At 48.1% G+C, this 72,089-nt stretch overlaps 1 protein-coding gene and 1 long non-coding RNA gene across 2 annotated transcripts in view; both read left to right on the forward strand.

Moving 5' to 3' along the window:
* The window catches only part of LOC125942868 (uncharacterized), a 16,486-nt gene extending 11,419 nt beyond the window's left edge, over window positions 1–5,067 (forward strand). Inside the window, exon 3 of the long non-coding RNA XR_007465384.1 lies at window positions 5,029–5,067. This is a non-coding gene — a long non-coding RNA (uncharacterized LOC125942868). The remainder of the gene's footprint in view (window positions 1–5,028) is intronic.
* A 6,485-nt stretch (window positions 5,068–11,552) lies between these two features.
* Window positions 11,553–46,065, forward strand: LOC125943694 (kinesin-related protein 10-like). Its single transcript, XM_049663158.1, has 8 exons — window positions 11,553–11,563; window positions 17,022–17,200; window positions 18,689–18,848; window positions 23,492–23,592; window positions 24,541–24,662; window positions 33,319–33,383; window positions 44,565–44,721; window positions 46,012–46,065. Exons 1-8 carry the CDS (start codon window positions 11,553–11,555, stop codon window positions 46,063–46,065), a joined length of 849 nt encoding a protein of 282 aa, XP_049519115.1.
* Window positions 46,066–72,089: the final 26,024 nt, after the last annotated feature.

Consider the following 72,089-nt stretch of genomic DNA (forward strand, 5'->3'; position numbering starts at 1 on the left):
TTAGCGTTTAATTTTGGTTTGTCTTGTTTTTTGCCGCGTATATTTCTCGCGTACCCTTTACCTATGCAGGCCGCGCTATAGCTTAGTGGCTTTGGTACGTTTTACTGCTAAGCTCGAGGACGCGGGTTCGATTCCCGGCCACGGCGGCTTACATTTCGATGCAGGCGAAATGCATAAAGCACCCGTGTACATAGTATTAGGTGCACGTTAAAGAACCCCAGGTGGTCGAAATTAACGGAGCCCTCCATTGCGGCGTCTCTCATAGCCATATTGTGATTTTTGGATGTAAAACCCCGAAATTATCAGGACTATTATTACCCTTTGCCTGGGCTCTCAGTTCTTCATGATATATGTGTAAGTTCGACACGTTGAGATCGAGATTGACATTCAACAGGTTTTTATCATCACACCCACAGCATCAGAGGGATTTCTGGCCGTCGTCATATGACCACACGTCATATTGTTATTGTAATATCGTGACGTGAGCGTTATTAACTCGTGACGTGAGCGCAATTATGTCAAGTTACTAATGCCATGACCCATCAGTCATCTTAGTCACGCATTTGTGCCTTTTCACACTATACTTTGGTATATATACCAACTGAATGAGCAGCGAGAGTTACGCAGTTTGTACTTATTATTGCGATAGCAATTATATGGACACTCAAAGCTGATCTCTGCCGTCGGCGTCGACGTCGTCGTCGTCGCCGTCGCCGTGAGCTTCCGTATGACATCAACGGTGATGAAATCGTCGCCGCGCTCCGGACGCTGTATGTGCGAGTGAAAGGGCGCGAGGGACGCGTGCTTTCACGGGGAGCGAACGCACGTCGGAGAGCAAACGCGCGTTCGGCGCCGTGCTCCCTGAAGGGCTGCAAATTAAGCGTCTCTTTCCTCCTTTTCATATATAGAGAACAAACGCTACTTTTTCCGTCACGCGAAAAGCTGTGGGGGGACGGGAGGGAGGGAGGGGAGGCGACGTTTAGCTGCGGCACCAAATGCGTATTTATATAAAAACGCCGCGCGCGTTCGGTGCAAACGCGGGCAAAACGCCGACGGCGTCGACATCTGCGCGTTGCTGGTGCTTGTCATGTCCAAGTTTATACGGCTGATAAATCTAATATCGTTACTCCGTATAGCTCTCTACTAATTTGCTATCGCAATTGATGCTTCGCCTTTCGGGTGAAACTGCGACAATTTTTTTTGGTACCGCGGCATCGGCCAACGGACACATTCCACTTCCCAAGAGCCCAGTTAAGGATTTCCCCTTAATAAAGAAACAACAGAGTGCCGGATGCAGTCTTGTAAAGCAAATCGAATCCATGAAATAAAAGAAATGAAAGGATAGGGTGTAAAACGTTAGCATGAGCTAGCAATATGTGCTACATTTTCGTGGTTATAATCGCGGTCTCCAGCTTATTTTCTTCTGTAGCACGTACACGTTGCTCATTCCACGCATAACTAAATGAAGTAAGCGCGCGGAATGCGTTACTCAAACAGCCGCGTAAGCGCGGACCAAGCGAGCTAGAAGGAAATAGACGAAATACCCGTATCACAGCCGGCAAACGCGTTTTCTGTGCGGTGAGTCACTGCGGTATTACTTTGCGGTGACGCGTACTTAGTATATCCCAAATTATCGCGAGGTTGGCTAATAGCAACCAAATATCAGGCTCGTAGCAGACGCCCGCCGCCTTGGCTCGGCTTCCGCAGCAGAGAAAGCCCACGGGTTCGGTACAGCAGCGCCGCGGCGCGGGAGTTCACACAAAAAATGTCGCAGTTTCACCAGAAAGGCGAAGCATCAATTGCGATAGCAAATTAGTAGAGAGCTATACGGAGTAAGGATAGTAGTTTTATCAGCTCTATAAACTTGGACATGCAGCAGCACCAGCAACGCGTAGAACTGTTGTCGACGCCGTCGGCGTTTTGCCCGCGTTCGCACCGAACGCGCGCGGCGTTTTTATATAAATACGTTGGCGCTATCTTCTGCAGCCCTTGAGGGAGAATACGCATTTGGTGCCGCAGATAAACGTCGCCTCCCCTCCCTCCCTCCCTCCCGTCCCCCCACAGCCTTTCGCGCGACGGAAAAAGTCGCGTTTGCTCTCTATACATGGAAAGGAGGAAAGAGACGCTTAATTCTGCAGCCCTTCAGGGAGCACGGCGCAGAACGCGCGTTTGCTCTCCGACGTGCGTTCGCTCCCCGTGAAAGCGTGCGTCCCTCGTTCCCTTTCACTCGCACATACAGCGTCCAGAGCGAGGCGACTATTTCATCGCCGTTTGACGTCATACGGAACCTCACGGTGACGGCGACGACGATGGCGACGCCGACGGGAGAAATCCGCTTTGGAGTGTCCATATAATTGGTATCGCAATAAAAGGTCCTCGCTTCTCCCATGCATTCGCGCGGTGCTTTGGACACTCTCCCATATTTTAGGTCACTCTACCCACGGCCTTTCGCGCGACGGTGGCGTTTGCTTTCCGCCGTGCGTTCGCTCTTCGTGATAGTGCGCGGGGGAGTTCACCCTCCATGATAGCGCGCGTCCCCCGTGCACTTTTGCTCGCGCATACGGCGCGCGGCGATGATTTTATCGCCCTTGGAATCTATACGGAACCTCACGGCGATGGCGACGACTACGGTGACAGCGACGCCTACGGCAGAAATCCGGTTGAAGTGTCCATATAATTGATATCGCAATAAAATGGAGCGGGGCAGGCCATGTAATGCGTAGGATGAATAACCAGTGGACCATTAGTTACAGAAAGGATACCAAGAGAAGGGACGCGCAGTCGAGGACGGTAGAAAACTAGGTGGAGTGATGAAGTTAGAAAATCTGCAAGCGCAAGTTGGAATCAGTTAGCGCAAGACAAGGGGTACTTGGAGATCTCAGGGGGAGGCCTTCGTCCAGCAGTGGACATAAATATAGGCTGATGATGATGACGATGACTCGATCAGTTATCGTTAAATTCCGAAAAATGCTGGGGATGATTCGGTGGTGCTTAGCCTAGCCCAAAAGGCAGGACCACCTGGGTGCCCATCAGCTCCGCTGTCTCTTCAGCATTGCGCCTCCAGCGCAAGCTACGCTCACTTTTTTTCTGACATCTCTCTGCGCCGGCCTTTGCAGGCACGAGGCCTGTTATGCTGGGTCGCCCACGTGATCCAATATGGACACGCGCATTGCGTAGCACGCGTATTTTACCCTTCCTACTGTGTTAATAATGGAAGACAAAAAAGCGCGGGAGTGAGCAAGCAAGCTAAACAAAGAAGTATCGCAGTGGCCCAATTTTTATTTTGCTACAATAATAAGATTGTGGACAACTTTCTGTTGCAATGAAGCGAACGCTACGGGCGCGTGGCTGCTGCACATGTGTTACCGTGCCAAGGAGACCGGGAGCATTTGGCAGTGCTTTTGGTTGCTCGGAACCAGTGCAGCCATGTTGGTGTGCCATCACCCTTTGCGCCTCCAATCAGGGGTCTCGCAGTTCGCCGGAGCAGATGGGCGCGAACTTTGAACTTGCATTGTTACGAGCCGCCGGAAGTGTGCTGCTGACACGCGTCAAAACAAAGCCTACAGAACTTGTGCAGCAGTGTTAGTGAAGCACCGCGCTCCTGTGTTTTTCCGTGGCACGTTGAAGAAGACTACGAGGACCTGCGTCGTGATTGCTTGAGTCTATCTGTTGCTGGCTGACATTCGCACTCACCGACCCAAAACACAAATTTCATGCCTACACACCACACTCCGAAGTCAGCTTTTCTCGAGAACAAATGGTGCTGCGAGAAGGATATAGTCGCAAAAATCTTGTCTCACTTTTCAGAGGCTGATAGCAGCCGCGAAAGCTTCAGGAGCGCGGTTGCTATGGAAACGTTGACATTTGGGGTGCCCGTCCCGATGCTCCTTTGAGAAAAACAGCACGTGACTTCCGCCACACTTTCTCCAATACGTCCGCGCTGGTCGGGGCCTTTCCTGGGTTTTCTGCCTTCATGCTCAGAACAAACGCTGCATCGACGCAGATTCCACGTGCGACGGTTTCGCGTTTGCTCAGACGCGGAAGGGAAAAGCCGCGAAACAAGCAAGCTTTTACACTCAGTGGTTTGTTCTGTCTTATTTTATCACTCAGTGGTGTGTTCTGTCTTACTTGTGCACGCTTTGCCTCCGTACAGAAAGTTGTCCGCGAGTAAAGTGGGTACCGCACGCACGTTGAAAAAGCATGACCCACATTAGGTACGCTTGAGCTGCTTTCGCTACGCATAACTACGCATCTGCGACATACGTAGTTATGTCGTCCGGAACGCACACACCGATGGAAGAAATAACTGGTGTGGTTGATAATTGGCCTGAGCCGACATGTACAGGTCACTATTTTGGATCGGCGTTCAAGAATCATCACCGTAGGCTGCAAAACAGGGAACCAACGTAGAATTTATCGGCAGGCCACGGATAATACATGGATACTCGAAATAAGGTGCCTGCAAAGCTCAGCCTTGTGCAGTATAGCAACTTGCCCTTCGCGGGCCCAGCAGCGTTGCCATACCTGCCGCGCTGGCAAAGCGGCTATGGCGTTATGCTACTAAGCACGACGTTGCAGGTTCGATTCCCGGCAGCGGCTGCATTTAGTAGATGGGTCGAAATAAAAGAACGCTCATGTGCTTTGCATGGGCTGCATTTAGAATTGCTCTGGAGTCTCCAACCGTGGCGCGCCTCAAAATAATATTCCCACGGTTGAGCGAAGAAGACCACAACGATGTGGACATGGCTGAACGCTCGAGCTTGGCGGAAGCATACGTTATTTTGAGCTTTGTAGCTTGACAAGCACACTCGCTACTGCCGAATAAGTACTCCTCATAACAGTATTGATGTTTGGGCAAGTATAACCACAGAATTTATTTGTAGTTCAGTTGTAGCACTGACTTAACGTCAATTTAAACCATACGTGTGCACACTGTGCACATCACTGAAATTGTGTGGCGTGTCTGAGGCTCAACTCTCCACATTCGTTGTGACTGCTTCCCATCTCATTCCTCTATTTCAAATACAGCCAGCCGCGTTCCTGGGTGACCTGAAGGAATGCAAGAAGGACACCCCGAAACCGGGCACAAGGGTGAGTTGTCTCTTTGCTCTATACTTAGGTGCTTGTCACGGTGGCTCGCAAAACCGTTTTTAAGTAGTCCCCATGGAGGTGGCAACGTCATTACTAGTGCTTTTGCTGAGCTTTCGAAGCAGTTAATGTGTTGTAGATTGCGCGCTTTGTTCGCCTAAGTATGCACGCACAGAAGCAATACCTTTGTCAAAAGTACAAAAAGATGGGCAAGTTTGGAGGACTGATTAGTTGGCTAATGGTAACTACTGCTACTACTACTACTACTATTACTACTACTACAACTACTTCTACTAACACTACAACTACGACTACTACTACTACTACTAATAAAAAAGCCGGCAGATCCCACACCCTGTGGGATGCAAAGCAGTGTGCGGGGAGCTTACCAAGTTAACGAAACTACCATGAGAGCACCAAGACATAGGCGGCTCTTTCATGACCTACATGACAAGCATGTTATGACATTCATGTCATGAGTCCTTAGTAGTCCCTTTAGCTACACCTAAGAGATCTTAAGTTCAAAGCTTTAGTCATGCTCATGACTATGACTTCGACCATCAATCTTTAAACCTTTTACTTCACTCAGTACCACATTCGAACCCATTCAATTGGTTTTTGAGTGTAAATTTTTTTCGCCGAGTAATTCTCCTTTTTGATGAGTCATGGTCATGACTGACTTCTACTAGAATCCTGTAGCGTTTCTTTCACCTAGTACCCACGTCCGAACCTATTACAGTGGTTTTTGAGTGTTAATATTTTTCGCTGAGTCATTGTCATGACCTGTCATTTAGGTTTGTCTTACACTCCTGTCATACTATGCCAACTTTGGTACCTACCAAGTTAACGAAACGACCATGAGAGCACCATGACGTAGGCGGCTGTTTCATGACCTACATGACACGCATACCATGATATTCATGTCACGACATATCATTTATGTTCGTCATATGCTCTTGTCATAGTATGCCAATTTTGCTACATACCATGTACCAAAAAAAGGTTTGTCTTACACTCCTGTCATACTATGCCAATTTTGGTACCTACCAAGTTAACGAAACGACCATGAGAGCACCATGACGTAGGCAGCTGTTTCATGACCTACATGACACACATGTCATAACCAATAATGTATGTTCATCATCCACTCTTCTCACAGTATGCCAATTTTGGTAAATACCAAGTTAACGATACTACCATGAGAGTACCAAGACGTAGGCAGATAGATAGATACTGTCAAAGTGGCAAATGTTAGCCAAGAAATGCTTCGCATTTAAAATTGGAGAACGCTTAAGCTTCGCCTTTAAGAGTAGAACGCGAGTGCGTTATCGGGACCGTTCGCATCGCATCGTTCGCATACGGCAAGTAGGCATCATTCACTGCAACACTGAACGTGGGCAAGCCAGCTTACAAAGACAAAGCTGACATCGATCCCCTTAAAGGGGGCTTCACTTTTAAACAGATATGCATTGCTGGAAAGACCTTTTTCCAGGGGCAATATAAGTGGTCCTATATGAAAATGTGAAGACCCTAGCACCTTTTATTCATTATTTTATTGTTTGCTGCTGCCCCGACGCGCACGCGTGTCCAAAACGAATCAGCAGGCGAAGTCCCAATTTGATCTGCCTAGGATGCGAGCGCCATCTGGATATCATTTTCGCAAGTATAGTACCTGAACGCGGGGCTATTGGTCTGGTAGAAATGCTGGAAAATGGGCTTGCGTTTCAGTTTCCTCGTAGTAGAATTAGGTTTTCGCGTACACTCAAATTACAATACCATGCCGATTGGTAAACAATCTGACGGCGAATCCGACGCCGAATGGTAAAGTAGTACTTTACCATTTTTCTGACGGATTTCACTGTGAGAAATTAAATTTTTGTTCACCAAAACCTTGCACCACGTGGACGGCCGACACAGACGGGGTAGTTGGGGATGATTTTCTCCGCCACCGACGCCGACATCGCATGCCTACGCCGGTCGCCGACGCCGGATTTTCGGCGACACAGGGCCCTTAATCCTACGGCGTTAATAATAATAAGGATGATGATGATCGCGAGACAAAGTGGAATACACAAGATGAGCGTTGACTTTTTACTTAGCTTGTGATATCGCCGCAGAGTGGGCTTCTTCGGCCGAAGTTTTCGGGTGTGAAGTCGGTTTTCCTCCAGTTACGACACTTTCTAATGATTTGTAAGTTTCATTATATATATATATATATATATATATATATATATATATTACGAGACAGCTGTTCACCCTCGACGGTTTATTATGCAGACCACGCGCTGAAGAGAATGACGCTGGCCATGATGATGAGTATGTACAGATGAAGAAGATGAAGGGGTAACATAATGCTCACACAATTACCCCCGCGCATGGAAGCGGCCAACCTGGCCTCTGGCTACGGCGGCGAATGCCGTATGAAAGGCTTTAAACGTGAAACATGCACAATCTCTGGGGTACGGCAGCGGCCGTCCAAAGGCGTAACAACGGGCGTGACACGATAGTTAACTGGCGAAGTCTGTTCCTGAACAGTGTAGGGCCCGACAAAACGGGACTGAAATTTCTCGCATAAGCCAGGAACGCGAACTGGAGTCCACAGCAACACTTCGTCTCCAGGCTGGAAGGAAACGACACGGTGGGATGCATCATAGCGAGTTTTGCGGTCTTGTTGACTGGCGTCGGTGTTGAGGCGGGCATGTTGGCGACACTGGGCAATGCGCGAAACAAATTGCTCACACATTGATGTGGACGCGGTCACGGGGACGCCAAAGAAAGAGACGTCGAGGACAGTGATCGGTTGACGACCATACAAAAGGAAAAAGGGCGAGTACCCCGTTGTGCGTTGGACGGCCGTGTTCTAAGCGAAGATGACGAATGGGAGAATAACATCCCAATTGGTGTTGTCAGGGTTGATGTACATTGAAATCATGTCGGACAGCGTAAGATGAAAGCACTCTGTGAGGCCATTAGTTTGAGGATGGTAGCTGGAAGTAATTTTAGGATGGTATTGAAAGCACGGAGAACATTATCGAGAAGTTTAGACAGAAAGGTTCTGCCACGGTCACTCAAAAGGATACGTGGGGCTCCGTGTCGTAAAAAGATGGCTTCCAAGAAAAAGGATGCAACCTCCGCTGCGGAACTGGAAGGTAGTGCGGCTGTTTCAGCGTACCGTGTCAAGTGGTCTACAGCTGTGACAATCCATCGTTTACCGCCAGCCGATAAGGGTAGTGGTCCATACAAGTCGATACCAATGACTGCGAGAGGAGCTTCAGGAAACGGGACAGGTTGTAGCAGTCCAGACGGAGGTGAGGTCAGTCGTTTGCGGTGTTGGCAGATCGAACAGGAAGCCACGTATTTTGCTACGCTTGTTGCAAGTCCAGGCCAAGAGAAGCGGCTGCGAATTCGCTCATAGGTTTTATGGAAACCAAAGTTACCGGCAGCGGGATCGTCATGAAAGGTCTCCAGTATCTGGGTTCGAAGTGATCGGGGAACTACAGGAACCCAACGATGTCCTTCGGGATGAAACACGTACCGGTATAGCACCGAATTTTCGATATTGAACATCTTCAACTGCCGACGGAGTTGAGCGTTAGGTGGGCGAGAGGATCCCCGAATACATTCCATAACGGAGTGGCAGTAGGAGTCACTACGTTTGAAAGTTGCAAACATATGAGAATGGCTAGGTGGGAGCCGGTCGAGAGCTGCGAGTGAAGGAAATGCAGGAGACACGTCCGGCGTGTTGCTCATGGAAGGTGGTAAGCAGGCACTGTTTGAAGACGGTGGTAGTAGACAACGAGAGAGAACATCGGCATCCTGGTGTTTCTTTTCAGACTTGTAGGCGACGTGGAAGTCGTATTCTTGTAAACCAAGTATCCAATGGCCGAGACGTCCCGTTAAATTTTTTAGCGTCGCCAACCAGCACAAGGCGTGGTGATCAGGAACGACCGTAATGTGGCGGCCTTGCAGATAAGGCCGGAATTTTTGGACGGACCAAACAGCGGCAAGACTCTCTAGCTCGGTAATCATATAATTTTTCTCTGCAGGTGTTAGCGTGCGACTTGCGTATGCGACCACACGTTCTTCGGAAGTTTGCTGACGTTGCAGAAGAACAGCGCCGATACCATGGCCGCTGGCGTTAGTATGGAGAAGAGTGGGTGCGGTGTTGTCGAAATGACAAAGCACAGGTTCGGACGTGAGGGCACGCTTGAGGGCGTCAAAAGTAGTTTGGCATTCGTCCAACCATACGTAGGGAGCTCCAGAAGGAAGTAGCTGATGGAGCGGCGCCGCAATGGTGGCAAAGTTACGTATGAAGCGCCGGAAATACGAAGCTAGGCCAAAGAAGCTACGCAAGTCTTTGGCGCGATGGGGCCTGGGGAAGCTCAGGACAGCGGTAATCTTATCGGGGTCAGGTCGAATGCCCTCCTTGCTGACAAGGTGTCCGAGTACTTTAATGGTTTTGCTGGTGAAGTGGCACTTGTTTGTATTCAGCTGAAGGCCAGCAGCAGAGAGGCATGTCAAGACTTCGTCGAGGCGCTGCAAGTACTGATGGAAGGTCGACGAAAATATGACGATGTCGTCAAAGTAGCATAAGCAAGTCTTCCACTTTAGGCCCCGTAGTGCAGTGCCAATCATCCGCTCAAATGTGGCGGGAGCATTACACAGGCCGAAAGGCATTACGTTAAATTCGTAAAGTGCATCGGGTGTGGCAAACAATATATATATATATATATATATATATATATATATATATATATTGTTTGCCGCGCAACGAGCAGAGTGACACGTTTTATTTTCAACATTATTTATTTTCTACAAACACCTACAGCACCCAAATCGGGCAATGTTGTTGTATATATATATATATATATATATATATATATATTGGTGGGGGTTGGGGCACAGGCAGTAGGTGAACGCCTCAGGTCTAATATTTGAAGCTCCTCGCGGATGATGGTGCGGATGAGAGCACGGAGATCTGAAGAATGGGGAACCTGAGGATCGCTACTGTCATGTTGAAGACGAAGAGATTGCATCTCGTCTAGGCGCTGACACGTGGCAGTGATGTCTTGGACAGAAGCCGGATTTTGCACGATTAAGGCGTTGAACGCGACAGGCCCAATGCCTTTTAATATGTGTCGCACGCGTTCGGCTTCCGTCATGCTAGGGTTCGCACGGCGGCACAGAGCCAAGACATCCTCTATGTATGAGGTGTAAGACTCTTGCGGAAGTTGGAGGCGCGTGCCCAGCTTCTGCTTGGAGACTGCTGCACGGCTAGACGAGGAAGCGAAGACTTGCCGCAGCTTGGCGGCAAACGTGGACCAATCCGCGATGTCGGATTCATGATTTAATTACCACGTCTGTGCAACACCGGTCAAGTAGAATGCGACGTGCCTCAATTTCTGGGTATCGTTCCACTTATTGCAAGAACTCACGCGGTCGTAGTTGTCGATCCAATCGTCGACGTCATCACCGCGGCGTCCCGCAAAGACAGGGGGATCGCGTTGAGGGCACGTCACAGTCCAAGAGGGAACCGCAGGCGGAGTCGTTTGTGCGGTAGGGTTAGAGGCGCCGGAAGAGCCGGGGTTGGAAGTGCCCATCATAGTAGGGGTAACCAGGCACAGGCGGCGACCGGAACGTAGCTCCAGGGAGGACGGGAACGCGAGAGGACGTCGGGGTCTTGACGTACCTCCACCACTTTATAAGACCGAGACCGACCGAGCTGTCAAGCTCTTTTTATTCCAAAAAGCAAACGCCCCAGCTCATGCGCGAAGAAGTAGAAGAACAGGGAAGGTGATGATGGCTATGTACAAATGATGGCCACCTGTCGGTAGTGGGTCGAGGGCAAGAGTTGGTCGAACCCAAAATAGCGAAGAAGACCGCGCTGGTCATCTCGGCTCGAGAGCCAGCCCCGATGGACGCGTTTTCTGCTCTACGGTTTATTAAACCCACAAGCCTACTTCTGAAGGCTCCTGACAATACACACACACACACACACACACACACACACACACACACACACACACACACACACACACACACACACACACACACACACACACACACACACACACACACACACACACACACACACACACACACACACACACACACACACACACACACACACACACACACACACACACACACACACATGTGTGTGTGTGCGTGTGCGTGTGTATTGTCACGAGCTTTCAGAAGTAGGCTTGTGGGTTAATAAACAGTAGAGCAGAAAAGTCTGCGAGCGGTGCGTCCTGCTGTGACCGCTCTTCGCAATACAATACAATAATTAGGCAATAAAATACAGTTATGCAACCTACAACATTGTCCTATTTGGGTTGTGTAAGTGTTTGTAGAAAATAATGTTGAAAGAAAAAGCGTGTCACTCTGCTCGTTTCGCGGCCAATAGGTGCGTATCTGAGGCGCCTTCTATGTAATACGTAGCATTCGTTACATCGAATGGCATGACGTGCAGGTAATCTATATACCTGCATGTATATATATATATATATATATATATATATATATATATATATATTGTGAGCATTATATTAGCCCTTCATCTTCTTCATCTGTATATACTCATCATCATGGCCAGCGTCATTCGCTTCAGCGCGTGGCCGGCATAATAAACCGTCGAGATTGAACAGCTGTCTCGCAAGATATATATATATATATATATATATATATATATATATAGAAAAATCAGAAGCACAACTGCGTGGTTATCGTATGTGTATTTACCCAACTGTTTCGGTCGGTGGACCGACCTTTTTCAAGGCAGACCTTTCTTTATTGTAAAAATAATGCCACATTTACACGGTTGGTACTTTGATCTGAGCGCAAAATTCAAGAAAGAAGCGCTTGAGTTATTTTTTCCCCTAATAAATTATGTTCTTGTCGAAGAAGTGCAAATACTTCAGAAATAATCATGGGCCAGGTACGATAGTTTCATTCCCGCTATTTTTATGGTTATCTCTAGTATCCCTTTAGTCAGACTATGAGCTGTCGGTTCCCTACGTTCGCCCTGCAATTGCGTGTCTACAGACAACTGACAGTGTTAGAAATACACGTTAGCTGTTCATTTCTCAGCTGTAGTGCTCTACAAATGCAGCCCTTCAAGTTATAATATTCGCTTGCCCGCCGGTTTGACTACTCTTCCGTAGCGCGACACACCGCATTATTCAATGCAACGCATTGTGTGACGAGCGGGTTAAGCTATGCTCGGTTTCATGCATAGCAGGCAGCGTTATGCGTAGGCGAGAGGGACCTCTTTTATGGCACGCCGTCGTGGCCAAGCAATTGAGTCACCCATGGAAGATTACCTGCACGTCATGCCATTCGATGTAACGAATGCTACGTATTACATAGAAGGCGCCTCAGATACGCACCTATTTGCCGCGCAACGAGCAGAGTGACACGTTTTATTTTCAACATTATTTATTTTCTACAAACACCTACAGCACCCAAATCGGGCAATGTTGTAGGTTGCATAACTGTATTTTATTGCATAATTATTGCATTGTATTGCGAAGAGCGGTCACAGCAGACGCGACCAAAACTTGTTATGTCGCATACTAGAAACGCGAAAGCTTAAAGATCATTGGCTATTTCATACAATCTTACGTGCCTTTATTTTAGTGGTGCTAAATTAAGTAATTTTGTTGAAAACGCCGCAGTTGTTTTCACTGCGAGGCACTGTGGCCTGCTCACCATGAAACGGAGTTAAATCACTGTGGGTTAACGATTGGTTTCGGTGATATACGTATTGATCACTTCCGAAACGACAAAGCGTATCTGCAGAGGCAATGAACAAGCGAAATAATGCTGACGTTATCTCAGGATTATTAATGCGAGCGGATAGGCACAATTGCGGTCACTGCTTTACCGGGACACGTTTATACGCTTACGTTTCGGACTGTGGTGTTGAAAGCAACCAATCGTAAAAAAAAGCCAATTTCAGCAGCAATGAGAAAGAAAGAAAACAGGAAAAGACAAAATTCCATTTCTATTTTACACCATCTAATTTAGGCGAAATCGAAGTATCTTAAAATCATCTGTTCCACAGATGACATCAAGATATTCTGTTTCATCTTCAGTTTGCCGCTCCACCTTTTCAGGTTGGTTGCTGGAACTGACTGGCATTGGCTGTGCTGGTAAATGAGAATAATCAGGTGTCTAATTCAAGTAACTGACAGTAACTGTTCCTTTTTGGGCCCGTATAGCAAGCTAAGAAATGCAACTGGCAAAATATGAACTCGTATCCGCTGAACAGAAATTCCGAGAGCAGATATACTGTCGTTTTTTTTCTTCGGTTGGAACAAATTTACAAAAAAATCGCGTTAATGATATCGCTAAATTCTATCCACTCAATTCGGACTACCTAAAAGGCGTACGTTAGTAACGCGACAAAGCGTAATCTCCAGGTAGGTAAATATGCGTCGAGTACATCTTTATGCAATTTTGAGATGTTCCAATCGCGGAATTGAAGGCAAGGAGTGTAGTTAATGTATGATTGCTTAGCATAAATCTGAACACTTTTTTTAAAAGAACATTCTAGCAGGAACGCCAGTGTATTTTTCTGCACACTTTAAGACCGGATATCTCGAAAGTTGTCCCAGGATTACAATTACTGTAACGAAAACAGGATTCTTCTGCTTGCCTTACGTTCGGCAAATATAACTTGTGCGCCAAAGTAATTATTTAAAAAGGTAGTTAGTGAATATTTAATTAGTTAAATAACATTCGTATTTCTGATTCAGGCAATTTTCGTTTCTACCATAAATTCCTCTAGAAAGACAAAAACAGCGCTATCCCTCACAATTAAAAAACTGCCAAACAATTCAATAGCGGCTTTGGGCAAATAAAACATTTCCTGACGCACGCTTGACACCAATGCCTTCGCACGGGTGCTAGTCAGGCATGACTCCACTACTGCATCGCAATTTAAACAGGTGTGATCAAGCGAATAATAGACAGTTTTAGTTTAACGTTAGCGTAATAGCCGGGTTAAAGGAAATAGCGTTACCGTTGCGCAAACAAACTTTGCAGAAAGAGTTTTAGTATAGCGTGATAGCGTAGTTTACGCGCTGGACGCTATTCCATTACGCTTTAAATTTCGCATACATAGGGCACCTAAGTCTATGTGTGTGTGCGTCCGGAAAGTGCGAGAGGCAGCGCAATGAAAGCCAGGAGCGCGTTGTATTTTTACTTGCCATGTCCGCCGATCTGCAGCAAAACAGACAAGCAGTACAAGCTGTCGGGCATAGCCTCCGAAATGTTCCCATCTTAGAGGCCATATGCCGTCGTCGCGCCTATCTCCCAACTTTACCGACAGGTGGCGCTCGCATCTCGGAGAAAATTTCTCTCGTTAGGCTTAGGCGCGTTCGAAACCAGAAGCGATCTTGAAAATTCCTCAAGATTAGCCATAACACTCTCTCGTCGAAGCGGCATGAGACTAAGCAAAAGCCGTTTACGCAGTCATCTGCTACGACCGAAGTGAATTCCACAAAAACAACGCCAAATTCAGTTCGAAGCGGGCGACCGGAACCGCCGCCTTGTTTTACGTACACTACATAAACACGCTAGCACGGTAACGTTAACTCTGAGAAATAGCGTGCGCACGGTAAACGGTATGGGTCGTTTAGCGTTCTGCGCATGCGCTATTTCGATCCCGCTATTCCGGTAACCACGCTAAACTAAAACTGTCTAATGAATAAAGTTCGTTAGTGAATCTTTAGAATCAGCTATCTGTACATTGTGACTTGTTCAACCTGCGTCGGTTTCTCTTTGTAATCCACCAGAACAGTCAGAATTGCGCTCATTATGAATAAAGGAATAGCTGCTGGAATTAACAAGAAACACTATGTCTCGTGTTCCATGATTAACTGGGAAAGCTGAAGCCTGAAGTCTGCCTAGAGCATCATCGCAGAGCAAGCTGTAGTCTTTCACCCGCGCGCTAAGCGCATGCTCTAGCGAAAAGGCAGTGCGTTCGGCAGCAGCGTGCGGCTACTGCTCAATGAAAACCTACCGTGAACAAGATAGCCCGTCGATTGCAGGACCACGTGCTGGGCCTAACGTGGGGTAGGTATATAGGAGAGAAAAGAGTGAAAAGGTGGGCTTCACGAACTGGCTTCTGAGCAATTACAGTTTGACGTCAGGTTCACTTACAGTTTTATTCTGGCTCCAAATTATTACTCGATATGACGGCGGCTGCAACAACGCTGGTGGCGAGAGCTTGTGACCCTTTGCCTAACAAGGTTGTAGAAGCTTCAGAAGCGTTTGAGTTATCTGGCCATTGTCACTGAAGAACAATGATTGTAGGATAATATTTATGCCGTTGGCGACGCTCAAGTAGAATATACTACTAGTTAAACTAGTACTACTACTAGTAGTTAAACTCCATCTCCTCCGGTGAATCTCTATGCCAAAAGAGGGCGCGACCAACTCCATTGCCCATGCTTGTATCCAAAATCAAAAAAGATGGCTGACTAATGGAGTAGCACACGAGGAATAAGGATTATAAACAGGGATAAGGTGCCTCAGAAAGGCTGGCCAACGTTTCGATAGGAGGACCTATCTTCGTCAAAGGCGGCCTCGTCATCCTCGGCGGGTTAGTTTTAAAGGCTTAGTCGAGTGACGTCACGTCGATGTCCGCTGTGGCTGTCTGTAAAGGGAGAGTCTCTCCCTTTACAGACATTCGAGGCAGTAGATATACATCTTTGCGGGTAATTTTGTTAAAAGCACGGCAGTCTACGCAAATCGCACTGAGCCGTCTTTCTTACGTACAATAACGACAGGTGACGACCAAGGGATTGAGGAAGGGCGGATGATGCTTCGTTTCAGCATGTCGGCAACGTGGGTATCGATGATCTGGCTTTCGGCGGCAGAAACGCGATATGACCGCCGGCGCAAGATGGAAGTTCCATCTGTGTGTATGCGATGAGCCGTTGCAGAAGTCTGTCCCAGAAGAGGAGAGTGCACGTCGGACTCTTTATGCTTGGATAACAACGTCAGTAACTCTTCCGTCTGCTGTGGCGTTAGATAAGTGCTGATTGCACTAGCGAGAACAGAGGAAGGGACTGTCTCTATAGCTGTAGGTGCTTGTGACACAGCAGTAGTCGAGGTAAGCACAGAGGCAGGCTGAGTGTCCAAGACTCAAATTACAACAGCGCCTTTAGGAAGAAGTACTGGCTCAGTGGTTGTGTTGAGTACAGCCAAAGTGGCCGTGCCGTTGGTGAAGCGAACAAGGCTAGGTGCCAGAGCAATCCCTTTGGATCGGCACCGAGCTGATGGTACAACTAAAACGTCACCATCGGCGATGTCAAAGTTAACTACAAGAAGTTATTCGCGGCCAGGAGGCACCATACAATCGTCAGCAGTTCGTAAGCGAAGGCGCGGTTCGGGCACGTCGTCGGAATTGGCGGTCTCGGTCAAGTTAACGAGGCGTTGACGGCACGAAATGAAAGCAGACGCCTAAGAGAGAAAGTCAAACCCTAGTATAAGCACGTGAGCACAGGAAGTCAGCCCTGCGAACTGGATATGGTGGCGAATCCCGTCAATCGAAACTCCAACGGTGCATTGTGCCGATGTTCGAATCACAATAAGAGTCTCTCCCTTTACAGACAGCCACAGCGGACATCAACGTGACGTTACTCGACTAACCCTTTAAAACTGACCCGCCGAGGATGACGAGGCCGCCTTTGACGAAGATAGGTCCACCTATCGAAACGTTGGCCAGCCTTTCTGAGGCACCTTATCCCTGTTTATAATCCTTATTCCTCGCATGCTTGTATCCAGTTATTTTAGAGAGAAACTAAAGCTCTCCAACTTCTACATATGTTACACATTGCTCGCTTCCCAAATTATTTACGCATAAACTTTAACTGTTTGCTTAGCTTCTCATTGTCAAAATTTCGGAGGCATTTGTAAAGAAACTTCGACAAGAACCTCTACCACCACAACCACGACCGCAACAACAACCACGACCACAGCAACCGCGACCACAACAACCGTGACCACAACAACCACAACCACGACCACAACAACCGCGACCACAACCGCGACCACAACCACCTCGACCATCACCACCACGACCATGACCACCACCCGCGTGAGTTATATAGTTGCGAGAGCAGAATCTTTTAATCTGTCTCATTATCTAGCGAGAAAAGAAATAACTGCTTTCGGTCGCTGGTTTCGTGCTCCTTGTCCCAATGTGATGCTGTCAATGCCAATGACCACGAATTTTAAGCAATGGAGCTCTCTTCTCCGCAGGACTTGCTGGTGTTCCGGATGGCCCATTTCATATTGGGGGACGCGGCGACCCAGAACGCCCTAAAAGTATGCTATCAGCGTCCATTTGTTCTCTCGTGGCGTCGAACTAACAAAAAGCGAATCTCGTTATACTCGCAGAACTACGTGGGCCAGCGCGTGCTTGGCAGCACAAGCACTGACGAAGAACTGAGAGCCTTCGAACCTGTAAGTGCAACTAACCGGTACGGGAGTTCTCTTGTGTCTCTTTGGCGTAGTTTCCAAGAAGAACAGTAGCGCTGTATTTTATGCGGGAGCGGCAAGCAAGACGGTTCACCTGCACGGAGGCGAGCAGTGCACGCATTTGCGTAAACTTCGGCCTTATGGCTGTGGTCACATGGTTTTGTATCTTTGCAAATTAACCAATGTCAACAAAGTAACGTCTTATATTAGTTCAACAGTTCGCAATAATTAGGAGTGCGCGCAGATACTCATGCAATGTCTGCCTCCTCCTGACGCCGTACCCCAGCCTAGCCAAGCGGAACTTCAGCAGACGAAATGAACACGTCCACTAGGTAGACACTTACAGAAACCCCTCGCCCCGGATAATGAAACGCCATAAGACAGCGTGGTTACATGAACCAGAAGAAAGCAAAATGCGGTGCTCGATATTATTATTAGTCAGAACGACGAAAAGTCAACACTTACACCAAGGAAGGCGTAACAATAAAGGTGTTTACACCTTGAAGGGTGTAAATCAATTTTAAGGCTGTAAAAATTTGTATTCTACAGAACAGCGATGTCACGTTTAAGGCTATCAAAATGTATTGTACAAGACAGCGATCTCCAACTACACATGTCATGGGAGAGGCCGTAGTAGAAATGCGTGTAATAATTCTGACATTCGAAGAGGTTGATTTTTTATGCAGTCTTCGCATCGTTGGTCGTAGCTATCGGATTCAGTTGCCCCGAAAAGTTGACGGCACATTTGTTCTTTTCAACGATTCGATCTTAACCTGTTAGGCTGACAGTATCTCCCACGTAACGAAGCCCTTTTTTTCAATAATAGCACTTTTTTCAATAAATTCATAGGTGTGTTAACAAGGAAGACTTATCAGATAATTAGCTCCTGCTTCAACAAAAATGTTGAAATATGGAAACGAGGAATCTAATGTTCCACTAGTTCAAAGCGAATGCTGTGATGTCCTGAACAACGTGTTTGTTACTCATTTTGATAAGAGGACCCCCACAGCATACTTCCCGCCGGTGGAACTTCCGCACTGCCCGTGCGATCGATGCTCTCCGAATTCAGCTACTGGGGCGGCTGTCCTTCCACCCACTTCCTAAGATATTTGTGTCAGTGTGCGTGATCTGCATCAAAGATTGATGCTTGCGTACCCGCAGGATCTTCCCAAGGAACGTCTCGTCGCATGGCGCCAGGAATCGTACAAGATAAACAAGCTCGGCAGGACTTTTGGCAACACCAAGATGATCACCTGGAAAAATGGGTAAGAGATGCGTCGCCAGTCTGCAAGAACGGACGCTCACATCGTTTTTTTTTCTTTCTTGTTTGCTGCTGATTCATTGAGGTATGTGCGTCCGACGCGTCGGCCATTGTCTCTAGTGTCAACGTACATTGTTCCACAACCCTCAAAGTTTGCTTCAGCTGTAATTCTGGCGTTCTAAGAGTGTCGGATCAACACTGGCGCATAACTCGCTGTAGGCCTGAAACGCATGGCCTATCAGTGAATCTGCCATTCTACTATGTTCTCTTGTTTTCTTACTGTCATCTTCGGATTAGCTTAAAGCCCTTTAGATTAGCTAGGACCAAAGCAGAGATTGAAGGGACATGAGAGACAATCAATACGTTAACTTTGATAACTATTTTGAAATCATTATTTGCCTTATCTCGGCGATAAGGCAGTTCCCTACGCGAAGCGAAAGCGAAGGGATAGGATAGGAATAAATTCTATTTGTCCAACGGTTATGGCTGTTGGTGCCCGGGGCGAAGCAAAGCGGAGGGCAGGCGTGCATTTTTTTAAAACTTTGAATTGAAACCCAAGCGTTTTGACGTCACTGTGACATTGTTGATTTTATTCGTTTCAAATTGCATTCCCGTATTAGCGCCGTTGTTGCGGCAAGCTGGTGCAGAACTTGAAAATGGTGTCGACCCCTGTCGTTCGCTCTTGCGTGTTTCTGGCTCATGAAGACTCCTAAAATGTGACTTTTCTGGTACTGCCGAAGCGTAATGCAGCAATACAGCTCAAAATGCGTTTCTTTGTGCAGTTCGTTGAACTAGCACATAACGCGTGTATGTACACAGTCATCTGAGGAACACATCACTTGCGATAATTCAGTGTGAATCCTGTAATGTCTGGTACTTTATGCGCAAAATGTTTCCCAAACTACGAGTAGTAAATCGCCCCTCTTCATTCTTGGCGACTCCAATTTTTCAGACATCAGGTAGGAAAGAGCGTCTGTTTCCTTAAAACACAACTCAACTGCAAGCACATAACTAATAACTTTTTGTCAGGACTTCAACTTAACTCAGCTCGTTCACTTTCCCACTCACATAGCTCCCACTTCCGCTAACATTCTAGACCTAATACTTACTACTCCAGACCTAGCTTGCTGCTTAATTCATTCACCGGGAATTAGCGACCACGCTACAATTCACTTCACTGTACGGGCGCGGGTTTCCAACAAGAAAACAAAAAACAAAACAGGGTCATCCAAGACTACAGTAAAGCATATATTACTGGAATGAATAGGGAATTGCAGGCCTATGATGATCGTTTTTTGCTGGTTTTGAGCAGCGATTGGTTGGGGCCAACTGGTTGCTTTAGAAAAACAACTATTGTCTCTTAATTGATGACTGTGTACCTAAAAGCAGTTTCGAGTCCTCGGTCTCCGTGGTTTCATAACATGTTAAAGCGCATGCGCAACAAAACGAAGCGGATATTTCGACGCGCAAAGCTAAGAGCCAGAACAGACCATTGGTCTGCTATCAAAAATTTCACCGATAATTCTGTACTGCACTTTCAAAGAAGGAATTCTTTGATAAAACTGCCTTTGCTACTGCGTTCTAACCCCCGTAAATTTTTGAGCATTATTAACGGTTCTCAAAGACACACATTGGATAATACAATCTCATGTTCCAGTAGTTCAAAGCGGATGCTTTAATGTTCTGAAAAACATTTTTGTTGCTCATTTTACTGCACCCACACAGTCTTTCCGCATATACCAAAAACCAACTTATTACCAATGGATCCCATCGCTATTGATGCAGTTGGTGTCGAAAGGCTTATTGTCAAATTAAGTCTTCATCGGCCGGCTCAGGTTGTATCTCATCAAGAATGAAGTGTACACAAGTTTATTCGTCATTGATATTGTTTGTCAAAGCTTTTTGAACAGTCATTACAGATGTCTACACTGCCCTCTGACTGGAAGATAGGAAGGTGGTCCCTGTGCATAAATCTGGTGATGTAAATTCCCCCAATAATTACCGTTCCATATCATTAACATCCATTCCAGTAAAAATCTTACAGCACATAATACTCACACCTCATTGAATTCCTTGAGTCCAATTCCTTCTTCAGTATTTATCAGGATGGATTCCGTAAAGCAGTTTCGTGCGAAACGCAGTGACTATGTTTTACCAACGACTTATTCATTAAGGCTGATAATGAATAATTTGATACTGGTTGTATATATTTAGATTTTACCAAAGCATTTGATTCCGTCTCACACGACCTACTTATCTTTAAGCTTAATGAACTTAACATAGAGCCCAGTGTACTTGCATCGATTAAAGGATTTCTCTCAAACCGTAGCCAGTATGTGTCAGCTAATGAGTTTTTGTACACCTAATTATGCCGTAACATCTCGTGTCCCGCAAGTGTCTGTTTTGGGCCTTCTGCTTTTCGTGATTTATATGAATGATCTTCCTACTTGCCTTTCCTCCTCAACTGACCGACTGTTTCCAGATGACTTTGTAGTTTACCAGAAAATTACTAACCATGCTGATTAGATAAATCTGCAACACGATCTAGATAGGGTATTCGAATGTTGCAATCAATGGCTCATGACACGTAATACAACTAAATGTAAACGCATGCGAGTTTCTTGCCATGCTACTACTCATTGTCGGCGTACTTACTACCTGAATAGTATTCCATTACCATCAATTGACAGTTATAAATACTTTGGTGTTCACATTTCTTCTAATCTTCCGCGGAATACGCATGTCGAATATGTAACTATAGCAACGCGAATCGCATGCTTGACTATCTGCGTCAAAATTATTTTGATGCCCCATCGTCGCTGAAGTTTACAAAACTTTGGTACGTTACAAGTTAGAGTACGCATGCGCCATATGGAATCCTACTCAGACCACCCTCATTCAAACTCTTGAAGCCATTCAGAATCGCGCAGCACGTTTCATATTATCGAATTATTCGCGTCATTCTATTGTAACGTCTATGAAGAAAGCGCTAAATTGGCCTGACCTTTCATTGCGTCGAAAGTCATCTCGCCTTAATCCTTTTCACAAAATCTATTATTATAACAACGATTTGAAGGACATCCTGTTTCATCCACCTCATTATATCTCTTCAAGGACCGATCGTCGCTTCAAGGTTGGTCGACCGTCTTGTGGCACGAAATTGTGTAATGACTCTTTTGTTCTTAGAAAAAATGTCGCATGGCACCACCTTCTTCCCTCCACAATCACAAGCATAGCTGATGACCATTTTCCCCCACTCCTTTCTGTAGTGCCTTTGGGCCCTGAAAGTATTTTTATTGAACAAATAAATAAATAAATAGTGCAGATTTATGATAAAAAGCTTCGCACTATTGTGCTCGAGAGGAAGGAAGCATTATATCGGGACCAAGACCAGTTTCCCAATTCAATAACGTAGAAAGCAAAACGTTATCATTCGAGAAATGCTAAAGTGGTTCGAATTATTCAAGGTCAACTCTTATTGTAGCTGTTGCTTGTGGCAGTAAATGCTGATGTTCACGTTTTAATAGGACGGTCTTGTGGCAGCCGTTCTCGGGAGCCACTAATGGGCACAAATATCTTTGTGATCCCGGGATGCGGATCGTGGCACGCCACATAGTCGTACCTCTGCACTTTGTATATCATTGTGCCGTTCATAATGGACTTTGTGACACTATTTTTTGCCTCGAAGACCCAGAAAAGTGAAACTTTAAGACAAATCAAAATTGATTCATGACCACATTTGCAGGTAATTTTGATTGTGCTACAATTATGGAAGCCTGAAGGCATTGATGCGATATAATAGCATGTTAATTCCAGAGGTAGCGACTTTCTAATTACTACCAATGGCATTATATATCTCCAACAGGTTGTGCTTGATCGCCGTACTTAAGCGATATTGGCGAATTTCGCAGGAACGAGAAATGTCGAACTATATGCCAATATGTGCCCTCTTATTGGCGTGGTAGAAATAAACTTCAATGTTAAAATACTTAACCGGATTCATAGTACCACGACTATGCGCATTTGGTTACACGGTGATGGTACGCTCAATATTTGCTTTCTCGCCGTTTACGAGCAAAGACCCTAGAAGTCAGCTTGTGCTGCCCACGAAAAAAGTGTGCCACGTTTAGCAGGCAGTTTTCTGTTATTTAAGAGTAATGTACTCGATAAAGTATACTTGGATGTGAGTGGGGCGTGAAGCGTGCCTTTTTTTTGCGTAAATGCGATAAGACGCGTTCCGTAGACTGCGGCGCGCGCTAGAAAACGTGGTTTCCTCGACTTCTACGACAGGAGACCAGAAGTTCCTCCGAACCGTTGGCTGGTGCGAGCGCAGGTTGCTAAATATTCTCAGGCGGGCCTCAGCCTTAGACGCGCATTACTGGAAGAGACATCGGGCAGCAGAGCAGTGCTGCGAAAACGACTTCTTGGGAATTTAGAGTGTAAATTAGAGCACCGTAATGAATGGCGTCAGGAGAAGACTTTAAGTCACAAGCACGATGACTACTAGCATTCGCGGCTGGATGTTCATCTACTATCGCATAGCACGCGGATAGGGAGCGGGGGGCTCCAGTATAGCGCATGGTGCTCATTACGGTATACGCAAACTCTTGGCCGCCTATGCTTACAACTGGATGTTGCGTTGTGCAGACGCGATCCTGCAACGCCCTTCGCCCAGGCTACCGACAAGTGTGACATCGCTCTGCGGGCGCCCTCTGCCATCTCAGTTGCTTGGTTGAACAAGAGTAAAGGTAAGAACATCCATCCGGGGGGCGGACCACTAGAAACTGGAACGCAATTGTCCTTTGTAAAACAGAATAAAAGAAGACGACGCAAACTGTTATTCTTTCGGTGTTATTTGCCAAAATGGAACCGTCCGCTGAATTCCTGGAAAGTGCCAAGTAGTTCAGCTTCATATAGCTCAGCCTAAAATCTTATCGGTGTCGATCAAAGCTGGCGCACCATTATGCGCGTTCCAGCCATGATATCAGCTTGGAGTTATCGAGTCGTGTAGGATGAGCGCACGGAGGCGGCGCGAATGCCTTTCGATAAATACGCAATGCTGTAAACAGCATGGACGAAAATGTGCATGGTCGTGCTACGTGGACATGAATAATTGCGGTTGCGGTGGAGCTCTGGCCACAATGTTTCTCGACACCCTGCTGTAGGGCCACTGTTATTCCCTCACACGCGTACCTCATATGCGTCAAATGCTCAACTGTACTCACTCACATTGTTACATTTGGTTTCGCGGAAAGGCGGCACAGGAGAGGCCAGCCTAACGCATTTCGCATAACTACCGGAAAAGTGCAGGCGTCAAAATGTCATCCGGTCTTTGTGTTAATTTGGCCCATCGCACAAGGCGTTTTCGGTGGCGGTTCGGTCTCACTTAAGTAAGAAATGTTCAATGTATTGCTAAATACACTCGCACAAGCGAGTCCTTGGCTATGCAAGTTCATCTGCTGTGACATTGTTTGAATCAAAATGCTGATACATAACTGACACCATGTGTTTTATAATTATTTAAACTGAATGCGCTACATCACGGACGTATATTAAAGCTACCGAATATGCGATTAAGTTTCTCCAGATACTTGCACTGGTCTACTTCGTCGTCTGGCGCTAGCGAGAGAAAAGCGCATTTACCGACAAATGCAACGTGAGACCATTAATAAACATTCTGCCTACCATGCCTGCAGCTGATCTGACGATTTCGATCGGGGACACGAGGCCCGTGTACGTGAACCCTTCCATGATGGCGTGCTACGGAATCGAGCTGGACTCCAAGTGGTGGTCGCTCATCGCGAAGGACCTGGAGAGGGTGGGACCAGCATCCGTTCTCTTGCGCATGGTGGAGGAACCTGACTTGAGAGTGCACGTCTATGTCGTACTAAAAGCTAATAGGGAATTTACGTTGTTTTCAACAGTACACGTCTAAGGAATGACCAGACGCTAACCTAATTCCGAGTTGCAGTTTTGTTTTTGTTTTCCGATAGCGTTCGCTGTGCTAAAAGTCTTCCTTGCAATGGAGGCACAAACGAACAGGCAAGACAACGCTCCATGATCAGCTGCTAATGGAAGAAAAATATAGCGCACTAATCACAGTGTTAATGGACAGCACAGGTAACATACAACTGTAACGCTGCTACAAATGCCGTAGAGCGCCGATCGTTGTTGGTCAAGAGGAGTCGCGGGTACTTATACAACAATATCGCACAATAGAGCCACTTGTTGGAGTATGTGGACGGCCAACTCCGATCACCTGTCTGAATTGAATGCTAATACAGATACGTGGGCACTTACGAAAATGAAAATACAAAAAGAATAGTTTGAAAGCATAGAGATGTGTTCACGCCAACTAAATGGAAGCATTTACCTAAGACATCAGTATAACACTCACTGCTCGCATCAGGTAGCGTACCTGACGTCACGTACTCACTTGACTGTTCGGAATGATCGTGTATAGTCTAAGAAATACATATTGCCGGACTAGTTTCTTCAGTTTTTGCCCTTCCTGTCTTTGTAACTATCATTGTCCATTTGCACAACCTGAAAATTATTCGGTTTGAAATATGTGATGTGCCGGGCTGCATCATTAAGGGAGAGATGTGCAGGCGCTCTTTTTCTGTCCGAGCGCCAATTCAAAGGTATCGTGTCATTTACACCGCGAGATGTACGTTTATTCGTGCGTATTTTAGGATAGCTTCAGCACGATTTTTGCACCTATGGGTTTCGGTACGATACGCAGGAAGCTTGTCGAGTCAAAACAGTTGTTTGGCTTTATCCATTTTTTCTTCGTTCCCATTTTCGTCCATTTTCTTGGCAGAGTGAGAAACTTTGAATTGAAAACCGAGATATGCCTTTGTGATTTGGCAAGTGTTAATAACGCGCTGATGTAGACGTTTTAACACGCCAATACTGGCTGACTGCATGCAGCTACAGTGCACTACGCCCTCGCTCCACAATTTCAGAGTTCAGATTTTTACCGTGAATAAACATTTTGTAAACAACGCATACATGCTAAGCGACAAAAAATATGCAGATACATTGTACCAATTGGAAGCTATGTTAAGCCAAGCTGTACAAGGGTTGCGAAGTGCTTAACAACTAACGGCGATGCGAACAATTTGATTGTGATCGGGGTAGGTGCAAAAATGTACGATACGTATCAATCAACATTTAGGGATTCTGAACCTCTTGTGTTACAGTGGGAAGGACGGGCAAACACTCAGTGGCACATACTGATTGGCTAAATGAAAGAAAATAAATCCGTTAAATATCTTTCACCATTACATTAATTGATTAGAGTGATTTAAATAGATGCCCGAAAACCAACAATGTTTTTGAGGCTTTATACAGGAAGGTATTTTAAATGCGACGCATTTCTTGGCGATCCTGTGCCACTTTGACAGAATCTATCTATCTAGCCGCCGACGTCTTTGTGCTCTCATGGTCGTTTCGGTAACTTGGTAGGTACCAAAATTGCCATAGTATAACAAAAGTGTGTGACATACATAAATGAGAAGTCATGAAATAAATGTCATGCAACAGGATGATGGTTGTAGGCATAGTGATGAGCATGACTCGGCGAAAATGACAACGATTCAGCGAAAAATATTAACACTCAAAAACTGCTGAAATTGGTTCTGACGTGGGTATTAAGTGAAGGAAACACTAAAGAATGATGGTAGAAGTCATAGTTATGAGCATTACCTAGCAAAAATGATTAACGCTCAAAAACCACTGCTGGCGCAAGGCTAAAGAAACAGCGGAGCTGATTGGCACCTAGCACTACCAAGTGATCCCCAGCATTTTCCGGAATTGATTATTGATTTATTATCGATTACCTGTTGATTGGCTATCGAATGACTATCGCAAGGTATTCGCCCCGTATTTGGGCTAGGATTAAACACCTTCGCTAGTTCACAGGGGTATGTGTCATTGCGCTTGGACCCTTTCTATACTGCCGCCAGAATCGGCCCACAATTCCTGTTCGCTCTGCACGGACTAACGGTTGGCTTAAACAGCTCCGCCTTTAAAACCAATGAAATGGGTTCGGACGTGGTAACCAGTGAAGGAAAAGGCTAAAGGTTGATGGTCGAGTCAGTCATGAGCATGAATAAAGGCCCAACCGTATGCACGCGATATTCAAGCGACGCGACAGGCACCCCCTGTCGCGCGGTCGTGTCGCGGCGTGGAGCAACCACATGAACGCGACATCGCGAAAAAGAGTAGCGACGGATTTACATTGTTGTGTGAATAAATTTTATCTTGCGCGCGTAAAGAAATCTCAATTTTATCAAAGGTCAATGTTTTATCTAAACCTATAGCTAAAATATGCTATCATCCCCAGTGAAAATCCGTCCCATGCCGCCAGCGTAAGGTGCCGTGGCGCCATCTGTTGAGTAAAACTTAAAACACTTTCTCGGCTCTCGGTGGCGTCTCAGGCCTAACAGCGTCAAAACAAAACAACATTCTCAATAATAACGACAAGAGAGCGCCGATACTTAGTCTTCAGCTAGCGATGAGGTGAAGCGATGACTGATTGTACTATTTATTTTTATTGCGATAGCAATTATATGGACACTCAAAAGCAGATTTCTGCCGTCGGCGTCGCCGTCGCCGTCGGCGTGAGGTTCCGTATGACGTCATTTGGAGATGAAATCGTCGCCGCGCGCCGAACGCTGTATGTGCGAGTGAAAGGGCGCGAGGGGCGCGTCTTTCACGGGGAGTGAACGCACGGCGGAGAACAAACGCGCGTTCTGCGCCGTGCTCGCTTAAGGGCTGCAGAATTAGGCGTCTCGTTTCTCCTTTACAATCACCATATATGTAGAGCAAACGCGCCTTCTTCAGACGCGCGAGAGGCCGTGGGGGAGGGGGAAGGAAGGGACGCGACGTTTAGCTGCGGCACCAAGTGCCTATTTATATGAGAGGCTCCAGCAACAGTCACCAACGCCGCACGCATTTAGAGCTAACGCGGGCAAAACGCCGATGGCGTCGACAACAGTTCTGCGTGTTGTTGCTACCAAAGCCGCTCACCTTACTTCGTATGAGATTGCTGTGTTGCTATCGCATTCATTGCTTCGCCCCTAGGGCGAAACTGTGACATTTTTTGCTGTCACAGCGGAGAGCAAGTTGTAAGAGCGAATTCAGATCGAATCGGGAAGACTGATTGCTGCCATGTTGTTGTGCAATCGCTGTCCCCAGCGGATGTCGTCGCGCTGACTTCCGGGCGACAAGCGATATTTTCTGGCTGGCCAGAAACCGGCGACACGACCAGCGACAGCGACGGATAGCCCTCCGCGACGGTAAAACCTATCGCTCGTCGCCGTCGCTTGTCGCTGTCGCTCGAAAATCGCGTGCATGCGGTTGCGCCTTAAGGCCTTCGCCTTAAGATCTCTTAGCCGTAGCTAAAGGAACTCCTCAGGGCTCATGACATGAATGTCATGACATGCGCGTCATGTAGGTCATGAAACAGCCGCCTACGTCTTGGTGCTCTCATGGTCGTTTCGTTAACTTGGTAGGCTCCCCGCACACTGCTTCGCATAACATGGATTCCCACCGGGCGTGGGATCTGCCGGCTTTTTTTTTGTTACGCAGAATTTAGCCGCACATACGTGGTCAGCATACAAGGTTTATGCGAGCCACTTCGCGGGTGCCTTTTCGTAGACCTTTTGTATACATCTACAATTATATGCATCGGATTAGCGACCGACCTAACAAAACCCAAGAGCCAGCAGACACGCCAAGCCTAGGATAATAGGCCTGCAAAGCTTCACTTTCATAACGTGACGCCGCCTGCCGCGAGTGGGTTAGTGATGCGCATATAATACGAAAGGGCAGCTTCTTTTACAGTAGCACTTTGTCTACTTGGTAGATATCTAGCGCCAAGAACACAAGGTAAAGAAACTAGGAAACCCAATTCCCTAGGTAAATGTTTTCCAAAAAGCCGTATCTGGGGCAAATGCTTTTCTTTTGGCTGGTCGCTGTAGTGGCAACGTGTGTCGCCAACCAAGAGTGGTCGAGCAAACTACACGGTAACAAAATCCCTTTTATTCAAACGTGCACATGCTTATATTGTGAGGTACCTCCGAGACTCCCACGTCCACTTCGCCAGTCGCCCGACAGATGGCAACACCTGTCTGGCATTCTCCCCTGATTTCCCGCCTTTAGCTTGGAGAGCAGAGCTGAGTGAGAGTCTGCCCCGCTGCCATGTAGGACTGTTGTGTTGAGTCGCGCTCGCGCGCGTTAGCGTTGTATTGTTCTGTATGCCTAGCCAACATTAATAAAGACGTCAACCTGCGTCGACGTTACTGCCTTCATGCCCAGCCTCAAGCATCTCGCCCTAGCCTCGCCCTCACATTTGGCGCAGTCGACAAAGAATCTCGCCTCGCCGTTCGCTCACGCCGTGCCGCCGCTCCCGCCAAGCCCGCTTAGTCGCCGCCATTGTCTACCTCCCTGCTCCCACCAAGTAAGCGCCATGCAGGGATTGAATTGGGCCGAAGTCGACGCTGCCACCGTCGCATGCTTCAGCACTGAGTTTCTGCAAACTGAGCTCATTCGCCGCGGAATCGATGCTACCGGGTCAAGAGACGACCTGATTCAACGTTTGACAGCGTGCCTGGAGGAAGCTCGTGCAGCGATTCCGAAAGCACCGAGACCGGCCTCAGCGCCATTTTCATCGACCAGAGTGCAGTTCCATGCCTCGCCCCTGACTCCGACGGTTTGTCAAGCAATACCAGGTGCAACGTCGCAAGAGTATGCGCCCGCCTCGTACGTCCCACCGCCACCGTGGTCCTACCCCACGCCGCCGCTCGTTTGCGACGCCACAGCCATGCCAGCGCATGAAGTTTTTTCGCCGCCACAGGAACCGCAGCCTTTTGTAACAACACCCAGCTTTGTAACGGCTCCACGGTACCCCCAGCCGCCATTTGGAACGCCATTTTCGCCAATGTCACCGCGGTACCAGGCCCCTTCCTTGCCACAGCTACAAGTGACAACCATGCCCGACGTATCGTCTACACTGCCATTGTTCGAGAACTGCCACAAGCAAAGTGCGCGTTTGTGGATTGAGGAGATTCAACGAACGCAGCAGCTCACTTCGTGGTCGCCAGAAACAACCCGCCTCATCGCCGCAAGCAAGTTGAGAGGCACTGCGAAAAACTGGCACCTGACTCTTGGCGCGCAGTTCCCGACTTGGGATACGTGGCGTAAAGCTTTCCTGGACGCATTCGCCGACGAGCTGACTCTACTGCAATGGCAGCAGCAAATTATGTCCCATGTACAGTCCAGCTCTGTCACTTCGCGACTATGCTTATGCAAAGCTTCGAGTAATCGAGAAATGTCCAGCGCCACTGACGGAGCCTCAGAAGGTGGAATATCTCCTGCACGGCATTCAGTGCGCAGGAACCGCAACAAGCATAGCAGCGCAACGCCCATCGTCAGTATCCAACTTGATTGATATATGCACCCAGCTTGACAGGGTTATGTAACATATGCAGATCGCAAGCAACCGGGCTGATCGTCCTGAGCAGACTCTTCGCAGTCAAAATAACGGGACTACGCCATCCAGACAAGTCTCTTCTGTGTCGTTAATGCCTTCAACGGCACCTCCAACAGTCAGCAGTTTCAAGAAAAGCCGTGAGCCCCCGTCTCACCCTGCCAGTCCTCCACATAGCCGTCGCATAGCAGATCTACCGCCTGCTGAACAGGAAGCGCGGTACTCGGCTCTGTCACAGTGTTATGGTGTCCCTGCGTTTCGCCCAGGACAGTCATTGAGTGAAGCTGTTTGCTTCAAGTGTCACGAAAAGGGCCACCTAGCATCAAAGTGCCCAACAAAGCAAGAGACTGTCACACAGCAGCCAGCCACAGCTTCAACATCACTTCATGCAGCAGCCCCTGCATTGCACACAAGCCCTTTGGACGACGTCCATGGCTCCCATCTGGAGTGTTCCTTCTTTACAGCTGACATTGCACTCTTGGGCTCCTACGATGCCTTCCCAAACACAGGGTCCAAGATAACTATAGTGACCAAGTCTACAATCAAGAATCTTCCTCTGATGCCCTGGACACGCGAGCCCCTAACCGTTGTTGGTGGATCAAGTGTGCATCCCGAAGGCACAGTCTGCCTGAAGATTACAGTGGGCCCCATAACAGCTCTAGTGGAAGCCGCTGTGATCAGCAATAATGTCTTGCCAGTAATACTGGGTGAAGATTGGTTTCGTGCCAGCAATACAAGACTTGTGTTCGAGCCTCCAAATCCAGCCGAAATCCACCATCTGGCCTCTGGCACAGTCATACAGGCGCACCAGAAGCTGTATCCACGTGCCTCATGCGCAGCAATTCCTCGGCAGTCTTTCCTAGCTCAATGTACTGAAGTGCCATGTTCAGACAGTCTCCAGGAAGCACCTCTCCCAGGAATGGAGACCCTTTGGAAGCCTTTGTGCAAAAGCCAGCCAGAACAAGCCACTGTTGCACCAGAAGGTACAGTAGCCATAACAATTCATCCTGATCGTCCTCCCGCTTTTGTGGCAAAGGACTTATCAGAGATGCAGCAAGTAGCTCTATCTACGACCCTTTCAGATCATCTCACATTTGCTCGTGGTGAGGATGACATCAGCCATTTCCAAGGTGTGGAACATTGCATAGACTTAGTGCCCAATGCCGTGCCGTACAGCCGAAGTCCGTGTCGACTTGCCTGTCTTTTTGCATTGCTAGTGCTGTACTTTTTCTTTTTCTTCTCTAGTTGTGTGAGCAGCAACGGCTCATTATTATCTGTCCTCCGCAAGGCCTCCCCAGAAAATCGGCCATCATGGGTAACTAAGTTAGAGGAAGCAGCATTCGCTGTAAGTACCACACTCAATACAAGCACTGGCTTCAGTCCATTTGAGCTACTCTACGGGTACATCCCAAGGCTACCAGCGGAACGGTACCGGCCAGTGAGCAACTCCTCGCTCACAGAGCGTCTTCTGGATGTCCAAGCACATCGTACTGAGGCCATGGCTAACTGCGAAGACGCTCAACATCGCAGGAAGCTCATCTATGACAGAATGCATCGGCCGCATACATTCAGTGTTGGTGATTTTGTGTGGGTCCGCCGCCAACAACGAGTGCTTCAAGGGCTTGAGAAACTGTCCCCTCGCTTCAGAGGCATCTACCGCCTAGCAGAACATCTTAAGCCTGCCACATTTAGGGCCATCTAGGTTTCAAGTCCATCCACCAGGCACTCTGCTCAGCCAAGAACAGTGCACGTTTCACAACTGAAACGTTATGTGCCGCCACTGCCTGTGAAGTGCCTGGAAGACACAGCGTCAACTTTGTCTTCGTCCTCTGAACAAGATTCGCCTTCGTGCCCTCAGCAGTGCGAACCGCCCAGCCTGCAGCAATCAACCAGCAGTGTGTCCCGTAGCTCAGAAACTGCATCTGCTTTGCCGCTGAACGCTCAGCGCCCAGTCAGACAACGCAGACCGCCCACCCATCTTCAGGACTATGAGGTGGACTTTTGAAAGTGCTGTGCTTGTGCCTGTTGCAATTTCTTTAGAGTGTCTTTGCCTTTAGAGTTTGTCGTCGCAATTTTGACTTGCCACATTTATTGCCTTGCCTCGTGTGTTACTATTTGCCTGTCATATGCCTCTTTTCCTGCCTCGCCATTCATGCCTAATATTGCTATACATTGCCTGTTGACCATGTCTAGCCTTTTCTCCCCTTTGCCCAGCCTTACTTCACAATTGTAATCAAAGAGGACTTTGATCATAAAAGTGGGGCCGGATGTGAGGTACCTCCGAGACTCCCACGTCCACTTCGCCAGTCACCCGACAGATGGCAACACCTGTCTGGCATTCTCCCCTGCTTTCCCGCCTTTAGCTTGGAGAGCAGAGCTGAGTGAGAGTCTGCCCCGCTGCCATGTAGGACTGTTGTGTTGAGTCGCGCTCGCGCGCGTTAGCGTTGTATTGTTCTGTATGCCTAGCCAACATTAATAAAGACGTCAACCTGCGTCGACGTACTGCCTTCATGCCCAGCCTCAAGCATCTCGCCCTAGCCTCATCCTCATAATATACACAGGGTGAAACTAGTAGCACCAGTGGCAGTGATCACCAAACCAAAACCAAATATACAACAGTCACCCATTTGAAATCGCGAGAATTTCGCTGGTGAGATGGTTATGCGTCCATAATGACGATTGGCTGGTACCTACGAAAGTTAGTGAGAACGAACAGTCGCAGCGTGCGAACATTTTTGTAGAATTCAGGATTTTTCATTCTGTCATTGCGAGGTGGGTCTCTGCTCAGGTGTTATCAGGCGATAACAGGTGCGCTGAGCAGAACATAGCTGGACACACGGGGTCAGCATGTAAGGTTTATATGATCCATTTCACGCGAAGACTTTGCAAGGATATTCAACGTTCTATTCAATACTTGTCAGTGTGAAACGTCTTTTGATACGGTTTGGGTTGGTTGTAATAACTGTTGCATTTTCAGAGCTCGCCGGATGCCATCAACAGCTGGTACCTTCTGGGCGAGGCTGCGAAGCAGTTTAGAGCAGTGTAAGTGATTCCGTGTAGTGGATGGACTTGCACCATTCCAATCACCAGTATTCGTTCTTCTCTGCTCCATGTTCATCTAAATGTTTTCGGTAACCTTAAGAAAGCGCTTTACTTGTTGATTCTTAGCCAGACAATGTGCCTTAGGATGATGTGCTGGGGCCAATTTTTTTTTAATGTAGACATTTGCCCTCTTGTAGTGAGGGCAGCTATGTCATTGCACATAAGTGAGTAAAGCCTAAATCCCTTCACATGCAAGTAGACAAGGCAAGCAGCAGTGATCCAAGATAAATGAAGATTTAAAAGGTGGTAGTACTGATAAAGAAATGTAGAAAAATAAGACATGTATTAGTCACTTAAGGCATCATGACACCTGTTCCCAACCCGATACAATACGGCAGTCTCTTTTTAGTGAATAACGCCGCCACCCTTCACGAGTACAAATGTGCCACTGGGTTCTTAACGTCGTAACACGGATTTAATGCTGCGTGGTTTAGTTGAACACGGCCTCACAAGATGGGACCATGTATCCCCGCCCCTTTGATACGTAGTGCCGTATACCGGTTTGCATCAGCGCTACGATAAATCTTTACTACTGGGTGGCACAGCTTAGCGGAGCCTGGCTCCATTTCAGCTTCGCTTATGCTTGAAATTTTACGAGATACCTCAGTGTAACGACGGGCAAGAATGTTTACATATTTGATGCACAAACTGCCTAGAATACATGTATATTCTGGTTATGTGATGTTGTCATAAGTACACTGATAGGTCTATCGTAAAAATATGGTCTGACACCGCAAACAAGTGATGCCCCGAGAACACTACAAGGAAAGCTGTGAACAACGCTACAATATTGAGCCAAAATTTAGTTTCATGTATATGCAAGCAGGCCCACGTACGGGACAAAATTGTCGAGGATAATTTTTTAGAGCATATGTTTTTTTCGTGCTGGAGGCAGTGTAGCAATGCCAATACCTGATGAATATTCCACTTGAATATGATGCGAATGAGACGCATAGTCGACCGAGAATACAGACCTGATCAAATACTGTCTGATGGCATATTATTTACGCTGAGGCACCTCGCAGAATTTTTACTACTGAAAGCTTTCTGAAACATGTTAATGGTTCGCAAAGAAAATGTTGATTGGCAACAGCAAAAGTACAAAACCGAAATTTAAACACTAAAAGTTTGTGTTTGAGCTACACTTGATTTTCAATTAGCACACGAAAACTAAGTTCCTTCATAGGCTAAATCATATCCTGTCTCGAAATGCGAAAAACTATTTGCACTATTTGCACTATTTATCAAAATAGTGCAAAACATAAGTGCTTCGCCCAGGTGCATATCACTTGAGCAGAGTTCGATCCTTATTCTCGACTTGGCATATGTAGCCTGAAGTGAACAATTTATACCCATCTAATGCTTCGAATCTTTTCATTTCTGTAATATGTCAAAGAGTAAACTCCACCAACCCCAAAACGCAAGACATATGCTCGTAACGTATGAACTATGAAACGTCCAATTAAGCGAATATACATCATTCGGCAATTCTTGACATGATGAAAAAAATCGAAAGAAACCACCCAATTTCCCAGGACAGCAAAAAAAAAAAAAAAAAAAAACTACATTTGTTTGCTCTTGTGATAATTTACGGGTGATCTTCATGGTTGGATGAAATCTCTAATGTGGAATGCTGTCGCAGGCTGGGAGTGAGTTATTGTTGAATTGGAAAGAGGAAGCCACGTAAGTGGTGGAACAAGGAAATAAGTAAGCTATAAAAGAGCGTAAGCAGGCGTCTAAGAATCTTCGAGAAGTCAAAAAGTTGAGAAAACGCGAAGAGGTGCTCCTTAGATTGAAGAAATACCGAGACAAGAAAAGGGTGGCGAGTGAGCTCGTGCAAGAGAAAATAAAATGAGCAAGCTAACGTTGGGTGCAAAGCATTCGCAAATGAGTTAAAGGCGCCTCAAAAAGATTCCGGAACCATATAAGAGCACTCGGAGCTCCAACTGAAAATTCGCAAACGGGGATGAACAAGGTAACATCTGCCAAGACCATGCACTGCGGTATATCACAGGGTTCATTAGGAATAACTTCGGCCCGAAAGAGCATAGTTCAGGCTCGAACAGATAACGGCAACAACGTCCTCTTTGTTAGTGTGAGATCATTACAGTCGTTTGTGACTGTGTTCCTCGGCTATGGAAGTGAACTGCAGAACCACACCTATTTATTAAAATGTCTAAACTGTAGTTGCTTCACAGCCTGGAAAATTATACTTAGAGAGCCTGAGAGTTTAAAATTTAGCATATTGTCACGAGTCAATGCGAACAGACAACACGTTGAACAAGACGGCGGAACAGCTTAAGAATCACCAGCACAAAGACGATACCTTCGTCTTCGAATTACCCTGTCCTACTACTCGGAGTCAGCTAAAGTACATATTGTCATCGTCGTTGAAACGTCTAGATAGAGTACGCGTCATTTGCTCTCTCTCTAAAAGAGCATCGCCCCGATGCTAGACAATAAAATTCGCTTGGTGAAAATGAAAGTCGCTCGTACAGTCACTCGATGACGTAGGGCTTCATGTGCACTACGTGCACAAGTTCAGAACGGTGTTGGCGGCGCCTTGTGCAGTAAGGGCGATCTGGAACGACCTCGTATGTGACGTCACTTAGCCGACGCAGCACTTTATAGGGTCCGAAATATCGCCTCAGCAGCTTCTCGGATGGTCCCCGTTTTCGTATAGGCGTCCAGACCCATACTCTGTCACCGGTTTTGTAAGTTACAGGCCGATGATGGGCATTATAGCGACCTGCATCGATGTTTGCTGCTGGTGTATTCGCACGCGTGCGAGCTGCCTGGATTCTTCTGCACGTTGCGTAAACGCATCGTTATCCATGTCAATGTCGTCAGGTTCGTGTGGTAGCATGGCGTCGAGCATCGTCGTTACTTCACGTCCATGGAAAAGGCTGAATGGAGTCATCCGTGTAGTTTCTTGTTTAGCCGTGTTATAAGCGAACATGATATAAGGCAGAATCTCGTCCCAATCGTTGTGCTCTATATTCATGTACATGGAAAGCATGTCTTCGAGTGTTTCGTTCAGGCGCTCTGTTAGTCCGTTTGTTTGTGGATGGTAGGCTGTCTTCTCTCGGTGACTTGTGCCACTGAGCATCAGGACGTCATCTAAAAGCGCGGCTGGGAATGCGGTGCCTCGGTCTGTTATGACGAAGGTTGGTGCGCCATGTCTCAGCACAACATTCTCTATGAAAAATCGGGCCACCTCTGCTGCTGTGCCTCTCTGGATAGCTTTTGTTTTGGCGTAGCGAGTAAGATAGTCAGTTGCTACAATAACCCAGCGGCTACCACTAGTAGATGTAGGAAACGGACCCAAGAGGCCCATTCCGATCTGGTCAAATGGTGTTTGCGGTACTTGAACGGGTTGTAGCAAACCGGCTGGTTTCGTTGGAGGTGACTTGTGCCGCTGACAATCTAGGCAGGTCTGAACGTGATGTTTCACGGCAACGGGTAGTCCTGGCCAATAATCTTTGTCGCACTCTGTTCAGTGTCCGCGTATATCCTAGATGCCCAGAAGGGACCTCGTTGTGGGATGCTTCCAGTACTTCACTACGATGAGCAGTAGGGACGATGAGCAAATAGCTTGATCAGCTCGGTGAGAAGTTCATTTTGTATAGGGCTTTGTTCGTTAAGGCAAAATGATGATAATCCTCTTGCAAAAGCTTTAGGTGCTGTCCGAGTTCGTCCGTCCAAGAAATTAATCAAGTCAAGCAACTCAGGGTCGTCACGTTGTTGTTGTGCAATGGCGGACGTGTCGAGAAGACCAAGGAATGCTGTTTCCTCTTCATCGGTCGAAGGATCTGACTCAATGGGTGATCGAGACAGGCAGTCGGCGCCGGTATGCCGTTTCCCCGACTTGTGCAGGACCGTCAAATCAAACTCTTGCAGTCTCAGGCTCCAACGTGATAATCGCCAGAAGGATCTTTCAGATTTGTGAGCCAGCAAAGCGAAATGATAGTCGCTGATAACTTTGAAGTGGCGACCGTACAAATAAGGGCGAAATTTTGTAACCGCCCATACCACGGCGAGACACTCTTTCTCAGTTGTAGAGTAATTTGCTTCTGCGCGTGAGAGCGTTCTGCTTGCATAAGCGATCACTCTTTCTTTGTCCTCCTGGCACTGCACAAGCACAGCTTCGAGACCAACATTGCTGGCATCAGTGTGGAAGCATTGTCGGAGCTGTCTAGTCAAGTGGGCAAGACAGGGTGCGTTGTAACCGGTTCCGCAAATCATGAAATGCAGCTTGCTGTTCGTCGCCCCTACAAACGCACGTCATCTCTCGTGAGGAGAGTTAACGGCGACGCAATGCGAGAAAAGTCTGCAATAAACCGCTGATAATATGCGCAGAGGCCGAGGAAGCGCCTGACAGCATTTTTACCTGAAGGAACAAAACTTTGCGACAGCGGCAACTTTTGTAGGATCCGGGCGGACTGCCGCGTGGCTGACGACATGGTCAAGGAACTCTAGCTCCTCAAAGCAAAAGTGGCATTTCTCAGGCTTTAGGGTGAGGCCGGCGGACCGTATAGACTGCAGAACTGCTTCAAGTCGTTCAAGGTGCTCTTTAAACGTGCGGAAAACACTATGACGTCGTCAAGATACTATAAGCAGATTTTCCACTTCATCCCCGAAAGTACGGCATCCATAAGCCGTTGAAAAGTAGCAGGTGCAGAGCACAAGCCGAAAGGCAATACCTTAAATTCGTATATTCCATCTGGCGTGACAAAAGCGGGTTTTCTCACGGTCTCTCGGTGTACTTCATTTGCCAATACCCGCTTTTTAAGTCCATTGAGATAAATAAGGAGCGTTTCGAAGCCTATCAAGTGAATCGTCTATGCGGGGTAGCGGATACACGTCTTTTTTTGTCACAATGATTTAGCTTTCGGCATACCACACAAAAACGCAGGCTGCCGTCCTTATTCTTTACCAAAACTACAGGAGCTGCGCAGGGGCTCTTGAAAGACTGAATCACATCGTCTTCAAGCATTTAGTTTACCTGCTGCTGTATCGCTTCACGTTCTTTTGGGGCCATACGATAAGGGTTTTGGTGAATCAGTCTCGCTTTGTACTCTGTGTTTATGCGGTGCTTGGTTAGGAGCGTTCGACCGACTCTTGACGTCGTCGCAAAGCAGTCGTGGAACTCGGCCAGTAGCGCAAGAAGTCGTCCTCGCTCGTGTTGCGGTAGTGTTTACGTCAAGCACAGGTGCTGGGTCTTGCGCATGCGCTTCTTCTAGTACTGAAAAGCACCCACGAACATCAGCGACATCGTCAAAATAGGCCACAGCCATGCCCTTTGTAGATGCCGTCGCTTTGTGCTAAAATTGGTCAACAACAGGTTCGTGCGCCCATCGGTGAACATTTTACGATGCCCTCGTGCAACGGCGATACCGTGAGTAAATAACAAGGCGGTTACTTGGCCTGCAACTCCTTCACAATCAAACGGTACGTCACATGCGACCGAAACAAGGATACATGACCGAGGTGGGACGACCACGTCGTTTCGATTAGACAACAGGCGTTGGGTTCGGCGATAAGCGGGAATTAAATCCGGAGTCCTGTGAAACGTAAACCAAGCGGTCCGGATGTTGATTATGGCGTCGTATTCCCCGTAGAAAATCCATGCCTATGATTAGATCTTTACAGCATGTTGCAAGAACGACGAAAGTTGCCACGCATGAACGAACCTCCTATGGTGACTCTCGCCGTACAGCTTCACGCAGACGTGAGCAGTTGGCCGCCCGCAGTCTTATGAGGTCCTGTCCAGGGCGTTTTTACTCTTCTTAAGGCGAACGGCTAGAGCTTGACTCATTATCGAATAATCGGCACCAGTGTCGACTAGCGCTGTCGCTTGCAGTCCGTCAACTGAAACAATAATATCGGCGCTCACAATTTCGTCGTGTTAGTTGTTGGCTTCACGGCGTCCTGCGGCGGGATTATTTGGGGGTTTTTCATCGTCTAGTCGGGCCCGCAACCATACCCCGGAGGTCGCCCGCCGTTAGTTCCCCGGCGTGGACTGGGCGACCTCTTCCAAGGTGGTCAGCAAAAGTACGTCCACTCGGTGCAGATGAATGAGCAGGGGCGGAGAGAGTGAACGCCGGCCAAAATCGGTCTGGTGGTTGGGCTGAGAGTCGTCGTTCAGAGTGTGCGTTGCGGGAGCACCTTGAAAAGCAGCGTCGTCGCGGCGTAGCATGTAGTCGTCACTGGTGCGTCGACCGTCAGACCAGGATTGATAAGGTCGAAATGATGCATCGCGGTACCAGCAATGGCGGGAGACATGGCCGATGCCTCCGCAGTGATAGCAGAGGGGGCGCCTAGTGACAGTGCGCCATACGTCCGTTCTTCGAATTTGCGGCCGCCTCGAAGGCTCGTCTTGTGGCGGTGACCAAAATGCAGCTATGGCGGCTGGCGGTAGGATGGGATCGGCACAACGGGCGGATGTCTCAAAGGGTTCCTCTGTTGGTGATGACCATTGTATGGCCCTCGGTGGCTGATAGTGCGACCGCATGGGCGTCATAGCTGGTTGACGTCGGACAACGTCGGCGTAACTTAGGGGGCGCTGCTCGTGAACACGATCGCCTGCCGAGAATGTGTAACTTAGGGGGCGATCTCGTGAGCAGGATCGCCTGCCGAAAAACGCTTGCCTAACTTCATCACGAACGATATCAGCGACTGATGCCATGGGTGGGCCCACTGCCGGTGTCCAGAGCTCTGAAAGTTCTTCGCTAAGAATCTCCCGATTAGATCACGGAGGGAGTTCTGACTGGTGACGGTCATTGAGGCGGAGTTGATAGGAGTGCTGGTGGGCAAGCGATCGTACTGCCTGCCTCTTAGATGGAGTCGCGTTCAATACCAGTAGCTTCCTTTATAAAATCATCCACGGTACTCGGTGGATTTCGCACAAGTCCCGCGAATAGTTCTTCTTTTACGCCACGCATAAGGTAAGCGTAACTTCTTTTCCTCAGGCATGTGAGGGTCAGCTCTACGACACAGGCGGGCCATGTCCTCGGCAAACATTGCCGCAGTTTCATTGGGTTTCTGGAAGCGCAACTCAATTAGTTGCTGGGCACGGTCCCATCGATCACACTCGGAAATGTTTCAGTGAGCTGGTGTTGGAAATCATTCCATATGGCGATGTTGGCTTCACGGTTCTCAAACCACGTGCGAGCACTACCGTCAAAGGAGAAATGGTCGTGGGAGAGCTTTTGTTGAACAGTCCACCGGTTGACCTTGGCAACACGTTCGTACTGGTCAAGCCAGTCTTCAACGTCTTCATGTGCGCCACCATAAAAAACGAGCGGGAACCAGTGGTTGCAGAAGGGTTACCTTGGACGCAGCTGTGAGTAGAGCTGTCTTGTGGAACTCGTGGAACCTGTGGCGGGCTGGTGGTCGCCATTGACAGAGGTAGACAGGGCTCGGACGAGCGTTCTTGCAGGGGTTTGAGAGCGCGAGCAGGCCTAGCAACCGCCGACTGAAGCGATGCACTGGAGTTACTGGAGATGGGCTGGATGAACGGCTTCCTGGAGAAGTCCGGATCATCAGGTGGGGTTGTGTACCCAGCACTTCCACCAGTTTCACGAGTCAACGCGAACAAGAGACAACAGGTTGAACAAGACGGCGGAACAGCTTAAGAATCACCAGCACAAAACATCTTCGTCTTCGAACTACCCTGTCCTACTACTCGGAGTCAGTTAAAGCACATACTGTCATCGTCGTCTAAACGTCTAGATAGAGTACGCGTCAATATGAAGCTTTTATTGTAAAAGAAGCAGAAGAAAACTTCCCTAATATCACGGTAGCAGGACCCGATGACATTCCAAGAAAGCTAATCAAAAACCTCGGTCCAAAGAGCGAGGCAGCGCTTAATAATACCATATAGCAAGTTATTAAAAGAAGGGAAATTCTGGTTAAATAGCATGAAAGAAAAATGAACCTCATCTTGAAGTTGCAGTAACGTCGGGGATATATAGAATGGCAATGCAAGCCATAGAATTAGAACTGTCGAAGTGGGTGGAGAAAAATTATACTGGGGTAACTAAAGATTGGGTTCAGTCCAGACACATGCTTAGGGGCTAATATATTTCTACTCAGTGCATAACGATTTCTGTAGCCCAGAATAGACCTTTATCGATAGCATTTCTTAATATTAAAGGAGGCTATGACAATGTAGACAGAGAATTGTTATGCGATATTCTTAAGCACGAATGCATAGGTGACTATTTCGTGGAGCTACTCAGGGAGATAGACAGCCGAAGAGTTGTATGGGAATGTCGCAAATGTAATGAATTAGTTGGAATTCACCAAGAACTGAAGCAAGGATGCCCTGTGTCTCCATTCTTGTTCACGCTTTATGGTAAGGGAATGGAAAGACGACCGGAAGACAGCGAATTAGGGTTTGATTTATCTTACATGCGTAATGAACAAATGCTGAAACAGAAGGTGCCTGGACTGATGCATACGGACGATATTGTGCTACTAGCGGACAATAAAAAAGATTTACAGATACTTGCGAATATCTGTGGGAATGCAGTGACAAATCTAGGCCTTAAGTTTAGCACCGAGAAATCAGGAATTAGGATCTTTAATGAGAAGACGAGTAACTTCGTGGTGTCAATTCAACAGTAAGTACTACCCATAGTGAAGCAATATAAGTACCTCGGCGTACACATAAAGGAAGGAAAGAATTACTAAAGCAAGCACCAAAATAATCTGAAAGTAAAGGGGAAGCGGAATGCAGCAATAATGAAACACTGAGCACTGTGGGACCACAATAATTATGAGGTGGTGCGTGGAATCTGGAAAGGAGTAATGGTGGTAGCGCTAACGTTCGCAAATACTATTCTTTGCGTAAACTCGAATATATTGTCGGGGTTGTAAGTTAACCAAAGATCGGCAGGCCGGCCGGTCGGCTTTGGGGAGCCTACGGTAAAACCGCAAATAAGGCAGCGCAGGGTGTCATGGGTTGGACCTGTTTTGGAGTCAGAGAATCACAAAGCGCAATTAGTTTGAAGACTCCGCAACATGGATGAAAAGAAATGGACGGCTAAAGTGCACAAGACTATCTATCTGTACTTGAGAAGCGTCGACAGAGAATAGAGGAATAGGTGAAGAAAGTTGGCAATCAATAGAGGGTAATTGAAGCTTTAAATAGACAACCAGTTGTCATCATTAAGAAAGTGAGAAACAGACCGAATGAAACGCAGGGAATGGAAAGAAAAAGTACCATGGAGATTTACAAGGATGAGAAGGAATTATAAGGGAAAATTTGTACGATAACACAGAGGGCATTGCCTTGCGTTTTGAGGCTCTAGCTGGTTGCCTAAGGACAAATACATACCGCAGCAAATATATCCGCAACAAGACGCGGAATGTGTACGCTGCACCCAAACTCCGCAGTACACTCAGCATATCATAATAGAATGCGAAGGGATTCACCTAGTGAGAACCTTAGGTAACGTACACCTCCGCACACGTTTAGAAAAGTGGACCGAAGCATCAAGCGGTACAGTCGAGATAAGCACGAGACGTTTAGAGTATTGGTGAAAAAAAAAAAACAGGGAACAGATTGATACGACCGGATCAATTAGTCATAGGGAGAGGTACAAGGTAGACTTTGAAGAAAAAAAGATTCAGGAGATATATACAAAATTGCTAGATAAAAACATGCATAGCATACCTGTATAAGTCAAGCAGGCTAGATCACTATTTCTCACCGCCCCTGTTTAACACTTTCAGGCCCAAATTAATTCTATTCAATGCAAAAAATTGGTCTTTACAATTTGAGGTGTGCATAATCGTGGTAGTTAACAAAATAAAAAAAATCTGTGCTCAGACTTTTCAATCAAAATTTGATTAATTATTCCAAATGGAATCAGTGGGACTTGGAGGACTTAAAATGCGTCGTTGGAAACAATACGTAAAAGCCTATTTTAGATGAAACTCTTCGAAGCAATTGTTTTCTTTCTTGAGGCAGAGGTGTGTGCCACACTTCTCACACCGAATGCGGAAGTAAGGACAGATTATTCTCTGTTTTCTAGTTGCGCGCTGACTTCATCTTCATCGGACGAATCAATGTCACCTCGAGGGATCAGCACAAGCTTCGGGACTTCTTTCTTTTTCCCATAAAACTCGCATGTTCTGATTGTCGCGATCTGTTCCGAAAGAAAATGTTTCCGTATAACGGAGGGATTTCATAAAAGTTTGTCTACATGGCATAAACTCATATCAACAGCATAAAATCGCAAAAAGCAGAGCTACGCTACTAACTATACAGGCTCCTGACGCGATAATGATTCATCAGGTAACACGCGCCCAAAACACGGATAAGTACGGCATGAAAATGCGGTCAGAGTGCGAACAAACGCGCGATTTAGTCAGTGAGGTAACGTCAATCGAAAATTTACCACGTGAGTAGTCGGGGTCAATACGTCCCAATGATTCCATTTGGAATCAAGATTCGCAACCCTTTCCTGTAACCGCAGGGACTTTTCGCCGAATAACTTTACTGCGAAGGGATAGCATCATACCGAATAGTCGAAGTCCAAATGTTCCGAGACAAAATACATTCTTACCTCTGCAACGATGAAAAGAAAAGGTGATCTGAGCGAATGGCGGGAAAAGTGCAAGCGATTATTTATTCTTTCGGTCAGAGGTGGCACCACTTCCTTGAGTCTACCAGGTTGCCAGCATATGTAGAGCAAGGGCTAAATATGAGTTGTAGCGTAAGAACAACCTTTAATTTTTAACCTCAACCACATCCGTGACGGCGTGCGATAGGCTGAAGTCCTCTTTCCTAGTGTGAGATCATTACAATTGATCGACTGTGTTTCTCGGCTATGGAAGTGAACAGCAGAACCACAGCTATTTAATAAAATGTTTAAAGCTGTAGTCGCTTCACAACCTGGAAAATTCTACATAAACTATGATGATCCCCTTTTAACACAGTCGAACAATTGTAATGATCTCACACTAGGAAAGATGACGTCAGTCTATCGCACGCTGTCACGGAAGTGGTTGAGTGCGTCGTTTCATTCGATGATGAGTTTCTTGTGTGCGTTGCATGTTGTAAAGACAATCGCAATCATACCAACCCGCGATCTGTTGTGCATCACGCAGGGGGCGGCCGCACGACTTCACCGGTTACATGTGGATGTGGGCGGCACTGAAATCTGGCGACGAGAACTTGTGGAAGGAACACATAGACCAGTTCATCGCGACAGAGAGGCAGGCCTACTCCATGGTCACCAGCAAAGAAGAGGAGCTCACGTACAAGGTAAGCTTTGGACGCAGCTGAAGGCAAGCGTTGTTCAGGGCCCCCAAACAAGAATTGGATATGGCCAACAAAGTGCGATGTGTAGGTCACGCGGCGGCAATCATTTTCCCAGGTTTACAACAATGTGCACTGCGAAACAGTTGAAAAGTCAAGCAGCTTCTGCATCCCTTCTCTTGTAGAAGCAAGCTCAGGAAAATGCCCGTGGGAGAGCGTTAGTGCGAAAAGAACTAAGGCAATGGGTGGGGTTCTGACAGAAAAGTTGGTCGCTTTCAGCTGCGATATTGTAGAAGCCAGGAGACAAAGATTGTAGAAACATAGCGGTCAAAGAGGATGAGAACGGTGGCTGCGTACGGATAGGCCATTGCCTAAAAGCGAAGCGGACGCGTGGCCACGTCACGAGCGGCCCGTGCGAGGTTCTTGGTCCTGCCGTCGAGGCGAATGCGTGAGATAGAGCCTTCTGTTCAGTAAAATATCTCCTATAGACAGATTGGCGACCGCGGACAGCAGACATGGCTGAGACCGCCGCAACGCTTCCAATGATCAGTGCGGAGCCGCCGCCACGGATGACAGGGATCGAACAACTCCTGCACCACAGCGCGATGTCCGCACTTTCGCTGAGGTTACCGTAGTACTGGCCGCGGACCCCCAAGTCTGGTTCGCCATAGCGCATGGAGAAGTACCTCCTGGGAACTTATCGTACGCACCACGGCATGTCACGCCATCGCTAATCGTCTGTACATTTTCACCGCTCCATCAAGACCTCGATCTCAGAGCGCAGCCTGATGCCACTCAGAAGTCCACACCACTATCACTGGTTTGCTGAGTCTTCGGGCTACACTGAAGCAGATCTGCACTGTACGCCTGCCTCGCTGCCGCCTGAGATCACCACCGAGCTTGGCGACCTTGATCCTTCAACGCACGCGACAGACCTTTCGACATCCTTACTGCTGTCGAAGGGTCTGCGCAGCAGTTTCTCCAAGCTGAGAGCCCGGGATCGCAACCGTCGCAGCTCCTGCGTCGCTTTCAATAGCTCCTTAAGACAAGGCAACCGCCTTCGATCAAGATTTGCTTCGAGACTCTTCCTACAACGCTTGCCCACCTCTGTCCGCATGGTGCTGGTGACCGCTAGAAGTGTGCTTTTGTTCCAGCTAACCCAACTTGCCGACTGCGCTATGGATGCATCAAGTCCCGCGGTTTCACTCGTGGAAGATTCCGATGCATCCACTGTGCAGCCCATGCCATCCCTGCCACAGCCTGCGTGATGAATTCCGGTCGCTCTTTCTCACGCAGCCGCTCACCGTCATCACGGCAGGGCAAGTGCTGGTACCATCGTACCTTCGGTAACGCAGCTCGAAAGTGCACGTCACCAACTTCCTTTGCCATCCAACATAACGTCACGACCATATGATTCCATCAGCCCGTCCGCCGACGCTCAAGCTCGTCATTTACCACCTGATGCTGCAAGATCGCACGCAGTTTAATTGAACACATGCTCATATCATACTTCTCCTCGCACTATGGCAATCAGAGTTGGGGGTCCGCTCCCACACTTGGGGTAACCTCACGAAAGTGCGGCCACATCGCGTTTGTGCAGGAGTTGTTCGATCCCTGTCATCCGTGGCGGCGGCTCCGCACTGATCATTGAACGTTGCGGCGGTCGTCAGCCATGTCTGCTGTCCGTGGTCACCAATCTTGTCACCACAATAAACAGGAGATCGCACGGCTTTCCTGAAGCCCTTACGCACCTCCACTGCACATGGTGCCAAAGGCGTCGCCTGGAGACTGGCGGCCGTGTGGAGATTATGCCGTATGCTCAAAAACGCTACTGTTGCGGACCATTACCCACTTCCGCACATTGCATATTTTTATGCACAACTGCATGGAGCAACGATATTCTCCAAGATCGACCTGGTGAAGGCTTGCCATAAACCCGTGTAACCAGCGGATATTCCGAAACGGCAATCATCACGCCATTGGAACTAAGTACGTGCGCATGCCCTTTAGCCTGCGCAACGCTGCACGAACTTTTCAAGATTCATTGACACATGACAAGATCATTGGCTTTGTTTCGAATACATCGACGATTTGCTTTATTTAGTCTCGACGCAGAACACCACATCCACATCTGGGCCAACTCTTTCATTGCCTCACCCAAGACGGCCTCATCAATAATAGGACGAAGTGTGAACTCGGCGCGCCCAAGTAGGACTTATCGGTCACCGTGTAGACAAGATAGCAGCTGTCACTTGCCGTTAAAAGTCCAGGCCATAAAGATTTTCTTAGTCATCTACATCCGCAAACGGCGCGAGTTTCTGGCCACGTGAATTTCTACAACCGCTTCATCCTTAACTGCGCCGCTTTTCTCTGGTCCCTAAAGGACATGCTCCAGGGCAACAAATTCAAAACAACTGAGCTCACCTGGTCCCCAGAAGCACTAACCGCTTTTGAGGACCAAGCTGTCTCAGGTACCCTTCTCGTCCATCCGAGACGAGGAGCCCCCACCTTTGTCTCATGACCGATGCGTCCGATGCTGCTGTTGGAACGTGCTGCAACAGTTCGCAGGTAATTTCTGGCAGCCCCTTGATTTCTTGGCTCGGAAGCTCTCATCCACGGAGGCCTTCTACAGCACATTAGGAAGACAACTTCACGAATGTATACGCGTACCCCACTTCAGCCACTTCTTGGAGTGTCGAGAGTTCCACATTAAGACGACTACAATATTGACCTTCGCCGTCCGGTCGAAATCTACCAAATCTTCACCACGAGAAACCCGCCATCTTGGCTTATCGCGGAATTCACGACGGACGCACGGCACATGTACGGAAAGGCCAATGCCGCAGCGGATGTGCTCTCCCGCTGTACCCCTTTCATCACTACGGACAACCAGTTAGCATCGACTTCTCCCACTTGCTGTCCAGCAACAAACGGCACAGAGGTGATTGCGCTTCGCGGAAAACCCGGCGCCTACATCTGAGTGATGTCCACTTTACACCTTGTGCCATCCCTATTGTTATGTCTCGACGGGCACCCCACGTCCATTTGTTCCACTAAATGTCCGTCGCACCGTTTTCGATGCCCTTCATAAACTATCCCAACCTGGAATACGGGCCACGAACATCTTCTGACACTTTCGTCTGGCCGGGCATCAACAAGGAAGTACGTGCCTGGACGCGTGGTTGCCTGGTATGTGAACAATCGAAGGGTCACCGTACTCAAGTAACTTTTCGGCTTGTTTACGCCACCATCAGAACGATTCGACAAGGTACACTTGACATTTTGGGGCTATGGCCGCCATCAAATGGAACACCAACCGCCTAACCTGAATAGATCGTTTTACCTGATGGCCAGAGGCTTTTACTCTGCCTGACATCCGTACTGAACCCTCGCAAACGCGTTCGTCCGGGCTCGGTTTCGCGATACGGCGAACCATCTACTATTACAACCGATAGAGGACGACAGTTTGAATCGACACTATTCAATAACCGGCTCCCCCTCCTGGCACTTCTCATACGCACCACGGCATGTCACCCCCATCGCTATGGTCTTGTTGAACGTTTTCACCGCTCCATCAAGACCTCGCTCAGAGCGCAGCCAGATGCCACTCACTAGCCCACATCACTACCACTGGTTATGCTGAGTCTTGGGGCTACACTCAGGCAGGATCTGTGCTATACGCCTGCGGAGATGGTTTTTGGAGCACCTCTACGCCTTCCAGAGGAATTCTTCCCCCTTTCCGTTTCATCGCCGTGTCTTGACCCCACGATTACATCAACAGGCTGCGAGCTTCATTCCGAGCACTTCGTGCTCCTGAACCACGCTGCAGCACCGTACGGCATCGCATATTCCCGCAGAGCTGACGAGGTCCTCTTACGTTTCGTGCGTGGCGACTCAGTACGGAAGCCCTGCAACACACTTACGATGGTGCATACCGCGTCATCTATCGTTCCCACAAACATTTCACTGTGAACTCAGACGGCAGACAGGACAGTGTCTCTATCGATCGCCTCAAACCCGCCTTGGTTGAGGACCCACTCCCTCAGTCATCGGATAAACCCATTAGTCAGAGCCGGTTGATCTTCTACAGTCATCAACCACAGTGCAACTCCCAACGCCCCGACCTAAGTATCGTTCCGGCTACCTGCACGGCTCCGTCACTATAGGGGGGGGGGGGGGGGGAGCTCCTGTAGGAGCGTCGACGTCGAAGGATGAGAACGGCAGCTGGCTAGGGACAGTCCATTGCCTAAAAAAGCGAAGCGGGGCGCGTGGGCTCATGTCACGAGCGGCCCGTGCGAGGCTCCTTGGAGATTCCTGCCTTTCCCAAAATGGTCGAGGTAACTACAGATATGTCGTTAATGCGGGCAGAAGTGGGCACGGTGATGCAGCTCGCCTCCCCATCGCTTCACAGTCCACACATTGCAAAAAAAAAAAAAAAAAACAATGTCGCAGTTTCCACCCGAAAGGCGAAGCGTCACTTGCGATAGCAACTTAGTAGAGAGCTATACGGAGTAAGAATAGTAGTTTTATAAGCTGTATAAACTTGGACACATGCAGCAGCACCAGCAACGCGCTGAACTGTTGTCGACGCCCGTCGCCGTTTTGCCCGCGTTCGCACCGAAACGTGCGCGGCGTTGGTAACTGTTGCCAGGGCCTCTGGGGCGGCTCGGAAGTTTTCGACAGATCAGAAAGGAAACTGATGATGATGATAAGTGGTTCTGAGGGAAAGGGGAAAGGTTGGCGCTATCTTCTGCAGCCCTTGAGGGAGCACGGCTCAGCGCCAAGAAAGGAAAACTCGGTCGAGCAGCGTCGGAAGTCTTTACCACCTTCTCGCCTCGCAACGTTTATATAAATACGCATTTGGTGCCGTAGCTAAACGTCGCCTCCCCTCTCTCTCTCCCGTACCCCAACGCCTTTCGCGCGAGGGAAGAAGTCGCGTTTGCTCTCTCTCTCTGTCTCTCTCTCTCTCTATTAATATATATATATATATATATATATATATAGTGGTGATTGTAAAGGGAAGACAGAGACGCCTAATTCTGCAGCCCTGCAGGGAGCACAGCGCAGAACGCGCGTTTGTTCTCCGCCGTGCGTTCGCTCCCCGTGAAAGGCGCGCGTCCCTCGCGTTCTTGCACTCTCCCATACAGCGTCCGGCTCGCGGGCGACGATTTCATCGCCGTTGACGTCATATGGAACCTCACGGCGACGGCGACGGCAGAAATTCTCTTTGAGTGCCCATATAACTGCTATCGCAATAATAATCGTTGGAGAGCTCCTTACAATGCCCAGTGTGCGGCCGAAAGTTTCAGGGGTTGCGATAAGCCTTTCCAGGTTGCCAGAACTATGGGTGGCAGCTCCATTTGCGGAACATTTGTGCCGTATGCAGCGCAGTTTTCGAGGTTTGTGTATTCACGTAGAGTAAATGCGTTTTCATGCTCTCCCTAGACGGTTAGACACCAAAGATTATAGCGGTAATCTTAAATCTCGTGATGGAGCTGGTGAGAGATACAGCATCGACACTTCATAGCAAAGTAGGCTGCTTTGCTGCCCAAAGAAAGTTGTCGCAGTTTCACCTGAAAGGCGAGCATCAATTGCGATAGCAAATTTGTAGAGAGCTATACGGAATAATGATAGTAGCTTTATCAGCTGTATAAACTTGGACATGCAGCAACACCGGCAACACGCAGAACTGTTGTCGACGCCCGTCTGCGTTTTGCCCGCGTTCGCACAAAATGCGTGCGCGTTGGTGGACTGTTGCCGGAGCCTCTGATATAAATGGGAACTTGGTGCCGCAGCTAAACGTCGCCTCCCTTCCCTCCCCCTCCGCCCCCCCCCCCCCCCCACGGCCTTTTCGCGCGTCGGAAGAAGGCGCGTTTGCTCTACATATATGGTGATTGTAAAGGAGGAAAGAGACGCCTACTTCTCAGCCCTTAGGGAGCATGGCGCAGAACGCACGTTGTTCTGCGCCGTGGGTGCACTCCCCCTGAAAGCGCGCGTCCCTCGCGCCCTTTCACTCGCACATACAAGCGTTCGGCGGCGCGCGGCGACGATTTCATCTTCGTTGACGTCAATACGGTACCTCACGGCCGACGGTGACGGCGACGCCGACGGCAGAAATCTGCTTCGGAGTGTCCATATAATTGCTATCGCAATACAACGTGTCGGCTGAACAGCGTGCCTTGACGCTCAATTTGACTTCTTGCGCAAATAAAACCTGTGCGAATAAAATACATACGCGCGCTTTCTTATCCACTTAATGCAAGAGAAGTTTCCACGTTACCATACACGCGAGAAATTATGCAGCGATATTATTTAGCCTTGCTTTTGTCGGTCACATTGGGGTGCCAAATCGAAGGGAAACATTCCTAATGTGCGACAATACATGGGTATGATGCAGTCCTTTTATACATCGAAGTGGACTTCGGCATCGCAACGGCTAGTGGGTGCCATCATCACTGCCTTCGTTTTGATAACATATAGGTGCGGATACAAATTGCTGAGGGACTCGTGTAAACAATTTCTTCATGTGGTAACTGCATAAACGTGTGTAAAGAGGAAGTTTGTTCCGTACTCAAAGAATCCGTTATAATATTGGTTTGATTGAATAACTGCCATTACATGGTCACAAAGCTTCGGAGAACAGTAACATTCACTGCTTCAATTAAGCACAGAAGCTGCCGTAAAGCATTTAGCAGTCGGGGAAAAATGTACTCGAGCTTTTGAAAGTGCCCATGCACTCGTCTCAAGGAATTCCCTGAAGGCAGGTGCATTGACGATGCATTCCTCTCCCCTTTCTCCCTACAGACACGCATCATGGGTATAATAAGGGCCGTAACCAAAAACAGCGAGTTTGAAGACCCTTGGCGGGTAAGTGCGGGGATATATTGGCGAGGTCTTCCGACCTATAGCTGGATCAGCAGTTTTCATCCTAGTGAACCTATAAGTCATCTCATTTAGGAACGTGTTTTCTGGGCCGTCTCAATGTTCATTGTTTCATCGTCGAAGCCAGTACCTGTTTGTAGGCGGAGGGTGGAGCGTGTTTAAAATAGCAGACTTTTGATATTGATCTCCTTGGCTGCGTAACTTTCTGAAAGTTCGCGCACACACTAGCCAAGTCTCTTGCGGGCTTTTGAGTCACGCGGAAAGATGTTGTTGGAAAGAGTGTGCCAGCTCAGCCTTAAAAAAATTCATTGCCCTTGAAATAGCTGGTTCGTTCATGTTTTTTTTTTTGCGCCCGTCACTACATACCGTGCTTTTCGTGAGATGATCATTGATCCTCAGAACTCAACTGTGTGCATAAGTTGATTCTTACAACTCAACTGTGGGCATAAGTTAAGCTGATGTTGATAATCTAAGCTGGGCTTGCGTAACATTTCCAGAAAATGATAATATAAGTGTCCATATGTATTGGCCTAAAATTGATTGTTTGACAATCGTGTCTGGCTGGGTAGTAAATATGTGTAAAAATGAAGCTCCTTGACCAAGAAAGTGTGGTTAATAGACGCAATATAGGCAACAGTCGAGACGGCCCGCATAGTCACTTGAAAATTTTGCCAGCAGTTCGTCCTCAATGTAAGGTTCGATTGCATAACCAATGCTGACATAATTGTGAATTTTATTGAGAATATTCTCATGACCGCCAATAGGCACCCTTTATATTGTGATAACAGTCTAATTCTCAGGCGCAGTACACTGTGGCCTTGAACATGCTACAGACTGAGAAGAGGCCTCTTTCCATAGTCTGGCAGCGCAGCTGAAAATGGTCCACATTCTACACCCACGAATGATAAGGCAGCACTACGCTTACAGCTAGGTGAAAGTGCACCGGAGATGCACTTAATGGACATACTTTGCACGCACAGGTCAGTTTAACGCACACGATCGGGTAATGACTGTTGGCAGAATGAACACGAGGATAAAAAATAAAGCACTTCCTAGGCAGATAATGCTGGTACTTGTGATATTGTTCGAATTAAACTGAATGCTCGTGCTAGAACAGGTGACATGAAGCAGAGAATGAAATAGGGTGGAGGTACAAAGTAACGACAAACTTTCGTTTAGCTTATTCTGCCTGCATTAGTTACATGACCAGGGCTAGCCATGCGGAAGAACTCTAGGCAAAATTTAATTCATGCGATTGAGCTGGCTGATAGTAGAATATCGTATATCACCATACCTGTGTTCAGTCTTGTTAATGTTTACATGCATGTATACTGTTTTTGTCGAAAAAGTATCCAGTTCGCACCCATAACATATTTATCTACCATGCCACTGGTGTGTTGAGACAATTTGTGCTTAGTCACCAGCAAAAACCAAGCAGTTAGTATTCTTGGGTATGCAAGCCGCTTGCATAAAAAAATATAAAGCTATTTACTTCGCGCAATCTAGAAATTACTTCTATTCACACCACAGCCCACATCATAAAAATCAAGGCTGCCCAAAAATTTCATGACATTGGTGCTCAGGCGCGTCCACATTTCAAGACAGCGCTTATGTCTTCACGTATGTAACTATCTTGATGTTCCCTAAATTACCCTTGCCAATAGAAACATCTTCAAAAGTGCAGTAACAACTTTTCAAACAAACGACACATGTACGAAGCAGAAAAGTAAGGTGGATTGGGTTTCTATATCGGGCTACTACATAAGAAAATGGCTTCTCTATCGGGGTACTATATAGGAAAACGCGATCGGCAACCCTTTGTGCAGCTCACTTCTGAACACACACACATCACACAACCAGAGCACTTTACGGCCTAGTACCGCTGCGACACATCGCACATATATATATCACGATTTGTGTTGTATCTTGCAGACACACTTCGTAACAGCAGCACAGCTCGAACGTCGTGGTCACTGTACAGCGCATCGCAGCCGGCAAAATGGTATATCGCTACTGATCGTGTCATCACTTCTGAAAGTCGTAAAGTCACCATTTCGTGGCAACGACCCTCATACACAAAAAAATACAAGCCGTGTACGTTGGCTGCGCCGATCGGAAACATTTCATTTCACCACGCCCTAAAATGTGTCGTGCTCAGAATGCATGCGCATATGATGGACTTATAGTTTGCAATGTACACACGAAGCACGGCACAAAGGATCACGAAGTTGACGGCTTCAAATATTTCTTCCGACGCTCGCGTAAACACAACATACTTCCTGCGCTCCGTTTGTTTCTGTCGGTGATCGCACGCGCTGATTATGTCTGGAAGGGTACACCGGCTTGCTGCCTTCGATGACTATCTCCGAGGGTGCTGTATAAATCTAGTGAAAATGACAAGAACGACAAAAGTAGACTTGTTTATGACGTGGCTGTAGCTTAGGCCTCGCATCCCCACTTCGCTTCTAGCAAGCGCCATGTTTGCCGTGAAGACGCCCCACGCCGTCCGCCTCCGACCCGCCAATGAGAGACGAGCAGGCGTGCGGATGACAGTGACGAACGCTTGTAGAGAGCACGGCCAGACGACCGGACAGTCATCCACAAGCCGGCGGACACGGGCGGATCGGAAAGGCGGATTGACCATGGTTCGGCCCTTAGACTACGGACTTCCCAGTGACCTAAGTTGGCGGGAAAACGATTGTTGACACACAGATGAATAGATACATAGGTATACAGTGTGTTCATCTTAAGTTTTGCGGAATTTTTAGAAATCGCCTGTGGCAGGTAGCATATTTCTTATCATTGAGCTGGGTTATTCGATGAGGCGGACATTACTAGCATGAGAAATCGAAACACATATTCGACTAATTAACAAAATTCACAAAGTAACTTCTTAGTGAATTACTTTACGACACATTGCATTTTACGAATTGTAGCCGGTGAGCTTGTCAAGCGTATCCACTTGCAATGAATTTCCAGAATGACACCATTCATTTCAAATGGATGCGCCTTGCAATCTCGCCGGCTATAATTCGTTAATTGCAATATGTGTTTTAAAGTAATTACCTAAGAAGTTGATTAGGCAATTTTAGTTATTAATTGAATGTTTTTCGATTTCTCGTGCTACTAATATCCGCCTCTTCGAATAACCCAGCTCAACAACAAGAATTATGCTACCTGCTTCAGGGGATATTTAAAAATTCCGTAAAACTTTAAAATGAACATCCTGTAGAGGACCACGCGTACCTATTTCTTTTCTGGTGACCGTCTTTCACTGGCTAACAAATGTCAAAAGTTATTCCTCAGTTATTTCTGTATCGGAAGTTTCTCGAGTGTTATTGCTGGTCCTAACCGCTGGATAAGTTGTCGCCTTGCCTTGGGTAAACAGACTGTTGAATTTCCCGCGTTGTTCCTACAAAAAAGCAGAGGACGAGCTTCGGGCCAGGGAGCGCGTAAGCGCGTTCGAAGAGTAGATGCTAATAAACGCCTATCTGAGTTTTAAGTCTTTGTCAGCTGTTCTGTGTGCCACATATTCTATATTTGGTGCCGAAACCCGGTGAGGCGACAGCCGGGAGCTTTCATCAAGGATGGCTACCGACTGGAACAACCATCGCGAACCACGGAGGTAGACGGGTCAGCTGACCGCCATGGATCAGCTCAAGGGGCCCACGTGAAGAGCCCAGAACACCAAGATCATTCAAGAGGCAAGTGCGCTGCTAGAAAACAACTTCGCGACAGCGCGACGGATTGACTCTATTTACGAGCGGCTCAAGAAGAATAACAATAGACGGAAGAAGACTAATGATGAGCTATAAAGCCACATAAGTGACGAGGCATTCGAGGGAGATTATGCTACCATGATTGATAATCAGGACCATGCAACCCGCATCTTAGCCGAGCTCCAGAGCAAACGCCGCCAGTATTCCGAAACCAACTCATCGTCATCGCATATCGCGACATGCCGGCGGCCATGGGACGTTCTGAAAGGCCAGGAACAAAGTTGCCGAAGCTGGTAGTTAATGCTTTTGCCGGTGATCTGTGCGAGTGGAATGAGTTCTGGGAGCAATTCGACTAGATCATCAACCGGAACAATAATCTTACAGCTACCGACAAATTTAATTACCGAAGGTTATTTTTGAAAGGAGACACGGTGATAGCTAAAGTGGGGCTGCTTACCACTGAAGCGTGTTACGTAGACACGTTGGACATGCTGAAAAGACGTTGCGGTGACAAGAAGCGATTGGAGCGAGAGTATTTCTCAAGGCTTCGAAGTCTCACTCTTGTGCGTTCTTTTAATGAAGTGGCAAAACTTCGCAACTTGTATGACCAGGTGCCCATTCTCACGCGGGGACTGGATGAGATTGGCGTTAGCAAGTCATCTTTCTCGTCGATACTATGCGACGTTCTGCTCAGGGCATTGCCACACGAGATCGTCGTAGCGTATCGCAGATCTTGCGCTACACAAGCTACAAGTTCCGCCAATGACAACGTTCAGCGTCTGCTTCAGTTCGTCTCTTTTGAACTAGAAAGCAAAGTGATCTTGGGGAGCAAAAAGGCTACGACGAGGCAGCTCATCCTAGAGACAATAAGAATCGTCGTTTTCATAGTCCGATCTCAACATCAACGCTTCATAACCAAGCTTAAAAAAACCCCTCCGGATGCGGGCTGCACTTTCTTCAAGTCAACCCAACATTTGACGGAGTCCTGCCGCATAGACCTACCGCTGTCAGAGGAGAAACTTTGCTTCATCGACATGCGGTGTTTTCGATGCACCAGTAAAGGTCACCGCGCAAGGGATTGCAGATGGAGAATTGCATGCTCCGGCTACAGAGGTCGTCATGCGTTCAGTATTTGCGACCCAGATATGGCAAACCGAAAGGCCCATGAAGACGTAAAAGGCGACTGTATGTGAAGCTACATTTAGGAGAAACGTAAGGGGTGACACTTTGAGGTGCGTGCTCTTACAGACTTTCCGAGCATGGGCAGTGACCGATTATTCATGTCGTTACATCAGAGGCGTGTTCGACGCAGGAAGTGAACGCATGTTCGTAACAGCTCTTTCGACGCGTTTGAAGTTAGTGTCTTGGTTTCGCTACCATAGCAATCAACACTTTCGCCAATGTCAGCGGGTTGCACACCGAAAAGGCTTAACATCATCCAGCTTCACCTCTGAAGTCAGCACTCCGAAGTGGAAGTTGCATTGAGAGCCATCGAAATACCCCATATTTGCCAAGACATATCAGCCAGCACGATGACTTCGTCGTTCTTCGTCACATCGTTCAACAAAACAAGCACACCATATTTCCGAAGAACTGATTCATCCGTCCGGTGAGAGAGAAAGCGGAATAAGTGTGCTGATTGGCTCGTACCAGACGTGGGCGGTGGCAGGTGAACTCTCCAGACCTGGACACCTTTCAAGGGAGCACCGAGCACTGGTCGCAAAAGGCAGTCTACTCCTGAGTCATTGTATGCGTGTTGTAGGCGCACGTAGAGGTTAATGTCGAGCTAATCCGTTCATTTTGGGAACTGGAGAGTATCGGTATATCCGATACTGCGAACAAGGAAATATGAGATGAGATCAACTAGGCAGTGCTTCGTATCTGCCACCTCGTAGCTCTGTCGTTTTCGCGAAGTACTCTCACCGGATTTCTAGGTGAGTTTTTTTACAACTTCCACACGACCGGCTAGTAGATGGTCACGAATCGTGGTGCCGTCAGTCTCCTCCTTGCTTGACAAGTGGCTCAAAGGATTTTATGGTAATGGCGACTTCCATGTTATCACACAATTAAAACCCAGTTTTCCAAGGCACGAAGTGGTACTTCGAATGTACCACTTCGTAGCTCTATCGTTATCTCGAAATGTCATTGCCTTGGAAAACCGGGTTTGAGCTGTGTGATAACAAGCAAGTCACACTACCCGACTAAAGAAAATTTTGAGCTGGGAGATGTAGAGTCCTGAGGGAAGAAGCTGTGAAGGTAGCAGCAGAACACTGGGAAAATGCTATTCGCCATGCGATTGACATGGGAGACAGTGGTGCAAGTGCGCATGTTCCACCTATAGTCATACATCTGGGTGAGTACGACATGGATTCCGACAGTTACGTCTCGTATCGTGCAGCTTGAAGATGTGTAAGGCTGCCACATATTCACCCGTGCTCTGAAACAAGTATTGCAGCTCCCTGGTTCCATTGCTGCCTCTTTTACTGCTGGAAAAAATGTTTCTCATAGTGACTTATGTACAGCCACACGACATGCGCACTCTGTGCACGTTGAGAGTGCCTTTTCCCTGGGCCCACCAGAACCACGACCGCTGATTGCATCCAGGTCTACCTTCGCTTTGTGACCAAAGCTGGTGCATTGCTTACGTTGGCGAGACTTCAACGCAGCCACCACCGCATCCTAAATGCACTCCAAGATGTTTCAGTGTTTGGGTTCTGATCTTATTTGTTGCAACCAACTATGCGGTGCGTGCTCTGTAGCTGGCTCAGCAAGCACAGCTGCTACATTGTTTTTATAGCCGAGATGCGTAATGAGCGTGTCATACATGCACAAAACACAGACGGACGCTTGCAATCGGAATAATTTTGTTGTACCGATACCGGCAGTCATAGAGGCATTGCGTAATCAAGGAGAGCAGGAGGCATACGTGAATATCTTGGCAAATATCTACAAGGATTCCACAGCTACCTTGGTTATCCAGAAGAAAAGTAGAAAGATACCTATCAAGAAAGGGGTCAGGCTATGATTAAAATTGGTGTGTGCTGTGTATCTGACTCAGCCAGGGTCGCCTTCAGGTACAGCACTAATGCCAAGAAAAGGTGTAATTTTTTATATATGAACAGATTTTCTGTGAAAAATGCTTACTATTCATTCGTACTCAGGCTGAATCTTTGCTGATTGTTCATTCGTACAGCGTGAACTGTGTGCAAGCCGAGTGAAGAGAGTTCATCAAACTCGCTTCAAGTTGAATGAATTCTGCAGCGAGTGGCACTAAGGTTCATTGTGTGACACTGTGCAAATGATAACAAATACAAGTGTCACCTACAGGAAAGGACGCTAAATTTCTGAGAGCATGTAACTGAACACTGTATGCCCGTGTGGCTGGCCTAGCCAAAATTGGCTTCTGATACAGCTAAGCAGTGCGTCTCTGTAGCTTCCCGAGACAAAAGTGTCTTCTGATACAATAGTGAGGGCAAGAAAAGATGCTTTAGTGTTTCATTTGTAATTTGATTCTGTTTGGCTTCTGCCTGGCTGTCTGCCTTCTGATACATGAATTAGGATGCAGAAACAAGCTTTTATCTATAGTCTGGTAGGCTGGACAAAATTTAGGAGCATGATGTTAATAAGACAATACCACGAGGAGTTGGGAAAGGGAATTGAAAGGGAAGCACTGCCTACTAAAAGAATATTTTTAGATAACAGGGAAATGTGCTCATGGTGCTCCAAACAAAACCTTATTTCCTGGATGCCACATTTTTACTGCGATAGCAATTATATGGACACTCAAAAGCAGATTTCTGCCGTCGGCGTCGCCGTCGCCGTCGCCGTGAGGTTCTGTATGACGTCATTTGGAGAAGAAATCGTCGCCGCGCGCCGAACGCTGTATGTGCGAGTGAAAGGGCGCGAGGGGCGCGTCTTTCACGGGGAGTGAACGCACGGCGGAGAACAAACGCGCGTTCTGCGCCGTGCTCGCTTAAGGGCTGCAGAAGTAGGCGTCTCTGTTCTCCTTCACAATCACCATGTATGTAGAGCAAACGCGCCTTCTTCCGACGAGCGAGAGGCCGTGGGGGAGGGGCAGGGAAGGGAGGCGACGTTTAGCTGCGGCACGCAGTGCCTATTTATATCAGAGGCTCCGGCAACAGTCACCAACGCCGCACGCATTTTCAGCGAACGCGGGCAAAACGCCGATGGCGTCGACAACAGTTCTGCGTGTTGCCGATGCTGCTGCATGTCCAAGTTTATACAGCTGATAAAGCTAATATCATTACTCCGTATAGCTCTCTACAAGTTTGCTATCGCAATTGATGTTTCGCCTTTCAGGTGAAACTGCGACAACTTTTTTGTATGCAGTAACAAAAATGTCTCACTTTTTGGCAGATTTAGAGTGTCATGTAAGTCACGTCCCATGGTTCTAAACAATTACTACTATGGCTATGGCAAAACGCATAGTAAAGGAATTTGAGTACTTCACGAGGAATATATTGCTTTGCTTTATATGGGAGTAGTAACCGCAGGCGACCTTCCCAATCTATGTTGGTCAAATATGACGCCCAGATATTTAAACGAATCAACTTCTTGGATGGGGCTGTTATATAACTTAATATTTCTTTGACTGGTGTCAACATTGTTTCTCCTTGATCGAAAAACTACATATTTTGTCTTATTACTATTTCAAGTTAATTTGTTTTCTAAAAACCACGAGGAAATTCTTGAAAACTCGGCCATCACATCTGTTTTGAAGTGCAGAGAGCGTCTTCCCTGTAAATCAGAAAGCTGTGCGACTCCACTGCTGACTGTGCTGTATTTTTAATAATAATCACCCATTACTACCATTTGTTTCCGTGAGGATAAATAGCTTGAAAAAATCGAGCGAGTTATTTGTATTTTGTAACACTATTGCACTGTATACTATTGCATAGTGGGAAACTGAACTGAATTTCGGATACTTGCTATGGTGGAGTAGTCGCATTGGCGTTGCGTTGCTAAGACTGAAGATGCGTGAAAAAAATCACTGCCCTTTTCTTAAAGAAAGATGGTTGAACGCGAAGCTTTCAATAATGTGAACGGAATCAGTCCAAAGCCAACGACCACGCAACGACCCCAAGAAATGCTGAGTGCGAGATACACTGACGCAGTCGAGAGAGCGCTTCTGGATGTTCCACCAGGCAACACTACTGTAGCTGTCGCAAAGCATCGGGTAACACAAGCACACGCATTTGAAGTGGTCGGAGTGGACTTCATGGTACTTCAAGAGCGGTCCACTTCGAACTTGTGCCCAGCACGACATCCTTGCGTCGATTTTGTGCCTGACGAGGCTTTCCCCAGGTCATCCTATTCTGACATCGTCAATTCTAGACCACTTACACTCATTGAGTCGGAAGACTGCGAACCATGCGCTTCGACTCCGGCCGATCTGTTAACTGGCCGTAGGTTCACGGCAATACCACAAGGCAACATCGAGGAAACGGAGATATCAACGCGTATGGAGGCCATCAGGAGACTTCAGTAATGAAGGCGCCTGACAGAAAACTTTTACTTGCTGCAACTTAGATTAGCACACTTATGTGACAAATGTGGCAAGAACAAAGGAAGGCGATGTTGTACTTCTACACGCTAAAAACCTTCGACGTCAAATGTGGCAACTCGCAAGGGTGATTGAAGTCTACGGAAGAGAAGATGGACACGTTCGCTCTTGAAAGATAAAGCGACAAGACGACATTGTGGCAAAAAGGGCCATCGAAGACTGTATCCGCTGGAACTACAGGCGTGACCGCACTTCACGGCCATGAAATGTGTTGAATTTCCCGCGTTTTTCTTACAAAAATGGAGAGGACGAGCTTCGGGCAATGGAGCACGTGAGCGCGTACGAAGAGATTGGCAGCCATCTTTTACATTATGGGCTCAGGTAGACGCTAACAAACGCGCATTTGACATTGTCTTTGTCGGCTGTTCTGTGTGCCACATATTATATACGGATATCGCGCGCGACGTGAATACTGGTGTACATTCTAGAACTTAAGAGAGCACCAGTGATTACGCTGGGAAGCTTATTGAGCGATGTATACAATATCCGACGGATCTCGTCCCCAGTTAAAATTTCGCTGAACAACGAGCGTGCTTGCCGCTATCAGTGTTACTTGTTTGCTGGGCACAGGTTCGCCCAATAAACAGGTAGTTCCTTGACCTGCGTTGTGCTACGATGGTTGTTCACCGTTACTACAACGTCACAATAGACAGGCAGACAGCCCTCAAACGTGAGGGGAGGCGATGTTTAGCTGCGGCACCAAATGCGTATTTCGCGACCGGGCGCAAGGGGAACTGGCGACTCGATCTCCCACACGAAAGGAGGAAAGCGGGAAGGCAACGCCGGAGGGAGAGGGTGCGGCTTTTACTCTTCCATCAACTGCGCTCTTGTACTTTGCGCCTCTCCTGGCTGTCGCGAACACCCTATCGTGAAAGCGATCTCCACACGGCTCTTTGTATGCGCTGTGTTTTCGCCGCTCAGTTTCCGTTGAAGCGATAGACCGTACGAACCTTCGCTCGCTGCTGCCGCCGCGCTTACTCACGCCAGCATTTTGAAAGTGGTTGTCTGCGGTCATCCAGTGTGATGTATTCGCGTTTGCTTTATTGCGCTGACACCATGCTTGTGAATTCAGTTAGTAAGCTTATGTGTCCAAGAAGCGGATGAAACTGCTATCTTTACTCCGTATAGCTCTACTAATTTGCTATCGCAATTGATGCTTCGCCTTTCGGGCGAAGGTGCAACTTTTTTGGTTGCACCTGTAACCAATTTTGCATCGCATCAATGATTTCTGCATCGGTTGCAAATCATCTTCCCCTGCACGCTTCCTTAAATTGTCCAAACATATGAAAATCACTTGGAGCCAGGTGTGGACTGTATGGCGGGTGTTCCAGCAATTTAAACCCCAAGACCTTTATTCTTTCGGCCGTACGTTTGGCAGAATGTGGCCGAGCGTTATCTTGCTGCAGGATAAAACCTTTTCGCAGTTTACACGACGTTTGAATCTGATTGCAGGTTTCAGTTTGGTTTGCAACACATCACAATAGTTCACAATGTTCACAGTTTCGCCTCTTGGGGTCAGTTGAACTGCTACCGCACCTCCCATGTCCCAGAATAGAGAAAGCGAGAGCAAGGAGAGGAAAGGCAGGGATTTCAACCAGACGAGCGTCCGGTTTGCTACCAGTTGATGGTGATGTGTGTTTTCAAACCATGCTCGTTGCCTTACTTTCCGGTTCGTGATGATGTACCCAGCCTCGTCCACAGAAACAATTTGCTCTAAATATTGTTACAACGCTGGAAACAAAGTGGAAGAAGGGCACGAGCTGGTGTCGGAGGAAAACAACGTTAGGGACATGCCTGCGCTGCCTGTCTCTTGTAATATCAACTGTAAATAGATTTCACTGTTACTTTCATCCATTTTGGTGGAGGTGCGGGGTACATCTCATGCGAGACGGTGCTCCGAAGCGGACGTAGCCTGGCCGTTACCACCATGCCGACTGACGAAGCGGCTACAACGGCGACCACAACGGTTCCCACCATGCCAACCGTCATCTTGGCTCAGCCCCGCGACCCTGGCACGTTTACGGGGACCGACAACCTGGACGTCGAAGATTGGCTCCGGCTGTACGAGCGTGTCAGCGAAAGTAACAGGTGGGACCAGACCATTATGTTAGCCAATCTGATCTACTACTTGAACGGCACGGCAAGGATCTGGTTTCAGACGCACGAAGAGGAGCTAACGAGTTGGGAGCAATGTAAGAAAAAGCTCTGCGACCTTTTCGGGAGGACAGTTGGGCGACAACGAGCCGCGAAGAGGGAACTCGGAACTCACGCCCAGACGTCAACCGAGTCATACGTGACGTATATTCAGGACGTTCTTGCCCTTTGTCGCAAGGTGGACGAGCCAATGCCGGAAGATGAAAAGGTGAACCATGTGCTGAAGGGCATAGCTGACGATGCCTTTAACCTGCTCGTGTACAAGAACTGCACAAGCATCGACGACATCATAACTGAATGCAGACGTTTCGAAGAAGGTAAGGCCGTTGAATTGTCCATCAATATACCCGTATTCCGAATGCAGCCGCTACATCATCGTACGAAGACCATTCCGCGCCTCAGCCGACCACGTCCGAAAGCATTGTACGCATCGTTCGCCGAGAGATAGAGGCCGCATCGCCGGTTAACTCCCAGACGTATGCCCCGAACGATTTTCGACCGACGGTTTCCCTAATCCAGTCTGTCGTTCGCGAAGAATTGGCGAACCTTGGTGTTCCCTCCGTTTGCCCCATCAACCGATCCGACGCCTTTACTACTACTGTCCCGGCTCCGCGGAACCAGTACCTCTCACGGCCCTATCGTAACCCAATGGAATGGCGAACACCAGCTGACAGGCCTATTTGCTTTAACTGCCGACGTGTTGGCCATATTTCTCGTCACTGCCGCAACACCTGGACACGCTCATTTCGACCTCCATTCCAACCAGACCATCGCTCACCAGGTAGTCGCCCGCCGCCGGAAGAACCCACAGAGCCTTACCACCGTGCTGAGACCTCGCCACCTACACGGCCGAGTCGTTCGCCTTCTCCTCGACAGCCCCTGCCTGGCCCAGCTACTCTGCGCCGTTCTCCGTCGCCCATGTACCGGCGCTCGTCGGAAAACTGACGGGTGCAGCTCCGACGGGTGACGCTGCTACATCGACCCGGACTGAAATTTCTCTGCTGACCCTGCCGACGGATAGAAATTTACTTCAGGTGTATGTGGATGGTGGTGTTGTAACGGATTTAATTGATACCGGCGCGCACATCTCTGTCATGAGTGACCATCGTCGTCGACACATGACTAAAGTCATCACACCTGCTGCGTCCTATGTAGTGCGGGTCGCCGATGGCAGAACGCCGGCCGTAATAGGAATGTGCGCTGCTCGTGTCAGTGTCGCCGGCCGTCAGATCTGTCCTTTTCACCATTCTGGAAGAAGGTCCCTACGACGTTTTTTTGGGTCTCGATTTTCTATCAGCGCATTCGGCGTTGATTGATTGCTCCGCGGGACTTGTTCAGCTCGATTTGCCCTGCTCTTCTGACCCTCCTGAGGAAGTTTCCAGCAGATTGTGTTCAACCGAGCACATTCGTCTTGCCCCCCCAAGCTATGACGTGCGTCATTCTTTCGCCCTCCCCACCTGTGCCTGACGACGATTACATCGTCTCTCATATTTCGGACGTCCCCCTGACCCATAACATTGCGCTTCCTCACACTGTCATCAATGTTACAAACAATTCTACGTGCCTGCCTATTCTAAACTTCGGACCATACAGCCACGTTCTACCGCAAGACATAGCTTTAGGCACGCTGTCATCTTGCGAAGACTACCACCTCTCGGCCTTGACGACTGAAACGTCGTCTCAAGGTGCTCCATCGCCTTCTTCACCAACTACCTTACCCGACGTCTCCAACATGATTTCTCCTGATCTCGCGCCTCAGCACACCGACCAGTTACGTCGTTTGCTCACTTCATTCAGCGACATTTTTGACTTGGATGGTCGCCCTTTAGGTCATACTTGCGAAACACGTCATTGACACTGGTGACGCCCATCCGATTCACCAGAGACCATATCGGGTGTCCTTGCATGAGTGACAAGTTATTCAAACGGAAGTCGAAAAGATGCTTTCTCGGGGAATAATTGAGCCGTCTTCAAGCCCGTGGGCGTCCCCTGTAGTCCTAGTTAAAAAGGACAACACCTGGCGCTTCTGCGTGGACTACTGGCACTTGAACATTATAACAAAAAAAGATGTTTATCCTCTCCCCCGCATCGATGACGCGCTGGACTGCCTTCACGGTGCGAAACATTTTTCTTCCATCGACCTGCGGTCCGGCTACTGGCAGATTGCTGTAGACGACATGGACCGCGAGAAGACAGCGTTTGTAACACCGGATGGCCTATACCAGTTCAAAGTCATGCCTTTCGGCTTGTGTAATGCCCCAGCCACGTTCGAATGTATGATGGACGCACTTCTGCATGGACTCAAGTAGTCCATCTGTCTTTGTTACCTAGATGACGTCATCGTTTTCGCTCCTACGTTTGCCACACACCTCGAGCGCCTTTCATTAGTTCTTTCTGTATTTCGAAATGCTGGCCTCCAGCTTAATTCGTCTAAGTGTCGCTTCGGTCACCGCCAAATCACTATCCTTGGCCATCTTGTTGACTCATCTGGTGTGCGCCCAGACCCAGATAAAGTGCGGGCTGTGCAGAATTTTCCCGTGCCGACCAGCGCCAAGGATGTACGGAGCTTTGTGGGCCTGTGTTCTTACTTCCGCCGCTTTGTTCACAAATTTGTGCGGAAGTCGCCCGACCTCTTACTGCGCTTCTGAAAGCTGATGCTTCATTTTCCTGGGACCCTGAGCAAGCGACCGCCTTCTCGAACCTGATCTGCCTGTTGACATCTTCACCTATTTTGGCGCACTTCGACCCGTCTGCGCCTACGGAAGTCCGCACTGACGCCAGTGGTCATGGAATCGGCGCCATTTTGTCTCAGCGTCAGCGAGGGAATGACCGTGTGATTGCATACGCAAGTCGTTTGCTTTCTGCTGCTGAACGCAACTATTCTATCACCGAGCGAGAGTGCCTTGCACTTGTCTGGGCCGTCGCGAAATTTCGTCCATACTTATACGGTCGGCCATTTACAGTCACTACAGCCCGCCACGCGCTGTGCTGGCTCTCTTCCCTCAAGGACCCTACAGGCCGCCTCGGTCGCTGGGCATTGCGACTTCAGGAGTACCCGTACACCACGGCATACAAGTCGGGTCGTTTACACCAAGATGCCGACTGTCTGTCACGTCACCCTCCAGATATTATTGCGATAGCAATTATATGGACACTTCCACCGGATTTCTGCCGTCGGCGTCGCCGTCGCCGTCGTCGTCGCCGTCGCCGTGAGGTTCCGTATAGATAAAATCTTCGCCGCGCGCCGTATGCCCGAGCGGAAGCGTGCGGGGACGCACGCTGTCACGGAGAGCGAACGCACTCAATCTTCCACGCGCAAGCAAGGAAGCGGGAAGCGAGCGCCGGAGGGAGCGGGGGGGGGGGGGGGGAAGGGGGGGGGGCGCATTTCTACTCGGCCAACAACCGCGCTCGTCGCTCGCTCGCACTGTCTCTTATCTCCACACGGCTCTGACCTTTATGCGCTGTGCATTCGCCGCTCAGTTTCCGTTGAAGCGATAGACCGCACGTACCTTCGCCCGCTTCGGCGTATATGCGCTTGCTGCCAGCGTTTTGACAGTCGTTGTCTGCAGTCATTCAGTGTGATCTATTCATGTTTGTTTGTGCGCGCTCACACCACAGTTAGTAATAGTCGGGCCACATTTTCCAACGCGCGCTACACATGCAATGCTGCCCGGATCGGCAGTGCAGCGCTACAGGTGTGTCCCTTCGCACGCGCTGCCCACGGGCAGCGCTTCTCATCAACACCACCGTTTCACGCGTGCCTTCTTCGTGGTCATCGAGTCTCTCTTAATGTCGGTCTACTTACGCCGCAGCACACCTGCTTACTTAATCAGCTCATGTTTACTACAATTCATATTGCTACCAAAGCCGCTCACCTTACTTCGTATGGTATTGCTGTGTTGCTATCGCATTTATTGCTTCACCCTTAGGGCGAAACTGTGACATTTTTTGTGCGACCGACACTCCTGCTCCTGTTCCCTCGCTCTCTGCATTCGCTGACTTCGCCACCGAGCAGCGCCGTGACCCCTACATACGTGACGTTATGGACAAGCTCGCGTCTGCGCCGTCCGACCCCTCCCTTCGACCGTTTCTCATCCAGGACGCCACGTTGTATCGGCGCAGCATGCATCCTAGTGGTCCCGAGCTGCTGTTTGTCGTTCCCCGCCATCTGCGTGCCACCATTCTCTGTACCCACGGCTGGTCACCTTGGCGTCTCGCGCACGTACGATCGTGTACGATGCCGATTCTTTTGGCCCGGTCTATACCGATCCGTCAACCGCTACATCGCTTTTTGCGAGTTATGTCAGCGCCGGAAAAAGCCACCTCTTCCCAGCTGGTCGCCTTCAACCTATCGACGTGCCATCCGAACCGTTCTTTCGCGTTGGGTTAGACCTGCTTGGACCTTTCCCTATATCTGCTTCCGGCAACAAGTGGATTGCTGTCGCTACCGACTATGCAACTCTGTACGCGATCACCAAAGCTCTTCCGACATCCTGCGCGACCGACGTCGCTGAGTTTCTTTTGCACAACATCATCCTTCATCACGGCGCTCCTCGTCAACTTCTTACAGACCGCGGCCGGTATTTCCTCTCCCGAGTTGTGGACGACCTACTCCGTTCTTGCGCCACCAAGCACAAGCTCACTACTGCCTACCATCCGCACACGAACGGCTTGACTGAGCACCTTAATCGCACCATCACCGACATGCTATCAATGTACGTTTCCGATGACCACCGTGACTGGGACAATGCTCTCCCCTTCGTCACATTCGCGTACAATTCGTCGCGTCACGACACAGCCGGTTACTCACCATTTTATCTATTGTACGGCCGCGACCCCGTATTGCCTTTCGACACCGTCCTGCCCATCGCTCAGGATTCTACGTCGGAATACGCCCGAGACTCATTGCCACAGCCAAACAGGCACGTCAAATTGCTCATCGTCGCCTTTAGATCTCGCAGAACAAGCAGAAGAGCACATATGATGGTCGCCACCGTGACGCTAATTTCCTTCCCGGGGACCTTGTCCTTCTATGGTCTCCTAGCCGCCGCGTGGGCCTATCAGAAAAGCTAATGTCGCGCTACGCTGGTCCTTACCGGGTGCTCCGCCAGGTGACACCTGTAACATACGAAACCTCCCCGGTCACGACTCCCGCTTGCTCTGCCCAGCCTCCCCGTGACGTCGTGCATGTTGGCCGCCTCAAACGCTACCAGTCTTCGTTTACATAAGACGCACCGGGATGGTGCTTCCACGCCGGAGGGCCATATGTTACAACGCTGGGAACAAAGTGGAAGAAGGGCACGAGCTGGTGTCGGAGGACAACAACGTTAGGGACTTGCCTGCGCTGCCTGTCTCTTGTAATATCGACTGTGAATAGATTTCACTGTTACTTTCATCCTTGTGTCACAATATCCATCTCCCTCGCGACGATAACGGGCCAAATGTTTACGAGAGATGTAACCTATGTACCTTATGCTGCAATGACAATTCTTTCGGGACGCACCTTGCACACACATTCCGAAAAGTTAGCCTGTCGTGTAAGATGGAACACGCTGAACATGACTGATATGTAAAGTATCGGCGATTTCGTCCACTGTGATTTGTCTGTTGTATATCACCATACCCTCGACGACTTTCAAATTGTCCTCAGTCGTTGACATCGATGGCCTGCGCGAACTTTCCACGTCACATAAAGAAGTTATTCCCTGCTTGAAACACACTATCCATTCATATATCTTGCTTAGCGATGAACTGTCACCATACTGAGCTTGCCTTCGCCGAATAATTTCCTCAGGTTTAACGCCTTCTGCAAACAAAAAGCGAATAACTGCCCTCTTTGTCTTCTTGGTGCAGATCGACAATTGTGCTGCTATGTTTAATGGCCTGCTATACTATAATGCCTAACGCGGGAATAAGGGTCACACGTTCTATAGAAGTGTTGTAGACGACACTAATTCATCGCTGGATACTAACAGTGTTACCAAACCCTAGTGCGAGAAATTGCAAAAGTCTCTTTACGTTTTGACTTCCCCTCGTAAATTCGGATACAGTAGAGGCAATGAAAATGCGCTGGCAAGTACTCGCATCTTGCAGTTAGTCGGACACAGGACTTCCTAAGCTAAGCTGTTTTAAAGCGATAGCTTTCTCTGGCTCTTCCACCGTGTTTGCGTTTTGTATATATCGGGCGGGGAGGAGAATCAACATGGGTTGCTGGTGTGCCACTGGGTATGTATGTGCCGGTTGCTGGCAGCTCTCTCGCATGTTTGCCCTCCTGGATATAGAAGAGAGCTGAACCGGGTGCGGGTATGGGACAAAGCGAGGTGTCGTGCCCCGACTGCTGTCTTGCATGATTACCGTTCCTGTTATAGTGCAGACATACTTCGGATATATTGCCAAGCGAGTAGGCCCGGGATGGCAGACGGTCGTGAGCTCCTTTTGCAGTCACGTCCTCGCCATCGATCTTTCAGCGTCAATTCGTCGCCGTCATTCGGCTGTCATCATATCTTTGACGTCACGCAGTCGTCCCCATACAGTCGTCGTTCTTCCAGCATCGTCACACTATTGGGCTCGTACGGTCGTAATCACATCACCGTCATGCTATTGTGATTTTCGCAACGCCATCTCATCTTCCTGCAGTCATCGTCAGGATGTTTGCCATGCTATCCCCGTATTTCCAAGTTATTCTAGTCGTCGTGCCACCGTCTTCATCTCATTCTCGTTGTGCTAGTGTAGTCATACTGTCTGCGTTTATTCCTTGTCACCATGCGTCGAATATTATTGTCGACATTCCAGTGGATTCACCCCGTTGTCGTCATGTTAGCGTCATAACTTTTGTAGCAGTTTCCGTAACCAGTAATCAGATTTTTTGTTTTTCATGCCGTGTTTTACTTGATCTACACTGGAGGACAACTAGAATGTCGTGCTGCTGCAGCGGGGCTTACGGTTTGGGAGACCGCACCGCAAATATCACGTTGTTCGGGTGTACTGTTGTACGTATGTTCTGTGGTAATGAGAGAAATGCTAGCCGTATCCTACGCACCGTGGGAATGAATGTTAGGCGAATCGTTTTGCAGGTAGCTGGGTATTCAGCACCATGAGTCACCACCAAGCAGTTAGCAGGTGAATCGACGTGTGTAGGTATATACCGTCGATGCCACTGTCACCGTGAGTGACTAAATCACGCTATTTTCTTCACGCCATCGATCATCGTTATTGCGTGGCCACAGTCATCGTTATGCCATCGTGAATTTGTAGTAGCAGTGCCTGTGTCAACTCATCATGCCACTGTCGCCATTTAGTTGTCGGTAAGCCATTGCCATGTTTGTGTCGTCGTCTTACAGTCGTCGTCATGCAATCCTAGTCGTTCCACCGTCGTAATTTCTTTTTCGATGCGAGAGCGGCACATGATAGTCACAAGTTTGTGACCTCTAATCGAGAACAGCATTCTTCAGAAGTTCCAATGAAAGCTTCGCTTAAATCGATTCCCACTGCACCTGGGAATGTGCCAATATGGGACCATATGTGCCGCATATGGGTTTCTGCCAGAATTGTAATTCAAATCTGCAGTGCTTTTATTGTAATACCCAAACTATCGTCTACAACGATATCAACCCAATACTATTTCTGCGGGGATTTACGTATTCCATTTCCTTGTTTGATGTATCAGTGTGAAGATTTGCGTACACCTGAGAGAGTTCTGTTGCGATAGCCATTACACGGATGTTGGGAGTGTGTTCACGCTGTCGCTTTTTGTGCCGCCGCCCCGCCGCAGTCGTGCTGTCATGGTATTAATGTGCATGCATGCACTGTCCGCGAAAGCAAGGTGTGGTGGCAAGGTGTGGCATGGCCTCAAGAGATGCGCACTTTGTGCTTGGTGGAATACGTAGTAGCAGTAATAATTTGTTTACTGATATAGATAGTTTAAAGGGGAGGGGTAGAGTAAGAGAACAGGGATAGAGGAAATCAGATAGAGGATAGGGGATAGATATATAGAAAGATAGGTATAGATAGAGATAGAGGATAGCAGAGTATACTATAGAGTAAATCAGAATGGCGAAGATAAATTCATGCGCCGTCTCACTCTGCTCGTTCATATCTGCCAGAGGAAGGGTAGTGTTCTGAATTCCGCAGCTGGCATTGTGTGCACGCACAGGAACGTTTCCATTGAGCAGCTATGTGTACAACATGCCAGAGCATTCTGCATACATTGAGCTCAACGGAACCGAGACTAAAAGTCACGCGGGATTTATCTCCCTTTGGGCGCTGGCAGACTGTTTTCTCATCCCGTGCACCATCGAGCGGCTACACCTGCAACGCCGCTGGCAGCTCTCATGACAACGCCCGCGGCGCAACCATAAACCTTGCTATCTGTATTAATGCAACCTCTACTGGCTAAACTGCAAATGTACAAAAGGAATACCTTTCTATTGCTCCCTCACCCGTTTGCGTGGTCGGTTGTTGGTGGTCGGAGGTTGGTGGCAGTTGAACGTTCACCGCCGGTACAAAGAAATCGACGCATAAGCGGCCATCTGTTGTAGATTTTTTGAGAAGCAGGTGCAGTCACCTATATTATGTTATAGAGGCGGTGGTTGAAGCTATGTTTTCTACAGAATTAGGCAACGAAACGACAAAGGCTACCTAAATGTACTCAATGCAACTACAGGCTGTCAAGCACATCATTGCTTTATTAAACCGAAACGCTTTCTTGTAGTCTAAAGCGGTTTGCTTACATCGGTAGTCATCGTCGAAAGTTTCTGCGTGTCTTTGTTTTACTGTTTGTATGTGTACAGCCCGATTTGCTCAAAACCATGCAGCCATGTTTACTCGTTTTTGTCTATCTGCAGAGAAACGATCACCCCTGCCTTGAGCTTAGCGTGCGAGATTTTGATGGATACCTGTCAGAGTATTATCAGGCGCTTCTTCGGCCGTGGGTTCCAGTTCACCCTTTACAGCAAGTTTAAGCCGTGAGTAGCAAAGACTACAGCCATTCCGCGATCTAGTTCGGTACACCGTTTGAGTATTTCGCCTTTTGCTTC

Source organism: Dermacentor silvarum, chromosome 2 (genome assembly GCF_013339745.2).
Source record: "Dermacentor silvarum isolate Dsil-2018 chromosome 2, BIME_Dsil_1.4, whole genome shotgun sequence".
NCBI classification, from domain to species: Eukaryota; Metazoa; Arthropoda; class Arachnida; order Ixodida; family Ixodidae; genus Dermacentor; species Dermacentor silvarum.

What these genes read in the sequence shown, in the direction of transcription:
- LOC125943694 (XM_049663158.1), top strand. An exon ending in ATGATCACCTGGAAAAATGG is followed by an intron (nt 18,849 to 23,491) that starts GTAAGAGATGCG and finishes TGCGTTGTGCAG; the next exon opens with ACGCGATCCTGCAACGCCCT. An exon ending in TCGCGAAGGACCTGGAGAGG is followed by an intron (nt 24,663 to 33,318) that starts GTGGGACCAGCA and finishes TTGCATTTTCAG; the next exon opens with AGCTCGCCGGATGCCATCAA.